General features: G+C 34.6%; 5 protein-coding genes across 8 annotated transcripts; 3 read left to right on the forward strand and 2 right to left on the reverse strand.

Annotated features, from left to right (window-relative positions):
- Positions 1-22,064: 22,064 nt before the first annotated feature.
- Positions 22,065-29,061, forward strand: VPS54. The gene is made up of 20 exons (XM_079008616.1): positions 22,065-23,330; positions 23,915-23,977; positions 25,059-25,138; positions 25,217-25,334; positions 25,407-25,481; positions 25,560-25,716; positions 25,844-25,932; positions 26,024-26,265; positions 26,353-26,524; positions 26,602-26,685; positions 26,775-26,951; positions 27,024-27,112; positions 27,205-27,358; positions 27,485-27,566; positions 27,700-27,779; positions 27,881-28,042; positions 28,174-28,241; positions 28,349-28,429; positions 28,523-28,736; positions 28,833-29,061. The coding sequence occupies exons 1-19, from the start codon at positions 22,536-22,538 to the stop codon at positions 28,662-28,664; spliced, it is 2,910 nt and encodes a 969-aa protein (XP_078864742.1). The 5' UTR covers positions 22,065-22,535; the 3' UTR covers positions 28,665-28,736; positions 28,833-29,061.
- A 6,362-nt stretch (positions 29,062-35,423) lies between these two features.
- Positions 35,424-40,730, reverse strand: LOC145064971 (cellulose synthase A catalytic subunit 3 [UDP-forming]-like). 3 transcript variants are annotated; one of them, XM_079012329.1, is made up of 15 exons: positions 40,707-40,730; positions 40,113-40,228; positions 39,821-40,016; positions 39,430-39,653; positions 39,230-39,341; positions 38,942-39,137; positions 38,583-38,849; positions 38,152-38,497; positions 37,885-38,022; positions 37,659-37,784; positions 37,366-37,578; positions 37,032-37,296; positions 36,718-36,920; positions 36,288-36,638; positions 35,424-36,207 (listed from the first exon to the last, which is right to left on the reverse strand). In XM_079012329.1, the coding sequence occupies exons 2-15, from the start codon at positions 40,131-40,133 to the stop codon at positions 35,623-35,625; spliced, it is 3,243 nt and encodes a 1,080-aa protein (XP_078868455.1). In that variant the 5' UTR covers positions 40,134-40,228; positions 40,707-40,730; the 3' UTR covers positions 35,424-35,622. The 3 variants fall into 3 exon arrangements, with proteins under 3 accessions (XP_078868455.1, XP_078868453.1, XP_078868454.1); XM_079012327.1 differs by lacking the exon at positions 40,707-40,730 and adding an exon at positions 40,509-40,660; XM_079012328.1 differs by lacking the exon at positions 40,707-40,730 and adding an exon at positions 40,412-40,583.
- A 9,245-nt stretch (positions 40,731-49,975) lies between these two features.
- Positions 49,976-53,561, forward strand: LOC145063309 (ADP/ATP translocase 1, mitochondrial-like). 2 transcript variants are annotated; one of them, XM_079010897.1, is made up of 4 exons: positions 49,976-50,113; positions 50,312-50,804; positions 51,492-51,866; positions 52,960-53,560. In XM_079010897.1, the coding sequence occupies exons 2-4, from the start codon at positions 50,325-50,327 to the stop codon at positions 53,254-53,256; spliced, it is 1,152 nt and encodes a 383-aa protein (XP_078867023.1). In that variant the 5' UTR covers positions 49,976-50,113; positions 50,312-50,324; the 3' UTR covers positions 53,257-53,560. The 2 variants fall into 2 exon arrangements, with proteins under 2 accessions (XP_078867023.1, XP_078867024.1); XM_079010898.1 differs by having other exon boundaries at positions 50,091-50,113; positions 50,318-50,804; positions 52,960-53,561.
- Positions 53,562-56,034: 2,473 nt separating this feature from the next.
- On the forward strand, positions 56,035-57,688 carry LOC145061910 (S-adenosyl-L-methionine-dependent methyltransferases superfamily protein). Its single transcript, XM_079009498.1, has one exon. The coding sequence runs from the start codon at positions 56,294-56,296 to the stop codon at positions 57,404-57,406; it is 1,113 nt and encodes a 370-aa protein (XP_078865624.1). The 5' UTR covers positions 56,035-56,293; the 3' UTR covers positions 57,407-57,688.
- A 2,801-nt stretch (positions 57,689-60,489) lies between these two features.
- On the reverse strand, positions 60,490-67,016 carry LOC145061631 (disease resistance protein RPV1-like). Its single transcript, XM_079009165.1, has 11 exons — positions 66,441-67,016; positions 64,828-65,932; positions 64,329-64,397; positions 63,986-64,210; positions 63,121-63,855; positions 62,471-63,038; positions 62,263-62,360; positions 61,952-62,083; positions 61,767-61,865; positions 61,266-61,343; positions 60,490-61,038 (listed from the first exon to the last, which is right to left on the reverse strand). The coding sequence occupies exons 1-11, from the start codon at positions 66,923-66,925 to the stop codon at positions 60,829-60,831; spliced, it is 3,804 nt and encodes a 1,267-aa protein (XP_078865291.1). The 5' UTR covers positions 66,926-67,016; the 3' UTR covers positions 60,490-60,828.
- Between the last annotated feature and the right edge of the window lie 5,073 nt (positions 67,017-72,089).

The following is a 72,089-nucleotide window of genomic DNA, read 5'->3' on the forward strand; positions in this document are numbered from 1 at the left end:
AAGGTAAATACACGAAGAGAACAAATGAAATTATGTTGATAGAACGAGACAAGGATTTAAAACAATGGAGGATGTAAGGGATGGAGATTTGAGGGTACCTTTAATCTCCTCTCTCTTCTTCGTTTTGGTAATCATCGGTGGTATTTTCCTCACTTTCTACGTTTTTCTACCCAGCATCGCCCAACCATGGTTTCCTGTAGTTGCATTTCTTCTGATAGGCTCTCCTTGGGCCTTTTGGATGTTGACCTATTTGTATACGTGCTTCAAGGGTACTTGTTGTCCTAGAGAAACTTCCTACCCTTACGACGTCCATCAGAATTATTCAAGGCGAGGGGGTCCTGTTTATCCAATGCCACCTCGTCAGAATGTTATGATCTCAAGCCAAGACCAAGCCACGGGTAGGCCCTTATCCAAGGATAAACCCCCAAAGCCACAGCCACAGCCACAGCCACAGCCACAGCCATCAGGTGTTGGTTCAAGGCATGTCCACTTTGGAGAGGTGGTGGTGGTAGAAAGTGACGGAAGCAAGGTTATCCATGAAATGGATTCTTGGACAAATCCATCCAAGTTAGTCGTAATGGCACCACCGAAAGCTAGATCATCTTGACGTGTAAACTGATTCATGTTTGTTGTTACTTCCTATCTAATTATCCATATATTGATGTAGAATTATGTTCAATTAAAATGTGAATTATAGATTCATAAAAAGAATCAAAATGCATGCCCACGAATTTCAGAACTGGGAGGGGAGAAGCTCAGACGATATATAGCTTGTTAGAAACAAGGATGATAGGTTTGCTATTGTCTCTACTGTCTAAAAAGATGTATGTGAAGCTTTCTGTTGACAAAAATCATATGCACCACGATATATTGATAATTAATTATCCATGCATAGTTGAATCTTTGACACTAAGAATGGTCGAAAATAGCATATTCAGTGACATGATGCAAGATAACTACAAACTCCATTCGTTACAGCTTCAGGAACACAAATATTTAATTAGCAGTTTTGGTTCTCAAATTGGACTCCTGTCAAAAAAATGCAGCATAGGTTTAATAGTTTATTGGTCTAAATATGAGCATCGATCTTTATTTGTGTGGCATAGGAGCATCGATCTTTATTTCTGTTAATACTTCATTTTGTCAAGTTGTAAACTTTTGAAGTGTGGCATATGCTTATTAGTAAATTAATAAGGGCAACATATTTAATCCTTACTTTTATAGCATATTAATTAAATTTTTTTCTTTATCATTACGGTAGATTGAGAAACAAGACATTGGATAATTCATGGAGTTAAATTTGACAACTCAAGTTTGTTAATGCTCAAGTTATGTATATTTTTATAATCTTTGGTTTTTAAAAATTGAATTGTAAAATCGATGGGAACGAATTGCAAAATTTAGTTTATTTGGACTAGATTTGAATATAATTTGAAATATTTTGATCATGTTTAAACACTAAAACCAATTTGTATTTAGTTGATCGTATCTAACCAATCCATCTAAACAAATACTCATAATTTCTTCCATGATAAAGTTAAACTTACGATCTTGTCATGGACGTTGTTGACAAATGTCTCAAATAAAACTTCTAAAAATCCTTTCAAATGTGAGTTGTAAATTAAAGTACCATAAAAATGGTTAACAAAATAAAATAAAGAAATATTGTGAAATATGACAACTATGTGGCTCCAACGAGGGCAATCCTTAAGCTTTTACCTTTGGATACCATATGACTATCAAATATTAAACAAATGTCATCACGATTCTTTCACCATATGTCTCTTGATATTATTAGGGATAATGACTTGAAAGGGTAACGAACTTTCGATTTTGTTCACATTTAGTCATTAAACTTTTTTCGTTATCTATTTGCCATTGAACTATTAAAACTGTTCACATTTTACCCTTATGACCAGTTGTTACCGGTCATAAGGGTAAAATGTGAACAGTTTCAATAGTTTAGTGGCAAATAGATAATGAAAAAAAAGTTTAGTGACTAAATGTGAAAAAAATCGAAAGTTCATTTCTCTCTAAAAAGTTCAATGACTAAATTGATTATTCATGACTAAATGTGAACAAACTTCCTATTGTATTATGTTTTAGCAAATTATTTATTTTTGTTTAATTGTAGCAACATTTGTTGATGAAGAAATCTATGAAATAAAAAAAAAAACAAAATGTAACATCCGGATTTCCAGGTATCATAATTTAAGTATTTTTCTTTTGAGTTAAGAAGAGAGACTCGACGAGTTGACGCCTCAACTCGTCAAGTAAGGTCGCGACTGATGACTCGGATTAATGAATGGACTCGACGAGTCGGTGAGGCGACTCGACGAGTCCGCGTTGTTGGCAGAAACCCTAAATCTTTGGGCCCGAGCCATATTTAAAGGCACTTATGGCCTTCAATTGCGACTACCTTTCCCATAAGTGAGAACCCTAGCGAGCTTGAGTGTGTAGAGTGAGAGGAAGAGCTATCTTGAGCTTTTTGGTGTGATTTTACAAGAAAGGATAGGAGTTCCAGCAAGAGGGACCAAGGAAGGTTATTGTTCTGAGTTATTCAAGCAAGAAGCTTCATTCTGAGGTACAAAAATGAACCTCTTTCCTTCCCTATTGTGTAGATTCTGTTTTGGGGTTAGGGCTTGAATCACTTCATCTTTGGGGTTTTGAATGCCTCAAACCCCTTTTGCAAGTTTGTGTTATAGATCTGGACCCTTCTAGGTCCAGAGAGCCGAGAATATGAAGCTTTAGTAGAGTAAAACTTGGGGTTTGAAGTTAGGAAGCATTTATGGGATTTTTATGGTATATATAGTTACTTTCATCTTACACATAGATATGAAGTATTTTATATAAATTACATGCTATGTGTGCATATTATTTGAATACTTGTTGTCTATGTTGGATGAACGATTTTATACATGTTTTAAAAGATTTAAACGGTATATTTATTTTATATATACAAATATGTTACGGATGAAACATGGGTAGATGAAATAGTTGGTGTGTGATGAAATCAAATGATGAGAGATAGGTGATGATAGAAAGGTGATGATAATTAGGTAAATAGATGGTGGTGAATAGGTGATGTAGGATAAAAGGAGATACCATAACCTTAATCGGAAATGTGGCGATGTAGTCATCTACCAGAGTATTGATGGCGACCACGGACTATTCTAGACAACCCAGTGGAAACACCAACAGGCCCATAACCTGTAGGTGATGAATTACGAGTTCAGGCGATGTTGTAACTACGTATTCATGCGATGATACTCTAACCCCTTACTATGAATTACGAGTTCAGACGATGTTGTAACTACGTATTCATGGAATGTCACAAATTTCGCATGCCAAACCAATGGTCATAATTCACATCAGTAAGAATGGTTCATTTTTTTGTAAAACCAAAATCAGATTAGAAATTTTGATTTTTTATTTTGGAAAATGTCAAACCATTGATTTTTTATTTCGGTTTCCGTTTTTTGTTTTTTTTTTTAAATATATTTTTAGGGTTTTGTTTTTTTTATTTCATAGATTTCTTCATCAACAAAGAGGAAGTTTGTTCACCTTTAGTTATTGAACTTTTTACAGAGAAACGAACTTTCGATTTTGCTCATATTTAGTCACTAAATTTTTTTTCGTTATCTATTTGCCACTAAACTATTGAAACTGTTCACATTTTACCCTTATGACCGGTAACAGTCGATCATAAGGGTAAAATGTGAACAGTTTCAATAGTTCAATGGCAAATAGATAACGAAAAAAAGTTTAGTGACTAAATGTGAAAAAAGTCGAAAGTTCGTTACCCTTTCAAGTCATTATCCCTTATTATTAAGAAACCATTACCAACTACTATATGATCCATTCTCTATATATCAAGCTTTTACCTTTGGATACCATATCAAATATTAAACAAATGTCATCACGATTCTTTCACCATATGTCTCTTGATTTTATTAAGAAACCATTACCAACTACTATATGATCCATTCTCTATATATCAAGGTTATGTTTGGCGTTCCACATATAGCTTGATAAGTTAACTTATTTTTTGAGTTTTTTTAAGTTGTCATGTTTGGCAAACCAAAAAGTAGCTTATAAACTAAGCTTTTTTAAAAAGCTACTTAGATTAGATTTTTAGGAGCTTTTTAAATTTTTTCCAAATATATCCCTTAATTAATTATAAAAACACATTTTTTTAAATGTCATTTTATGTCTTTTTATATCTTTCAGCTATTATTATCAAATGTTATTTTTATCAGCTAATTTTTTATTTAATAGCTAGTTTTTCAGCTATCAGCTAGTTTTTCAGCTAATATATCAAATATAGCCCAAATAAAAGTGTAAAATTTTGAAAATTAATGTATAATATGAGTTTTAATAAATGGGTAATATATATATATATATATATATATATATATGTGTGTGTGTGTGTGTGTGTGTGTGTTTGTGTGTATGTGTGTGATTTTTATTGTCATTGTCTTGGATATCTAAAAATTACTTTAATATGATATTATTGCTTACCACTTTACCAGTCATGCCGCAATATGGATTTGGTTGATCGTTTCATTGAACTGTATTCCATATTGAACCATGATAGTTTTACTCAAATACTTGTTTTAAGTTATACCTTCTTTTATATCACAAAATTTTCTATTTCGGTAGTGCAACAATGTAACAAATTTTGATGTCATATCGTTGAAAATCTATAGAGAAACAAATATTAAATATATAATAATGTGAAACATTAATATATATATATATATATATATATATATATATATATATATATATATAACTGCGTTGATTACAAAATATCTAAAGTATATAAAAAATATGAAAAAAATAACGCAGCCATATATTGGTAGGGACTAAAAGTAAAGATTTGAGGTGATGTCATATAATGGTACAAGTGATATGGTGTATTAGTGAAAACGACTCGGAAACAAAGAAATTAATACATTAACAAGAAGCGTGTATTGTAAAGCCTAAATATGCAATTTAATCCAAGAAAATCTAACACATACTATAAACCAAGAAGCCAATGTAAAGAAGGGCTTAGTTGATAGTGGGCGTAGGGTGTTATACACAATTTTGGTAATGAAATAGAGGATGTAGGCGGTTTAACTGTTGGAAACATGCATATAGAAGATGAAGGACGTGTGGTGAACAAATAGGGAAAGAATACATGGGAATCAATGAAGCCATGAGATTGTTTCATGTAGATTGTGTCTTATAAGTCACTATATAGAAATGTGTTTTTCACGTCCAATTGTCGTAGTTCCATTTTTTGGTCACAACAAGAGACAGAATGGCCTAAAAGATAGTTGATTTGATGACAGGGTTGAATATCTCATGATAGTCAACTCCCGGTTATTGATGGAAACCCTTGGCAAAAAGGCATGCTTTGTAACAAGTGTCATTGCCCTGTGGATCCGTCTTTAGCCTGTACACCCAGTTACAATAAACGAGGTTAGTATTTTTAACATAAGATACTAGAGACCACGTTCCATTATTTTGAAGTGCTTGAAACTCCTCATCCATTGCAAGATGTCACTCCAAAGATTTTTTAGCAACGGTAAACGAAGTGGGTTCACTTAATGAAGGAGAAGCGTGAGTGGAGGTGTAAGCAAATGTATCAAATGGAGTTTACGTTTGGGATTTTGACGTAGATTAGGGGACCGTGTAACACCCTGATTCGAGTCATTTCTTAATTCAGGGACACGGCCCGAAGATCCATTATCATAAGGTTACACGCTTTGAGGAAAAAGAGATATAGACCCATTGGATGTGGGTAATGTAGATTATGTGATCCAAGAGTTTGATTTGTGCTTTGGAGCCCAAGGGTATAATGGTAAAAGTGATGGTTGAGATCTTTCTTGAAGTGAGGATTTAAGTTCGGAAGGTTTTGAGGCAAATGAGATTTGATAGGAGTGTGGGGCTTCTCATTACCTTTCTGAGCATATAAAGATTGTTGAAAACGAAGTCGGGACAAAGAAGTTATGGCTTTTGGAAGATAGGAAGAATATGTGTCTAGTCTAGTACGTTGAGCGTACTAGGCCTAAGTGATGGTGGATGACCAGCCCGATACATTGGGCGTACCAGGAGTACGTTGGGCATACGACTGCCAGAATCAAACCTTAATTTTTAGGGTTTAGGCCCTATTTAAACATCTTAACTCATGGAAACCCTTTCCTTATTCAACCTCCTTCCCCCCTCAACTTCTTATTTAGAAACCCTAGCCCATTTAAGAGCTTTTTTGACCTTTTTTGGGTGATTTGGTGGACTTTGGAGAAGCTACTAGACTAGATTTGGGTTTTGGTTTTCTTGGAGCCATGCAAAGGCATCAAGTTGATGAATGTATTGATTAAGACACTCATTAGTATTGTATATGAGCCTTGGATGTAAAGTCTTAAAGGATTAATCACTTTTTAGTGAGCCCTTGGTCATTTTGTTATGTTAGGAAGCTTAATTTTGATGTTGAGCTCTAATGAGTAATGCTAGGTCATAAAGTTAGGAACTTTATGACTTTAGACATCCATTAGGCTTGAACATGAGGATTTAGACATTTTGTCTTAAAGGAATAAGACATAAAAATGGAGTTTTTGGATTTCAGTACCGTATGCCAAGTGTATGGAGATAGTACATGGGGCGTACACACCAAGGTGCCATAATGGGCCATTTTTTGGTCTTGGGTCTTTTGGGAGTTGGGCCATGAGTTGGTGGGTCAGATGTGGGAAGGGTAAAATAGTATTTTACCCATTTATATGATAGAGTATGAATCGGACCTTGGACTATAGGAAATTGACTTAATTATTAATTAACGATAATTTTGATGTGTTTAGTATGAGGAGCCCTGTAGCAGCAGTGTGTGTGTGTGATTCGGATATCTTCGGATTGAGGTGAGTCTTCACATAGTTTTTGGAGGGTCGAAGGCACCAATGTCGGCCCATTGATTATGTTTATAGGATGCTAGTTGTTTATGTGACTCTTGCATGTATTATATATGTGTGTATGTATACCGGGCGGGGCCTGATGAATGTGTTGGGTGGGGCCCATGGTATGTTACGGCCAGATCTGTACCGGGCGAGACCTGATCGATGTCGAGCGAGACCCATTGTATGTATGGTATGTGGTATTTTGAGGAACTCACTAAGCATTTTGCTTACAAATTTATGGTTATGGTTTTAGGTACTTTCGGTTTGATAGGGAAGGGCTCGGTGTGACTGCACAACATCCCCTGAAGTTTTATTTCTTCAATTGGCTAAGTATGGTTTTCTTACTCTGATGTTTAATTGATTTAATCACTTTGGTTGGTTTTGGAACAACTTAATTGTATGACTTATTGTTTTGAAAATGAAAATTTTACTCTTAATTTTTGGGACGTTACAAGTTGGGATCAGAGCCTTGGTTTGAGAGATTCGGGCACACTCTCGGGTATGACTGAACTCAAACTGAGGAATTGGTAATCTTTTGAAAGAAACAAAATTCTAAAAGATTTTTATAAGGAAGAAGGGGGTGCGATGCATACAATCAGCCGAGCTCAAGTAAGTATTTCCCAAAATACCCATACATGTTTTATGTTTGATGTTTGATATGAGTATATGAGAATTGCATGCTAGATTAAGCAAAGGATCTGCTCAGGATTGCACGATAGTATGCTAAGAGAGATGCATGTGTATGCCTATTGATTGAGCTTTTAGAACTGCATGCTAGTATGGATTTAGATATTGGATAGGATTACCTGATTAGGTTATGCTTTGGTTTGGGTAACTCGAACCTCGAATGATGCTTGCTTTGTACTTTTAGAGACCTCATCCATTAATATCAGCTTACTATTAGGTGAATACGCAGGGTTACATGTTATAGGGATTAGATAATTAATATCAGCTAATTATTAACTATTTGTGCTTTTAGAGACCTCCATTAGGTTTAACTCTATTTCGCAGATATTGTCTGAGTCCAACCGTTGTAAGGTGAGACTTTGCAGTCGAAGAATTATCTAGTGCCTGTGGCATGTAATTATATTTGTGAGGTAGTTAGTATGTAAGAGAGGGAATTTTTTCTACATCTGATAGCAGAGAGAGGTGTGAAGACAATCCTAGGAAAGCCTAGGGAGTGTTTTTTAACTCAATGCTTGCACTGTTTAGCGATTTGTATTTGTTTGAGAACAGGTGTATGGGATTGGATAGGACGAATGTGGACATGATTAGTTACTCAGAGGACCCGAGATGATTCTCGAGGAAAGTATGGATATGTGTGGAAGGTAGTATTGGGCCCGTACTACTGGAATCATAGGATCCGTACTCGACTCGAGGAAAATTTAAGGGATTCTAAAGAACTAGTTAAGGGAAGATAGCATAATTTGGCACTATGATTCGTTGCAGTGTGTTTCCTCTTTATCGGTTTATCGGTTATGGTCGTTCAGGCTGAGGATAGGTCTGGTGATTGCTTGGACCTTAGTGACCATGTCTGTTTGGGTTTCAATATTGGTGCAGACCCATGTGAGTTAGTTGATTTCGAGGTCTGGAGGGCCTTGCTCAAGGTAGTGTCGATTGAGTCGCGGGACTCAAGAAAGAAGCGATTGTGATTATTGGCTTGAGGATTGCAGTCAGAGGCTAAGTGAATGGCAGATGGATTGAGAGGTCACTATTTTCAACTAAGGTTGTGTTTTTCTAGCTTTCCGTGTTCGGAGGAAAGAGATAGAAGTCATGTGATTTTCAGATTTGGGGTGTAGACCCAACATGGGGCTAGATAGTACGGTTTTGGCGGCAAGTGTGGGAATGTGGAAATGCACAAGAGGGTTCTTGTAGTATTGTTGCCTTGAGATGAGATCAAGGGTCTGCTTTATTCAAATATAGTTAGGTCAGGTGCTAGATGATTATTTCATGTGATTAAGGGAGGTGAATTGGGAATGACAACTTTTGTTGTCTCTGATGTATCCCGACTATTAGATTGATGCCTCTTGCATATATGAATGATTCTCATGACGCGCTGATGATTAGAGATTTATAGAAGAGGTGTGTGGTAGTTCCTTTTTTAGATAGAGAATCGGTGTTATGAATGGACTATCAAAAGTATTGTTTGTGCATCTACATGGGATTCTTGATGTTAGAGGCAATTATGATTAGGAAGTTTATGAGGTCTCCATCTAAGATTTGGAATTTTCTTGATTTTTCTTAGTTTTCATCTAGAAGAATCATCTTACGGTGTGTTATACATTCCAAAGGTATGGGATGTTATGTATTTGGTTGAGCCGATTTGGAGATTTGGCCTGGTTGGAATGCCATTTGGTGGTAGTTCGAACCCTAGGTGGGAGAAAACTGGGTATTCTATTTGGAGAATCATCAATCTATTAGAGTTCATGGTTTTAGAAGAATAGGTCACAGGTATCTATGGTTCGGGTATGCGAGACTTTAGTTCAAGACTTGGTTAAGATGAGGACCCATAGTAGGTTGCTATTAGATATATGTGCTCAGAAATGCATGGGTTGTCTTCATGGAAGGGATTTATAGACAAGAAGCTTGTTGTAGACAGTGGTTCATTTTGGGAACACCGATGTTTAGATCATGAGGTGATTGGGTCGCTCAAGTTGAGTATTGATTGTTGAGGGATTTGTTAGCTCGTTGTATAGATTGATATCTAAAGTCCAAGCTGAACAGTTGTTGATTGGTAAATTGGCTTCAGAGTTTGGTATGTGTTGTTTCACATGGGTTTTGTTCAGTAGTGTATTAGGTCATTGGATTGGTTGTCAATGCATTCTCGATCATTGGTCATTTCGTTCAACGTCAATAATTGAGGTTCTTCAGAAGCCTCGACCTTATCGGTTCAAGTCAATGGATGCATCAACCTATCATCAAAATATGTAGATTGTACATTTTGGTTTTTGGATATAGGTACCCTCAATTGTTGGTTATGGAAGTGTTGTTCATAGCAAGCTCGGGTTGGCAGCTGTCCTTGGTTATTGGGAGTTCAGACGTCGGAGCGACATTGTTTAGTTTTTTTCAAGTGTAGCTTGGGATATGCATAGAATCCAATTTTGGCATGTCATGTTGACAAGGTTGGTGTTTGAATTGGTCTAACCAGGGTGTTAGCAATGTTTCTGAATAAATTTGGAAGTTATTGAGCTAGTAACGTATAGGTAGGATCTGTTCAGTTTCAATCGAGGTGTGGGATCTTACATCGATCGTTCATGAGGATTTTTTTTATTAATGGTTGAGGTTCATTATTTCGTTAGATCTGTTGGTACTTCATCCTTTCGGTAAGGTTGTGAGGAAGAAATAATGTAGTAGATCGAGGGCTGGTTATGTGTCTCCCCTCAGGGTGTACATTGTGGTAGTTCCTCGATTATAGTCATGAGGGGCACATATGAATTGAATAAGATAACATGAGAATTCTTGGTTTGGTGTTATTAGCATGGTTATTATTTGGGTTATACCCTTCGAATTGGAACAAGAGTATGACCGTCTATCCTATTCTCTGGTTGTGTGTGACCATGTTTTCGTCTGGTTTTGCATTGATATCAGCTTGTGCTGTGAAAGGAATTCTGTGTGATAAAGGGTATGACCCTTGTTGTGTTCGGTTAGCATTGAGAGGGATGTTGGTTGGGTTCCTGCAAGTTGGTGGATTGATGGCTGAGTATCTTTAGGCCCTGAGGTACTTATTATGAGTCTTTAGAACAGTGATAGGATAGCGACAAGATTAGCATAGTACTATGAGCCTATCGTCTTACTGATTAGAATGTATCACAATGCATAGTGAACCAGCAGTTGTATGATTCATATGGGAGGGACCCAGTAGTCACTTGATTAAGACTCTTAGGTTTCGGATTGTTGGTCTTATTGGCATGTTCGGGTGTTAATGCATTGATTGGGAGTCAGGTGACTTAATGACCAACTAATTTGGATCATGGGGACAGTAACGTTTGTTGGAAGTATTAGTTGTGAATCTGAAGTCTCTTGTTGAATGTTTGCATTATGAATCTCGTTTTCTTGTGGGCCTCCTATTAGGAACTTGGTTACAAATGTTGGATATCGGTCCTGAAATCTCGAGTCATGGAGTTTGTTGTAATGTCGTGTCTTGGCAGGTGGAGGTACACCTGAGCTGATGAGGGGTTTGGATGCAACGAGAGATTCTTGGATTGACCATCACTATAATCGTGGCATCAGCAGGTTGTTGATGACTTGCTAAGAATTCAAGTATGTATTTAAGGTTGTTGGGTACAATCTTTGGATTGGGATTGGGTGAAATTCACGATCAATATATTTTGAGTATTCCCTCTGCATGGTTGAGTGGTGCTCCTAGTCGGTAACTAGGGGTGGATACGATAAATGAATGATCAATAGTCTTAGGGAATAATTTCTAAGGTTTTAAATTTATGGGTTCCAGTCTTCGAGAAGTTTTTCTGCTTTGAGTGGTTGACGTTGTGATTTGAGGTCTTCCAGTTGGGAAGAGTAAGGTAGTTGTTTCAGTTCTCAAGCAGAGCAATTGGGTTTCTTTCATTAGTTGAGGGCGGAATGTTAAGGTTCAGTCTTTCAGAGGGATAAGTGATTTTTCTTGAAATGTGGTTTGGATAGCAGGGTTGGAAGGCAGTTGTATGTATGGGATGAATCTTCAATCTTAAATGAAATTCAGAAAGTGTGGGCAAGATCGATTATGATAGCTGAGTAAGTAATAAGGAATGATTTCGACGACAAAATATAATTTAAGTAGGGGAGAGTTGTAACACCTTGTTTCGAGTCATTTATTAATTCGGGGCCACAACCCAAAGATCAATTATGATAAGGCTATTAGCTTTAAGTAAATAGAGGTTTAGACCCATTTGATGTGGTTAATGTAGATTATGTGATCCAAGAGTTCAGTTTGTGCTTTGGAGCCCAGGGGTATAATGGTAAAGGTGATGGTTCGGACCTTTCATGAATTAAGGATTTAAGTTTGGAAGGTTTTGAGGCAAATGAGAGTTGATAGGAGTGTAGGGCTTCTCATTACCTTTCGGAGCATATAAAGAACGCTGAAAATGGAGTCGAGATGAAGAAGTTATGGCTTTTAGAAGATAGGAAGAATATGGGTCTAGACTAGTACGTTGGGCGTACAAGGCTCATGTGATTACGGATAATCAGTGTGGTATGCTGGGCGTACCAGGAGTATGTTGGGCGTACAGCTACCAGACTCAAACCCTAATTTTATGGTTTAGGCATTATTTAAACATCTTAACTCATGGAAACCCTCCCCTTATTTAGCCTCCATCTCCCTCAACCTGTGATTTCGAAACCTTGCCCCCTTTGATAACTTTCTTGACCTTTTTTGAGTGTTTTGGTGCACTTTGGAGTAGGGAGAACTCTTTGGAAGAAGATTTGGATTACTTAGATCTTGTAAATCCTAGCTTGGCTTTCCTTGTTGCATCTTATAGAGGTAAAAAGTCTCAAACTTGATGGCTTATTTGTTAAATCTTGCTTGTGAGTGGGTTTCTGTGCTTTTTGGTCCCATGAGTTGATTCTTGAGAGTAAATGCCACTCCATAAGTTTTATTTTGTTCATTTTTATGTTGTGAGGTTCCTTGTTCATAAAGTTTGCATCTTGATGGTTATGGACCAACCATGCATGAGTTGTTGACCTCTTGGTGAAGCTAGTAGACTAGATTTGGGTTTTAGGTTTCTTGGAGCCATGTAAAGGCATCAAGCTGATGAATTTATTGATTAAGACACCCATTAGTATTGTATTTGAGCCTTGGATGTAAAGTCGTAAAGGATTAAGCACTTTTGAGTGAGTCCTTAGTCATTTTGTTATGTTAGGAAGCTTAAGTTTGGTGTTGGGCTCTACTAAGTCATGCTAGGTTATAAAGTTAAGAACTTTATGACTCTAGATGTCCATTAGGCTTGAACGTGAGGATTTAGACATTTGGTCTCAAAGTAATATGACCTAAAAATGGAGTTTTTGGATTTCAACATTGTACGTCGGGCGTACGCACCAAGGTGCCATAATGTGCCATTTATGGGCCTTGGGTCTTTTGGGAGTGGGGCCATGAGTTGTTAGGTCATATGTGGGAAGGGTAAAATATTCTTTTACCCATTGATATGATAGAATATGAATTGGACCTTGGACAATGGGAAATCGACTTAATTATTAATTAACGATAATTTGGATTTGTTCAGTGTGAGGAGCCCTCTAGCAGCAATCCATGTGTGATTTGAATATCTTCGGATTGAGGTGAGTCTTCTCACAGTGTTTGGCGGGTCTAAGGCACTAATGTCGGCCCATTGATTATGTTCACAGGATGTTAGTTGTCTGTGTGACTCTTGCATGTATTGTATATGTTTGTATGTATACCGGGGCGGGGCCCAATACTAGGCGGGGCCTGATAAATATGTTGGACGGGGCCCATGGCATGTTACGGTTAGATCTATACTGGGTGGTGCCCGATGGATGTTTAGAGAGGCCCATTGTATGTATGGTATGTGGTATTTTGGGGGACTCATAAGCTTTTTGCTTACACTTTTATGGTTATGGTTTCAGGTACTTTCAGTTTGATAGGGACAGGCCCGATGTGACTACACAACATCCCCCAAAAGTTTTATTTTTGTAATTGGCTAATTGTGGTTTTCTTACTCTGATGTTTAATTGATTTAATTACTTAGGTTGGTTTTGGAACAACTTAATTGTATGATTTGTTGTTTTGAAAATGAAAATTTTACCCTTAATTTTTGGGACGTTACAAGTTGGTATCAGAGCCTTGCTTTGAGGGATTCAGGCACGCTCTCGGGTGTGACTGAACTCAAACTAAGGAATTGGTAATCTTTTGAAAGAAAACAAATTTCTAAAATTACTTTTATAAGGAATTCGTCTAGAATATTTGATTTTAAATCGTTGTATAAGGGATTCAGGACGCAACAGACTTCGAGGACGAAGTCTAAGACAAGTGGGGGAGAATTGTAATGCCTGGTTCCTAGTACGCATTTAATTATCATTTATTCACTTTTGTAGAGCTATTCGACGATTTGGGAGCCCCAAACTCGTCGAGTAGAAACCAGAATGGACGCGGGATTTTAAGTTACCTACTCAATGAGTTGAGAGCCTCAACTCGACGAGTAGGGCTGCCAGGATGAAACCCTAATTTTGGGGTTTTGCACCCTATTTAAGCATCCTAATCCCCACTTACTGGCCTCATTTCCAGCCTCCAAGTCCCAAACCCTAGTTTCAGAAACCCTAATGTATTTATGAGCTTGTGAGCCATTTTTGAGTGATCTTTGTGTGTTTTGAAGCTTGTGAGAGAAGAAGAAGCTAGAGGATTCAAGGAGAAGTTAGTAGATCCAAAGACTCCCTTCCATCCTCATCATTTTCTGGTAACCAAGTCTCGAACTTGCCTAATAGTTTCTTAGATCTCCTTATTTTCTCTTTATTGGGTTTTTGGTCTAAGAAGCTTGATCCTTGGGATATGGACGTCCCAAGTGCGAATACCTTCAGATCTGGAATCATTAAGGGTTGTTATGGCATAAAGGTGCAAACTTTATGCCATTGGAACCCCCATGCAAGCTCTAAGATGTCATCTTGTCCTTTTGAGCACCAAAAGGCCATGCATGGAGGAAAAGACAGAAGCTTTACGTGTTTAAATGATGTCCAAGGTCTAGATCTTTGTGTGTATGCTTTAGTTGGAATATGGATGACTCGTGAACCAAGATCTAAGTTCTAGAGAGTTAGGGTTTGATCCATACCCGTCAAATGAGAGTATTAACGGGTAAAGTTGGAAACTTTACCCTCAAAAGGACGTTTTCAGTATGTATGAGAAACAAGAAGCTTAGATCTGAAGTGTAGGGTCCTATTTATAGTTTAGATAACTTAGGAACAAATCAATATTTGAATTACTTAAATAATGGATTTAATCTCAATTTAAATCCTTTCCTTATCTGCATCCAGAAGGCTTCTGGAAACCCTAAGAAACTCCATAAAGCCGTCAATGATATGGATGTTTCTAGAATTGCCTATTTTGTTCAACTATTGAACAATTACAATTCACATATTGCACCTTCATTTAATTCCAATTAATCTCGAATTAATTCCATATTGATTCTGATTAATAATCAATTCTAATTGATTTCACATTAATTTATTAACCATATAAATTAACAAATCAATTATTTAACAAGTGATCTCACATTAATTTATTAATCACATAATAAACTAACAAATCAACTTTCTATTTTCGGTTAATAGATTAATCATATAATATATCAACAATTCATTTATTACACTTTATTAATCATATAATAAACTAATAACTTTATCTTTTCTCCACAAATGTCATTCTAATCAAGTTCTAGTTATGACGGCATGCCTAAAAGGATATTGCTTCTAATTACAAGAATATACCAATTTAGTTATGAGCTTAGACACCTTAATCCAACAATAATAACCAAGAAATTGAATAAATCATGCTCACTCAACTAGCATTACATATCAATATGTCGTTACCTGGGATGAGAAGGACAAGTATTATTATTATTATTATTATTATTATTATTATTATTATTATTATTAAGACCACTTTGTAATATACAATCCATAAAGATTAACATTTTCTCCTTCTTTAATGTCGATCCCATAATGTAGCCTAATTGAGCGAGGAAAACCTTTTTCCTAGCCAATATGCTTCACGAGGGACGGGGTAAAACCTCAGGTAGCGTAATACTAAATTTTTTAGTAGTATTGTTGAATATATTGACTTGTATTTATGAAAAGACAGGCACATGCACTCAAGACATGATACATATATATTTATTTACTCCTATTTACAACTCCCATTTACAATGTGTGCAAGTTTTTTCTCCAAATCAACTACTTTCACATTTGTTTTTTCTTTTTTGAATAACCGGTTTAAATATCCATTTTGCTCGGTTGAAAGATTTCAAGGTGTGTGGACTAGCTTTTGATATTGACACAACTTATTCTGTAACAACATGAAAAGAAGACACATCTCGATTTGCATGATAAGTGGGTTCTAAAAAATACATCACATCAAAGTAGTGAACCAATATATATATATATATATATATATATATATATATATATATATATATATATATATATATATATATATAAAATGTAAGTTTGAGTTTGGTAAAAAAAATCAAGCACCTCCAAGTTGGTAACTGTAAAAATAACTAAATTAAGTGACTTAAAATGAACAAATATAATAGTTCATTTGTCAGTCATAACATTTTCCCCAAAGTTTAACCGATATTAAATACAATATCATATCAATATTTAATATGTTAAAAATTACCATGATGTAACGCCTGACTTTTGATATGAGATGGTTGCCAAGTGTGTAAATTTCTCTTTGGAACTCGACAAGTTGAGGTGCCTCAACTCGGTGAGTCGAGGTGCTTTTTAGCCACCGGTTTGATGAACAAAAACGGCAAGTTGAGGAGCCTCATCTCGGCGAGTTGACAGCTGGGAAGGAAACCCTAATTTTTAGGGTCTTGCACCATATTTAAAGGCCTTAAGTCCTTTTCTGGCCTCCTTATCAGCCTCCACTATTATCAAAGCCCTAAATCGAGTTGTAGCCTCCTTTATCAAGCATTTGAGCCTTGGAAAAGAGTTTTGTGTTCATTTAGTGCATTGGGGAGGAGTTAGAAGATCTTAAAGTTTCTAGCTTGGAGAAGGAAGTCTTGGATCCAAAACCACTCCATTTCTTGCAGTCACTTTGAGGTATCAAGTTCATACCTTGATTTGTAGATGATTAGATCTCCTCATTTTGGGTCTTGTGTTTTTGGCCTTTTTTGAGATGATGATGGAGTGAAGTCATTTAAGGGGTTTGTTCTTTCAGATCTGAGTTGGTTTTGGTACCCTTGAGCTTAAATGTGCAAACTTTATGAGCATTTTGGTGTCATGCATGCATTAAGTCAACTATTAAGTCCATTTTAAGCTTAAGAGCTTCATTTAGACATGCATGAACGTAAAGTTGGCAACTTTACGTGGTTTTCCAGCTCAAGGAAGTCGGATCTATGTTTTGGGGCCAGGTCCTTATGGATTAAGTGCTTATTGTATTAAGTTGTTGGGTTTTGAGCGAACTCGACGAGTTGGCTTGGTTTTTCCCGACTTTGCAGTTAAATGGAAAAACACAACGAGTTAAAGGAACAACTCGACGAGTTTGGTCAACTCGGGCCGTTGACCTTGACTTTTTGACTTTTGTCTTTGACCAAGTTTGTCCTAAGGGGTACTTGAGGTAATCTAAATTGTAACTAAGGAAATTATGGGCTTTGGATAAGACCCATATGAGGTTAGGACCAGTTTGGAAAATTGGGCCATTAGTGGGCCTTTGTGGATCTTTTGGTTAATGGAATTAGGCCTCAGTTTTGGTTCATGATGGGTCAGGGGTAAAATGGTCATTTTACCCCAAGTATGGATGATGGGCCTTACAATGGAACCCAATTTGTCACACCCCCGAACCAGACGGCGGAAACGTCCGGGGGCTGTCGTGACTCAATTGAATACCATAACATTGAATATATGAAACATAACAACATTCGTCACCATGCATTAATATAGTACAACCAGTAGAATTTACATGAAGTATATTGTTTAAACATTACATTCCCAAAAATAAATTGTTCGATTCGTACACCAATACACTGCAAGCCATCACTGAATATGATTTCCTTTGGTTCACTGGTTCCCTGAGAATACAAGTATTTTGAAAAACGTCAACATATGAAATGTTGGTGAGTTCATAAGTAGTGTTTGAAATCCAATGTTTGTATTGTTTGAAAACCACCAGAAAATCCGATATTTTCTGAAAAGAAAAAGCTTTTGAAAACGTTTGTGAAGATCCATAGGTATGCTTGTTTGTTTCTATACTTAAAAAAAAAAATTGTTCATTGAAGTCGTATGCATTTCAAATCTGTATGTATTGAAAACCCTAGGAAAACCCGATGTTTTCCTAATTCCTTGAATTACATGAAGTTACATTGAAACCATTGCATAGCGTATAGTGTCAGTCCCAGGCGACGTTGGATTATTTTTGAGCATGATTAATTGCTACAAACACGCATTACACAAACGACCAGTTTATAGCTATACTAACGATCCCGTAGGCGTCGTCCGTACTAATCACGTTATCCAACCGCCCTGACTATGTGTAGTCCCACATCAGAAGAGAAAGAGGGCACGAAGACCTCTATGACTCTATTAACCGGTTGGGGATAAAATGTGTACGAGGGGTCCCCGACCCGCCTCGCAAAAAATGTAGACTTTACTAGCAATACCAAAGGACCCTTGGGGACCAGTAGTATACAAGCCATTGAAAGTCCCTCTACGTTGTGCCAAGTCGGTGAAACCCAACACTTCGTAGAAAAAAAAATGTCTTCGGGCCTTAAGATCAGGTCGTTGGGCTAGCTAGGCCCAACAAACAAGATTTTACACTTTTGGGGCCCAAAGATGGTGCGTAGACGTCTGTGCACACTCGCATGTATATTGAATTCCCAAACGTTATTTGTATGAATCGTAGTGTCGTCGAGTTAGTAGTTTCGGATTTTCATTGGTTCGAGACCGAACCAATTCGTTTCACAACGATTTTGGTATTGTAGTGTATTGTATTTCGTCGATAGTCGCGGTACCATTGTTTGATCAAATTGCATGTATTGAATTAGCCTTGAAAGCTTTCCGTTTTCAGCCCCTCATTGTTTGTAAAATTTACTTTTTCAACCCTTTAGTTAAATACTTTCCGGTTTGGTCCTTAAATCAATTTTCTTGACATTTTAACACAAAAAATCATTGAAGTTGAGGTTTTTCAGCATATTTTTCAATGAAAACAGTTTAAGTCCCTGAAATTTCAGTTTTCTCGGTTATAACCCTTCTTTTTCGCAACTTTGACAATTTTGGCCCAAATTGTAAGATTTTTGCAATTTTGGTCCTTTTTAAATTTAAAAAGCATTTTAAACCTTTGAAAAGGACTTGGAACAATTATAGTCCACTGTTTTACAGAAAAATACAGTTTTGGCCCTTCAAAACAGAAAATCTCGCATAATGGGCCTCATTGGGCCGAAAATGTCATTTTTAGCCCATTAAGCTTGAAATTTATGTTTTTAATCCTCTAAATGAGTAAATTTCCAGAAATTGTTTTATTGAAACTGTTTTGGCACACCTCATCCATAAGAATTCGTGATATGTCAATTTGGGCCCTTAACTTTGTATTTTTTCACATTTTAGGCCCAAAATTTGTGTTTTTAGCCCAAAGAAAATTGTTACTAACTACTTAGCTATTTTTCATGAAACACTTTGTATGTAGAAATATATTTGATGCTAAAATCATTTAACATAAGATATATCTCGGTTTTGAGGGGTTTTATGGCTAGATCCAACATTATAACACACAAAAGCATACATGTAAGCATGGAAATCATACAAGGCATACAAAACACATATAGATCTACACTTTCACTTGTATTCCCCCCCCCCCCCCACAAAACTCATAAAAACAGAAAATAGGGGGTATGAAGCTCACCTTGGGTGTGGGGGCTCGGTTTTGCAAAGAAAATGGAAGGAAAATGAAGTGATTTTCGGCCTTAGCACCCTTCCTTGGTAGATCTCGAGTTTGGTGACTTCTAAGGTGTGTGATCACAATTTGGAATAGATTTAGAAGAGGTTTTTGATGGAATGAAATAGCTAGATCATGTATATAAGTAAAAACTTACCTAAGATGATGATTAACTTGCAAGATCCTCTTGAAAGCTCCTAATTTTCGAGATTTTTGGAGTGGGGAGGAAGGAGTGTTCTTGAGTGATCTAGAGAGAATTTGTGGGAGATTTGTGAATGTGTGTGTGTGTGTTTCGGCCGAGAGTGAGAGGGAGGAGAGAAGAGATGTGATTTTGAAGTGATGTGCATGGAGGTATGTGAGATATTTTGCATGGAAGTCCTTTGGATAACAATGATGTGGCACAACAAGTCAACTCTTCCATCCTCTTGGGCTTGTGCATTTGGGCCGAGAATTTGGAAAGAAAAGGAAAAATTTGGGCCTTTGCCCCTAAGCCCAACATTAGTGTTAATCTTGAGTATGTTTTAAGTCTAAAGAAATGTGGTAGGATTTTCATATTTTTATTGGACTAGTTTAGGTTATTCATGTATCAAGGCTTTTAATTCATTTCATTCTAGGTCCAACATAGCCCAAAATGTTGAAACAAATAGATGTGGGTCCAATTAGAGCCCATTTAAGAGTTCTAAACCCAAGATAGTCAAATTGGAAGTTTATTGGTCCATTAGGTCCAATAAGGAAGTTCTAGTCCAAAATGGACCTAAATAAGAACTTCTAGTGTTTCCAATTGTTTGATGACTATTTGTAGTACTTGTATGATGTATTTGATTGAAGTTTTTGATGTCATAATCATAGGTGTTACACATGTTCTTAAGTTTTTGCTTCACATTAGCTTGGATGTATAGATTACATAACACAAAATTTCCAGTTGTGACACAATTGCTAATTGGGTGATTTTGATTTGATAACCCGAAGGTGTCGTCAGGCCAACAACTAATTATGTCTTTCTGTGAGCTTCTACATTCGAGGTGAGTTTCCTCACTGTTCTATGGGTCGAAGGAACCAATGCCGGTCCATTTGGTTTATGTATTATAGGAAGACCCAAGGGTAACCCTTGACAATTTGTATGAAAGACCATTAGGTGACTCCTGCCAAACTGTATGCAAGACCAGAGTCTGAACTCTGACAGTTAATTAGTTAAGTAGTGTAGATTGTATGCTAGTTGTCTTTGTGATGCTTGCATGGAAGACTCGGAGGTGGCTCCTGGAACTTGTATGTAAGACCTAGGGCTTTGGCCCCCGGCCTGGCAAGGAAGAGCATGAGGTGGCCCATGGCATAATGACAAGACTATGGATGACACATAACACCTTTATTGATTGTGCTATATGTATACTAAGTATGGCTCATTAATATGAATGTTATTTATGGTTCGATTGGTATGTGTGGTATGTGGTATTTGGGGGAACTGACTAAGCTTTGTGCTTACAAATTGTGGTTTATGGTTTCATGTACTTTCGTTTCGAAAGGAAAGGGCCAGGCTTGATCGCATCGCATACACCTGTGTTTTCCGTAATGTGTGATCTTTGGGAATGAACTCTGATAATTGTCTTATTTGGAAATACTTTTAAATGTTTGGATAAAGTTACAATGGTGTTTTGATTATAATAAAAATGAAATTTTTACCCTTGATTTTCAGGATGTTACAAAGGAAAACAGACAAGCTACACTGCTATCCCTTTTTGGATTGCAAAACTAACTCTTTTAAAAACTACGTCCATGGATCTAGGGGTCATGTCATTATATTTAATGCATGACTTGTTGCACTCGTTTGAGGAGCTTCGTCGCTTCTGGTGCTAGGATATCAACTGTATAAAAAACAAATGGTATAAACACATGTTGATTAGCAATACAAGCTTTTTCGTGTTTGGCCACTTTACTTGAGACGACTTTTAAAGCAGTTTGACCTACAGCGAAACCATCATTCCTCAAGCCCACTAGTGGAGAAACTCCTGGTAGATCCACACAAACATGCTTCCCTCATATCCATCCAAAAACCAAAATATATGTCATTCTAAGTGTTGATCTTCCCCCAACAGATCAGTCAGAAAGTTCACGTGTGCTTCTTTCCTAGCCGAAACCTCGACCCTCCTAGATACGTCAAAAAGAACATCTCTAGCCACATCATGGTCTCCAACTGAGTCTAAGTAACCTTTACGGGTAGACTGTACATATCTTGTCAACGGAAAATAAATGGATCATGAGGCGATACTTAAGGATAATCTCATACTCCACGAACTACGTATGTTAACCAAAACCATCTATATGGATGACAAAAAGAAAATACTTTTAGTACTTTTAGACACTAAAAAACTATGAACATTCTATGTAAGTGACATATGAAGGTCTAATTCCATATTATCGAAAACTATAAAAAGACAATTTAGAAAAAAAAAACATTTTTTTTTAAAATAGACAAAAATAAAAAGAAATATTTGTTGGTTATTTTTAACTTTTTCTCTTAATCAAAATCTGAATCCAATTATGAAATAACACATCCAGTTAACCCGAATAAAACTTTAGGTTTTCAGATCTGGTAACAATTGCAAGACCAAATTCATATTGGATCTTGGGTTGATTACTGATCAGCCAAATCTCGAACAAACCGATCCAAAATTCAAAACCAGCCGTGTGCAAATTTGGCTATTTGCTTTGAATTTTTGTCGACTCGGAGAACGCTAGAAAATACACCGGAGATATTGACGATCGGTATAATTCATTGGATTGAATTGATGATGGTAACATGAGACCCACGCACCAGAGTGTATAATCACAGCTTGTCTCGTCTGGCCCCTCACCCCTACTTTCGATCTGACAATGCAAGTTGATTTCTTAGGGTTTCTATCTACGAATACTGATTCCAGCAAATCCAAGTGAAACAACGGTATATGTGATTTGATTGAGATTGGAAGTGTAAAGACTGGATTGATTGATGCTGTACAAATCGTGAAAAAGAAATGGATCCAAAGCCTTCCCCCAGATCGGGAAGGTTCGCCCCTATTAATCGACATAATTCTACCCCTTCCTCCTTGCTATCGAAATCACTTTCCGATGCAAGTACCCAAAACTTATCCTCCATCCTCAACAACCCACATGTCTCCGACGGCTCTTGGGTCGGTTGGTGGTCGTCTTCAACTGCTGTACAAGTCGCTGAATTTGCTCCTCCTTCCGCCAACAAAACCCCTGGTTTAGAAATAACTAGATCCGATTTCACATCATATTTATCCTCAATCTCCGATCACCATAGCCGTTTCGAAGACATTCGGAACCATTCAAACAAGGAGAGCAGGGATGCGGATGCCATTGATCACCATGAGAGGGCAGGGGAAGCTCTCGTTGCGTGTTTGCGGGAAGTTCCTTCATTGTATTTCAAGGAGGATTTTGCACTCGAAGATGGAGCAACTTTCAGGGCGGCTAGCCCGTTCTCTACTATCGCTGAGAACACCGTGTTACAAGAAAAGTTGTCTCAGTACTTGGATGTGGTCGAGCTTCATTTGGTTAAGGAGATCTCGCTGCGTTCCAATTCGTTTTTTGAAGCACAGGGTCAGTTAGAAGATTTGAATCTTAAGATTGTTGAAGGGTGTAGTCGGATCCGGGAATTGAAGGAGACGATTAGGCTTTTGGATGTAGATTTAGTGGATTCAGCTCGCCAAATTCAGGAGTTAAATCATACCCGGAGCGATATGTTGGCACTGCAGGAGAAGCTTAGGCTTATATTATACGTTAACCAATCTCTTGCTGCTCTTAAGTTGGTAACCCTTCTGTTTGTTTATCTTGTGTTTCTGTCTGTGTGTGCTTATTTGGAAATCCTCGACTGAACCACATTGTTATCAATTGACATTTAACAACAATTTAGATGCAAGCAATAACAACTTACTGTATCATCCTACTTTCATTCCTTCCTACTTCCATTTTTCAAATTATAATATGCACTAATCAGAAAAATGTTGAAAGTAAAGTACAACCTATGGAACTCTATACTCGTATTTAAGGGAAACTATTAGCACTTCTGTCTCTAAAGTATGAACAGGTTATAGTAGAGATAGGTGTAAATGAAAACTAAGAAACTCAAGTGAATCCCAATTAGCTGTTAAAGAAAAGGAATCGAATTTGAAATCATGCTTTTTAGCTTTTTATTGTACGTGCAATGCTATAATACAAAGAAATGAAAGTAGCATGCGTACACAAATAATATAAGTAAGTTGCTATATCTTGCCTGTAACCCTTAATTTAATCGCTTTCTTGTTTGTTTATTCATTATTTATCATAAAATATGCTACACATGATGCTTGAGCCTATGAAATGACTGTAATTCTCTTGTTATTTTGTTTTATAGCTTGTTGCATCTGCTGATTGTGCTGGAGCTTTAGACGTGACTGATGATTTGAAGCATTTTCTGGTACATGAATGCCATACTGTTTTACACTTGATAACATTTTTCCTTCTTGTGTTGTTTTATTTGCTATAATTAAGGAGTTCATCAGTTATCATTATTTAGGCGAATAGCATTGACATAATATGTTTCTTTTTATGTCTGAAAGAAATTATATGTCAATCCATAATGCTTCTAGGTGTTAGTCTTAATATGTTTCTTAAGTTCTATGTATATTACACAACTAGTTGGATACTTGTTATAGCTTCACTATACCTAAACCTTAACATTGCCATAAAGAACTACTTTTACCAGAAAATTACAAATTTAAATTCTGCTATATGTCAACATACAAATATAACAGTATTTATCATTTTTAATGTGAAAAGAGTTGGGAGGTAATAAAAAGAAGGGAAACTAGATGAAGAATTGGTGCCTGAATACATTAACCAGCCAGGTTTTTTGGCTTAACACATTAAGTTAATCTGTCCAGATTAAGTCAAAAAGAAACAGCTAGATTAATTGCTTAACCCATTAAGCTCTAACTTAATGAAGATTACCATTTCATTACCATATTTTGTTGAACTTTTGAAATGAATCTATTCAAGTTCATTGTTTTTTATGTATGAACAGATGGCCAAAATTAAGTTACAAACAATGACAAAGATACCCTTTTTAAAAGATAAATTCCAACAGCTATTTTACCTATATAACCCTGGACTTAATATGTCATATAAATGCATAGGGTTTAAACGAATGCTTTTTTACAAGGGTGACTCTACATTTGCTTCTTTTTCTTAACTCATAATATATTGTAGGGTTGAATGGAAGAAATAACAACACACTTTCATTTATTTATTTATCATAGAATACCACTTCCATTTTCTTCCTTTTACAACATCATGCTTCAAAAAGTCTACCATATTATATCAATGTCACTCCTATAGCTGAGAAAATTTTCAAAGTATAATTTATATAAATATGAAAACACAAAGTACAATGTTATAATTTGGTAGAAATTTCAAAGTAAACAAATAAATAGAAGGACATTGCTATTTCTTGCATTTCACCTTGTAAGTTATATATATCTAATCATCTTTAATTACAGGATGGGGATCAATTAACTGGCCTACATTGTTTTCGTCACCTTGAGGATCATGTAGCTGCTGCAATAGATTCTGTAAATAGGTTAGTATCCACATCATTTATTTATTTATTTATTCTTTTAGAATTCTCTGTTGTGACTTGTATTATTTATTTTTGTAGCATTCTTTCAACAGAGTTTTTGCGTGCATCTATCAATGATTCTGGAGATAAGGATGTGGTTATATTAACTAAAGCAAAAGCAAAGATGACCCCACTGGGAAATGGAGAAGATAATGAAGTATGAACAGATTATATCATCAAATGATGTATTTACAACTACAAGACTAAATGATTTAATTGTGTGATACAGGTAAACTTGCATGAAGAAGACACCTCAAGCTTCCATGATCGACTTTTACCTCTTATTATTGGCTTACTTAGAACTGTAAGTACTAAATATACATTTAATATATTTCAGAAATCTTTTTATTTCAAATTTCTTATCTATTTTGTTAATTTTCAGGCAAAACTTCCAACTGTTTTGAGAATATATCGCGATACAGTTACATCTGACATGAAAACTGCTATAAAATCGGTTGTTGCAGAGCTGCTTCCTGTTCTTCTTGCAAGACCTTTAGACTCTGATTTTAAATCAAACGATCGAATTGTTGATTCAGATGGTGTGCATATATTCTTCACTACTTTTTATCTTTCAGAAGACCTATTATTCACCCTTATTTACTCAAAACACTGAAAGAGAAAAGAAAAAGTATGGAATTTGTGTAAATATTAGTTTTTGGTGCACAGGTGGAGGCTCATCACTTGCAAGTAAGCTAAGAAGCTTGTCTTCTGAAAGCTTTGTTCAACTTCTTGGCACCATTTTCAAGATTGTACAGGTAATGTGTGATGTGATTGGAGATTTAAACTCTTTTTAAATTAATTCATCAATAAAATGTAACTTGATTTATATTCTATTAGTGAATGCAGGCACACTTACTTCGAGCTGCTGAAGTTAAAAAAGCCATTGAATGGATAATGTCCAATCTTGATGGTCATTATGCTGCTGATTCAGTTGCTGCTGCAATTGCTCATGGTGCTTTAAATTCCGAAAACGCCCCTCTGGGTGATTCTCAGTCTGGATCCTTTCCTAGGAATTCTATCAAGGTGTCCCCAATCCAACCAAAATCAAACGATGCCACAAGTCCATCAAATTTATCAAAAAATTTCAGGTGATCTGATTCTGTTATACTATATAGATATGTTGCTTGCTTATTTGTTAGAAAGTTTCTAACAAGGGTAAATTTGTCATTTAACAGAGCTGATGTATTGAGAGAAAACACGGAAGCAGTGTTTGCAGCTTGTGATGCAGCTCATGGAAGATGGGCAAAACTTCTTGGTGTGCGTGCTCTTTTGCATCCAAGGCTAAGGCTTCAAGAGTTTTTACAAATATATAACGTGTCACAAGAATTTGTTACTGCAACAGAGAAGGTAAAATTTAATAGTTTCAAGATTTGAATTACATGTTTAAAATTTTAATCTTTAATGTTTTTTTAAATCATATATAGATTGGTGGAAGGTTGGGATATAGCATCCGTGGAACATTACAGTCTCAAGCCAAAGCTTTTGTTGATTTCCAACATGAATCTCGGGTAATTTTTTATTTATCAAATATAATAATATTTAAATAATGGGGGTGGCTAACAACTAACAACAATTTGTTTGATTAATATTATTATAGATGACAAAACTGAAAGCAGTGCTTGATCAAGAAACATGGGTTGAAGTAGATGTGCCTAATGAATTCCAGGGAATTGTGGATTCCCTTTTCAGCTTGGAATCTTTAGGAGTTGGTGATTCCGATGATAAAAGCTACAATGAACAGTCTGTTGATGGAATTGTGGATACCACTGGACAGGTGGAATTTATTTATTAATAGAATGAAGTTGATTATAACTTTTTATTTATTTTTGAATTCTGTGTGTTTCAGGTTAATAATGTTAAAACAAAGAATGAACATGGAAAATCTGGTGCTCATTTGATCTCATTCAGAGGTGTTGGGTACCACATGGTAAACTGGTTAGTAATCGTGTAAACTAAGCTAATTTATATATGAATTTGATGTAGAATTATAGAATATTGATATTTTTATTTTTATTTTTATTTTTCAGTGGGTTAATCTTGTTGAAGATGTTATCAGAGTACATTGATATGAATGCTGTTTTGCCAGCACTTTCATCTGAAGTTATTCATCGTGTTCTTGAAATGTTGAAATTTTTCAACACAAGGGCTTGTCAGCTTGTTCTTGGTGCTGGTGCCATGCAGGTAACTTTTTTTTTTTCTTTTTTTTTTGTTAAATATATATATATATATATATATATATATATATATATATATATATATATATATATATATATATATGTTAAATCCTGTTTAATTGGCATTTTCCAGGTGTCTGGTTTAAAGTCGATTACATCAAAACATCTGGCATTGGCAAGTCAGGTTGTGAGTTTTGTGCATGCTATTATCCCTGGTAGGTGCTTTTTGCTTTTATTTATAGACTTAATAAAACGTCTGAATGAAACTAAATCACCATTTTATCCTTATATTCCACATAATAATAACTTGTTCATCTGTTTGTATGTGTATGTATGTATGTATGTAAGAAATTAGGAGGATTCTTTTCCTGAAAGTACCTGAGACACGAAAAGTAATGCTGTTATCAGAAATTGAACGGGTATCACAGGTAATAAATAAACTCTTTTTACAAAATTTTCTCCCATTCTTGGGTATTATAAAGCGAGTATAGATATTTAATTAAAAGTTGTGAAATAATAAATTTTTTAGGATTATAAAGTGCATAGAGATGAGATACATACAAAACTGGTGCAAATAATGAGGGAAAGGCTGTTAGTTCATCTTCGTGGATTACCTCAAATTATTGAAACATGGAATCGATCAGATGAAACTGATGTACAACCCAGTCAGTTTGCTAAATCCCTCACCAAGGTAATAAATAATTATATATATATATATATATATATATATATATATATATATATATATATATATATATTAGTTTAATAAATTATAATATTTTTCTACTCTTCTTTATTGGTGAATATGTAATTAATTTTTAGGAAGTTGGATATCTTCAACGAGTGCTTTCACGAACTTTGCATGAAGCTGATGTTCAAGAAATATTCAAGTGAGCCTTTTTTCTTTTTCTTTTTCTTTTAATCATGATATAAAATTCTTTTTCTTTTTTGACTTAATTTAATTGAGTACATGTCATATGATTAATGTTTCTTGCAGAGAAGTGACAATCATCTTTGACATACAAATATCTGATGCTTTTTCACACGTGGATATTACCAATCAACAAATAAAAACCAGGTTCTTGCATTTTCTTATATAAATTATAAATCACCTCAAGTTTACATGGCAAGGGCGTTTATGTCATTTGTTTTTTTTTGTTGTTGTTTATAGGCTTAATTGTGATATCCAGCATATCCTTGGATGCATAAGATCATTGCCATCAGCCAAGTTAAGTAGTGAGTCGGGGGCCCCACTTGCAGGTCAACTTGAGTCTTTGGTCCAAAAAATATCTCCTGAAGCTGCTGATCAATAATAGTATATTATTATTATTATTATGGGTAGTAGTTAATTCATTACACAAACAAACAGCAAAAGCCAATTGGAGGTAAAAAAAAAAAGACGTAAACGCCCTTGTAATTTGTATCTCTCAGATGATTTGTTTATAGGGAGAGGGTAGTAATTGTGAGATATTGGTTGGCAGGTGCTTGATGATGATATGATGCAATTTTCAAAAAATACAAATTTTGAGGAGACTACTTTTGGTAACGGGAATGTATAACTTAATGGGTACAGATAAGAGAGATGTAAGATTGAAGTTGATTGATATTTTTCTTTTCTTTTTTTTTTTTTTATTTTTTTATTTTGTGTTTGATTTTGTTTTGTTACTTTTCGTGGTTATATATATTCTTGGCAGATTGTAGTTATTGCAATTCGTGTATCCAAACCGTACAATACAATACAATGATTTAACCCATCTATAAAACTGATGATAAATAACAAATGTTATAAATCATTGTTGGAAAGAAAGGATGAGAATACATTGATGGGTGAAAATGGTGAAAATGAGGGGAAGCATGTGAATGGGTTTGGTGGGAGTAGACATGGTAAATGTGTTGTATAAATTAAAATGAAACTAGAAAGCTTAAACCATAAAAATGCCAAAAAGAACACACACACACACACACACATATATATATATATATATATATATATATATATATATATATATATATATATATATATATATATAAAGAGAATAAAAAATGAAGAAGAATTGATTTCTTGATTTCACTTGCAGAGTAACGAATATAGCCCTATTATATAATACAATGTAAAACTAACTAAATGAGATATGTGGTAGATATTTGTGGAGGAATACAACAACTTTTGACAAGGTAAGTACACACATGGGTGTTATATCTTGATATGCTCCCGCAAGATGGACGATCCGGAGATGAGGCCAATCTTGGAAATAAGATAGTGGAAACGTGAGCTTGGAAGAGGTTTAGTGAGGGCATCTGCTAATTGATCATCACCTGCAATATGTTGGACTTGAAGAGAGCCATGTTGAACCTTTTCTCGGACAAAGTGGAAATCTAAAGCAAGGTGCTTCATCCTTGAGTGAAAAACTGGATTGGCAGAATAGGATGTCGCACTGAGATTATCATAGTAAATGGTTGGTGTTGTAACAGATTGGAAACCAAGTTCGCTTAATAGAGAGATGAGCCATTGGACTTCAGTGGTTGTGGAAGCCACAACACAAAATTATGCTTCTGTGGAGCTCCTTGCAAGGGTGGTTTGACGCTTTGAGCTCCAAGAGATTGGATTAGAGCCAAGGTATACAATATAGCCAGTAGTGCTTCTGTAATTATCTTTGTCACCTGCCCAATCAGCATCAGTAAAAGCATGAAGTGTAAGAGGAGATGTTTTATGTAAAATGATTCCATGATGTAAGGTTCAATGTCTGTATCGAAGCCATCGTTTTAGGGTTGCCCAGTGAAGAGATGTTGGTGCATTCATAAATTGGGATAAACGATTTACTGCAAAGGATATGTCAGGTCTTGTTAAGGATAGGTATTGAAGTGCTCCAACAAGTGTTTGATAATTAGTAGGTGATGCCAAGGGTGTACCGCCAGTGAGTCGAAGGGGTTCAATATTGATCATCGGTGTTGAAAGCGGTTTGCAATCACTCATATTTGCTCTTTTGAGTATATCAAGTATATACTTGTGTTGGGAGAGAATAATACCAGAAGGATGTGGAAGGACTTCGACGCCCAAAAAATATGACAGGGAGCCAAGATCTTTTAGAGATAATTTGGTGGCAAGATTTGTGATAAAACGAGATAGATGGTTGGGAGAGGGACCAGTGACGATGATATCATCGACATAAACAAGAACAAGAATGAAGGTTGAATGTGTTTTGAGGAGAAAAAGGGAGGAGTCTAAGATGGTTGGTTTGAAACCGAGGGAGATGAGATATGTTTTGAGCTCATTATACTAAGCTCGTGATGCTTGTTTTAGGCCATATAGGGCTTTGTGGAGTTTGCATACATCGTTAGGAAAGGATGGATTCACAAATCCTGGGGGTTGGGACATGAAGACATCTTCTTGAAGATGACCTTGCAGAAAAGCATTATTAATGTCTAATTGTCTCAAGGGCCAGTTTTGGGATATAACAAGAGAGAGAATAAGACGAAGGGTGGCTGGTTTGAGAACAGGGCTGAAAGTTTCTCTATAATCAATGTCGGCCCTTTGATTGAAGCCTTTAGCTACAAGTTGTGCTTTTAGGCGATCAATACAACCATCAGGTTTATATTTTGTTTGATAAACCCATTTGCAACCGACCAGATTAGGAGCTTGGGAGGAAGGGACGAGAGACCATGTTTGATTTCTTGCAAGTGCATCATACTCTTCTTGCATGGCATTACGCCATGAGGGATGTTTAAGGGCTTGAGATATGGGAGAAGGTTCGGATGGATAAGAGGAAGAGGCCGTATAGAGTTGAAAATTTGAGTTGTAGTATTTTGTGTTGGGTTTAGAATTGGATCGTGTATGCATTCTGAATGAAGGGGGAGAGGGAGGAGGTGGGGGAGAAGGAGGGGAGAGTTATTTTATGGAGGAGAAGGAGAGGGAGAATTATTTGGTGGAGGAGAAGGAGGGGGATAATTATTTTGTGGAGGAGAAGGAGGTGTATCAAGTTGTGATGGTGTTGTATGAGTGATAGGAATTGATAATGATACCCAATGATCAGGATTGATTGGAGGAGTGGATGTAGATGATTTTGTGAGTTTATGAAAAGGAAATTCATCTTCAATAAAAACAACATGTCTGGAGGTGTAGAGCTTAGTGGTTACGGGGTCATAGGCATAGTAGGCACTTTGTGTTGGAGAATAGCCAACAAAGATACAGGGAGTGAGCGAGGGTGCAGTTTGTGGGGGGGGGAGTAGGGTCTTAACCATGGGTAGCATAGGTAGCCAAAACATTTTAATTTTGAGTAGTTGGGTTCCTTTTTAAAGAGACAATAGAAGGGTGAGAGGTTGTTGAGGTTAGGAGTGGGCATTCTACTAATGAGATATGCTGCAATGGTGAAAGCAAGAGGCCAAAAGGTTGTTGGAATATTTGAGTGAGAGAGAAGAGCTAGGCCTGTTTCGACTATGTGCCGACGTCGACGTTCAGCGTGCCCATTATGTTCAGGAGTATGTGGAGGAGAAGTAAGGTGAGAGATGCCATGAGATACAAGATGAGTGGCAAGTTTTATATATTCGCCACCATTGTCTGAAAATAATTGTTTTATTTTGGTTTGAAAATAGTTTTCAACCAAGGATTGGAAACGGGTAAATATGTTGAGTGATTCGGATTTCTTTTTCATGGGATAAAGCCATGTGTATTTGGTGAAGTGATCAACAAAAATGATGTAATATTTATAATGATCAAAAGATTCTATGGGAGAGCACCATACATCCGAAAAAATTAGTTATAAAGGCTTTGAAGAAGTAAGGGATGAGTTGTGAAATGGCAAACAATGACTTTTATTAATACAACATGAATTACAATTTTCTAATGAACTAGATTGAAAAGAAAGAGAGGAAGACAATTGTTGAAAAACTTTATTTTAGGGGTGGCCTAGTCGATGATGCCACATGGATAAAGTTGTTCGGTGCATGGTAAAAATGGTAGGCTTCAGAGATGATTTGAGCTCATACATTCCCTTTGTTGTTGTGCCCTTGAACAGGGGGGTTTTGGTTGCCAAGTCCTTGATGAAAAAAATAAAAGAATAGAATTCAATTAGAAAGTGATTATCAATACATAATCTAGATATATAGAGATGATATTACGAGACAAAGAGGGTACATAGAGGACATTTTTAAGGATTAAAGGAGTATGAGGTGTGTGAAGAATTAGAGAGCCAATATGAGAGATTTTTAAACACGGACCATCACCGATGACCAATTCTTCAGTTCCATCATATGGAGCATGAATGAAGAGGTTATTTAGGTCATTTGTAGCATGGAAGCTTGCCCCACTATCAAACAACCAATTTGTTGTTCCTGGATTATGTGTTGGACTCATGAGATAAGCTTGAGGACTTGTAGCCTGCACAGAACGATTAGAGGGAGATGACACATAAACAGTTGGAAAAAGCTTTTTGAAGGTAAAACAGTTGCTCAGTGAATGCCCTTTTTGATGACACCATTGACATTTTCCCAAAAAGGGTCGTTGTCCAGTTGCTGGAGATGTCTGTTTGGTGGGAGTGGGAAGAAGACCTGCATTGTTGTCTTGGCGAGGGGGCCATTGCTTCTTGGTGTTTTGAGTGTAGAAAACTGAGGTGGGTTGGTGTATCCCTGTGGTTTGAGTTTGTTGGGCAAGAGCAAGTTCTTGATTGATGAGCTTTTCATGGAGTTCATTGAAGGGGATGGTGGAATCTTGTGCATGGATGGCGTCCAGAATGGGTTTATAAGCAGTTTGATCCAATCCATTGATAATAGCATCAATGACATCTTCTTGATCAAGTTTCTTTCCCAGAATTGCAAGTTCATCAACAATTGTTTTGATGTTCTGCATATATTCTGTGATTGTTTGACTTGGGATCTTGGTGGTTTGTTTTAGGCGATATTGGAGCTGTTTGATATGGCCTCGTGAGGGAGATGCATATGTGGCGGCTAGGGTTTTCCATGCTTCAAAAGAGGATGTAGCATTTGTGATTAAAGGAACAATTTATGGAGAAAGGCTTCCAACCAAAGCACCAAATAAGAGGCGATCCTGCCTGAACCACTTCTGGTAATCAGGATGAGGGGTGATTGTGCCGTCGGCAGCAGTTGTTGGTGATGGGGCTGGGCAAGTGCCATCTATGTATCGGAAGAGATCAAGGCCGTACAGAAGGGCTTCGATTTGCGTTTTCCATCCAAGATAATTTGTGGATGTCAATTTTAGGGTTGTAGGAAAATTGACAACCGTGATATCTTTGAGGATGGTGTTGATAGTGAGAGAAGATCCAGTTCCGTCTCCCATCTCAGATACGTGTTTAGGAGAGATGATCGTGAAGAAGATTTTTGGGTGTGATTTCTTTAGAGCCGAGCTCTGATACCATAAAGAGAAAAAAATTGAAGAATTGATTTCTTGATTTCACTTACAGAGTAATGAATATAGCCCTATTATATAATACAATGTAAAACTAACTAAATGAGATAATACGGTAGATATTTGTGGAGGAATACAACAACTTTTGACAAGGTAAATACACACGTGGGTGTTATATCTTGATAGTATGTTCATGCGAAAATATAGATATCTTGTGAAAACGCGAAAACATATTTTATCTTATGAAAATCAAACATATGTACTATATATCCGTTTTATATAGAAAAGGTAAACAAGTGCCAACAAGAATATGTCGTGCGTGGTGGATTTTTGTGCACGTTGTCCAAATGGGTGGTTTTTTCGCATGTCGTTCAAAAGGGAAGTGTTTCGTCGGCATATCGCCATTGCATCAGATATCAACACCCCCACTTATTCGGCCTTAGACTCAATGTTAACATAATGATGCATCTACCTTCTAAATATCTAGATGGAATATATCATTCCTTGTAACCACCAATTAGTGTCTCTTAATGTCAAGTTCATCTTCCACACATAAATATTCAAGTAAAAAATGGCCGCTACTTGAATCCCATAATTTGTATGCCAAGTTAAGGATTACTTCTCCTCCGTTCAATTAGGAGGCATCTTCTTAGCCGTTCAACATTCGGGGTGTTTGGTCCGTCCATCTTTTTACCTAAAAATGATCATATCACCTTTTTTCTAATGGTTTAACACACACATCTTCTAATTCTACTATTAATGTTTCACATTTATCCACAATGATAATTAAACCCTCAACCATATGGAAACAAACGTTTTTCCTACACACATTGATACCGCCATTCCAAAGACTCTTTAGCAGTGCACCTCTAACCGATTTAACCTTACAAGATTTCCCTTCTTACCCTTCACCTAAAATATTTCTCTTTTCTTCTTTTATATGCCGACATAATCTCTCCCACGAAGACAACCCATCGACGTATGCACTAAAGCCCACATATCGTCCTCCTTCTGTGAAATCTTCGCCGCAGGTAAGCTTCTTCCATGTCTTCCTCCTTCCCCGACATTAATATTTTCTCGTGTGAGAGTGCATCTTCCCTGTCATTGATTTCTTCTGGTGCAATAATGTTTTTAAGTTCTTTTTTTTCATGGAATTTCGTTCAAGATGGAAACTGTCTGATTGGAGCTAATGCTAGTATCCAAGGCTTCTGATTAATATTTTATCTTTCATAGCAGGTGTTGAGGGGGGACAAAGTGACGGTTGCACATGATCTAATTTTTTTGGGGCCCAATTTTTATTATTATGTATTGTATATATGTATATTTATTTAAAATTACAAAACTTATAATAGCGATAAATACTTTTTTTTTTCAAGCTCGTCTTAGGCTTCTCAGGACTGACCTGTTTTTCTTCTTTATTATTTTTATGGTTTTGTCTGATTTTTGAGATGTTTGGCCTTCATTTGATGTTATCAATTAAAAAATAGGATTTATTGAAAGACCCTAAACTTTCATATTTTTTCTGCTTTTATTCCCAAAATTTATGAAAACAAGCAACTGTTACTAATTTGTGAATTGGTTAGACAAAACTGGTTTTTTCAAAGTTATTTTTTGTTAGAAGATCAAACCGGTTATTTTTTTTTCATTCTGCAGATCCATTCGGCAGCCTTACCAAACAAGGCTAAATCATTCGGATTCCATAACACGTTTGCCATAACACAATTTGCAACCATATACTCGTTAAACAACTTTACACATTTATAAAAACTAAAATATTAACCTAAAAAACGTATCCCAACTGGAAAAAAACATCCCCAGTTTTTTTCTGCACAATAATTACCCAAGCACCTTAAATACTACCCATAAATATAGACTTAAAAACACTACACATACTCGTACGTCTTTCCTTGGACTCAACAGTTTATTCCACAATACTTAACATCCGGGCCCGTAACCCGAGTCGTAAACGGGTCAATCCTCACCCACAACAACGAGAAGATCGACGCAAGAAGAATCGACCACACAACAACAATCGTTGGCATCCGATTCTGTTTCCCCATCAAACCCTTGAGAAAAGGGTAAAGATGTACAATCACCCAAAACGCAAAGAAGAGTTTACCAAATAGCGGGCCCCACGACTGATACCCACTGTTAATCGCGTACGAAATTCCGGCCACCACTCCGACTAAATTCACAATCAACAGAGTCGTCGGCGCAATCAGAAGCGTCGTCCATTTAAACAAGTAAAGCTCCGCAAAATCACCGTCTTCGTCCGACGCCTTTGAGGTAACGGTGAAATTGGTGTCGATTCCGGCGAGAACTTTGAGCAGACCTTGGAATACCGCGAACAGATGAGCGGAAACACCTCCGATGACCCAAAACTGTTCGTTTCTCCACCACTCATCAATTCCGACTCCACTCCATCTCATTTCGAGGATACCGGTTGCGAAGATGGAGAGAAAAAGTGATATGAACCATAAACTTGCGAGATTACTAATCTGCGAAGATGAAAATGTAATTAACAGAGTAAGATTGTAAGAATATGACCAATTTATAGTAGCGTGAAGTTGAAGCAAACCTGGGGGATGATGAATTTTCCGGTGAGAAGACAGACAGCTGGCAGAGTACAATAGACGACGAGCGGAATTGAGGTGATTGGATAGATTGTTGTGTTGATGTATGCAAAACGTTCGAGCCATTTCAGGCGTCCATTATATCCATACCAAATAGGACAATGTCTGCTGAAGAGAATTTCAACTGATCCCAAAGCCCATCGAAGCACTTGGTTTAATCGATCTGATAAATTGATAGGAGCTGAACCTTTGAAAGCTGGACGTGGTGGCATACAGTATATCGATCGCCAACCACGCGCGTGCATTTTGAATCCCGTAAGAATATCTTCTGTCACCGACCCGTAAATCCATCCGATCTGTAATAAACAGCAAAATGTACTTTCATTTATATATTTATTTGAAGTGAAGTCATTGAGGATGATAGTAATTACTAACCTCAGTTCCCCAGTCTGTTTTGTCTTCATAGCCACAACTGATAACATGAATAGCCTCTTTCAAAAGAGTCTCGGGTGCTGCAGATTGAGGCACACCTCCGTTCTCCATAAGTGTGGATGCAACAAAAACAGCTGATTGCCCAAATCTTTTCTCAAGTGTCATTTGTGACATCAGCAATGACTTCTCATCGTCAAGCCCAGCTCCTAATGAAAAATCGTAGTGTTAACGTAAATTTCACTTTTGATCCTGTGTTATGTCTTTTTTGCATTTTTTTTTTTAAAGAAAGAAGGATGAAAAGTGATAGATGGTTGTACCTTCAACGCCTTCTTCTATGTCTTCTAGGTTAAATATTGGCACAGTGGGGTCAACATGTTTACTAGATTGCTTTTTATCCAACCCTTTTTTATTTGATTGACTTTTCTTTTTTGATCCACCAAAGCAGCTTGATAAGAAACCCGCTTCTCTCTTTTTCTTGGGTTTAAGTGGTGGTTCATACCCATATAACGCTGTCCTATTGAAAACACAACCAGTTCCCACATAAACAGGACCTTGAATCCCGTCTAAACCTCTCAAGTTAATCTGTCAAACAAACAAAAAAACAAACTTGTCATAAGAAAACAAAAAATTTGAAAAAATGAAAAAACTTACATCAAAGAAAACAGTGTTTCGATTCGCGTAACGATCATTTCTATCAATTCCATCGAATCTTTGAGGAAACTGAACATAACAAACGTATTTTCCAAGGTTTGGATCCATCATGAAACACATAGCTTCCCTCACTGCTTTACTGTTGTTGATATAATGATCACAATCAAGATTCAACAAGAAAGGCCCATTTGTAAGCACTGCCGAAACGCGAACCTACAGGTTTTCAAAGTTTTTAATGGGTCATTTACGTAAAGATACAAAACTTGAAGGTTTCAACATGAAAAATTACGCACAAGTGCGTTCATGGCACCGGCTTTTTTGTGATGTTGAAATCCCGGACGCTTTTCTCGGGAAACGTAGACTAGTCGTGGCAGCTCATTGCCTTCACTATCGAACCCACCACTCTGACCTAAGAAAACCTGGAGAAGCATCAAGTGTCAGATAAGGGTATAATAGTCATTTGACATCTTTTTTAAAAAAAAAAGACCAAAATGCCCTTTTTAGGTAATAGAAAATTACCTGGATCATTCCTGGATGATCTCTGGTGTTATTTCCAGGCCATGGTGTGCCATCTTGCATTATCCAGCCCTCTTCAGGGACCTTTTGAGCCTTGGCAACAAGGGCATTTATACGGATTTTGAATTCTTCATATTCCCTCTGCAAGGAGTCGAACATATTGATATAATCCAATTAGGTTATCAGATAAGGGTCTAATAGTCATTTTACATCACCTAGAAATGGTAGTATTCATTTCTTAGTAAAGAACAAAGACGTAAATAATCTCACCTTCATAAGTCTGCGATCTTTGACAAATGTTGGCTGAATTTTATCTTTCAAGTAATCAATTTTCTGGTTGAAATACCATTCAGGAGCTCGGGGTTCAATGCTATATTTTTTGCAAAAAGGAACCCATTTTCTTGCAAACTCTGATGTTTCAGATAAAGCTTCAAAAGTCAACATGGCAGCTCCATCATCAGAAACATAGCAAGAGACTTTGTCAACAGGGTAGTCAACTGCAAGAATAGAGAGAACAGTGTTTGCTGTGACTAGAGGAGGCTCCTTTAATGGATCCACTGTACTCACAAAAATGTCAACCGCAGCTAATTGTGATGTTTCTCCTTCCCTGTCATACCTGTTATGACAAGGGTGGGTATTCATGTCTTTTTTCACAGATGACACGCCTAATAAAGAGTCAGATGAGGAAGTATATTTATCACCTCAGAGCTAATCTATCAAGATACGTTTCACGATTTACAGGTAGCCATTTCGGGAACTGATCCAAAATCCAAGATATTGCAAACCAGATCTCACATATAACAGAGAGTAGCCACAAGGGATATGCATTTGTCACTGGATTTGTTATCCGATAATGCAAGAAGATGCAAAGAATCACCAACCGAAGTACAATAACCATTCTGTATGGATTAATCCTTGATGATGGGATTGAAACCTTCCTTGAAAGAGGCTGTCTGGCTTCATCATTCCTTCAGGAAACAAAAACAAAACATTAAAAAAAAAAAAAAAAAAAGTCCTTTCAAATTACCAAAAGTTAATAATAGTCAAATTATTGACTTACAACAATGAGTCATCAACTAGAACATCAGTAGTGGCATCAATATCTTGACCTCTTTCAGAAGCAGCATGGCTAGTTGTCAATGGAACCACATTCTTGTCTTGTTTTAACTTCCATCCATCAACTCTTTCTTTCCATGCAACATTCCCTAATCCTGCAGTTCCAAACTCCCTCACAGGGTCCACAACCCTAATGTTAGCTGCAAAAAAAAAAAATCTCTTCAAAATGGGAAAAATGTATCTTGAAGATAGATTAATTAATGTGGTAGTATTATTGAAGCATAAAACATACGTGATTGATTAACATCACCATGGTAAGAGAGGGAGTGTGTTCTTCTACCCCCTGGTGGAGGAGAGGCCATTGAAAGACGTTCAGGAGATGCTGCAGAGAACTCACCAGAAACCTAACAAAAAACATGATTATATATTAGGGTTAAAAATGAAAAGAATAGTAAAAGACAGAATACTACACAAGTAAATGAAGCATCCAACCTCTTGTGCACTGGTTAGTGAAGGTATGTGGTTACGAGGAATCTCTTTATCATAAGCTGGAGCATTTGTATCTTCCCCTCGTCCGTATGTCATGTGCCAGCTCAGCATGCGCTGTGCTATCTTCTGCTTATCAGCTTGACTTTCTGTTAAGGGAAAGTCAGCAGTATTCTCATCAACATCAACATCAACATCCTCTTCTTTGTCTCCAAAAACAGCAGGACTTCCTGTGTTCAACAAAATCAATGAGTTCATGTAAAGGAGGACAAATACCACATATGTTAGATGATACTGTTAAACATCATTCATCCAGAAAGCACTTAATGAAATGAAAAAGAAACAAAGTCTTAAACAAAAAAATAGGGACACTCTGAAGTAAATCAAAAGTCAAAACCTTTTTGTCTCTTGTATCTGGTTTTGCATTGAGGGCAAGACTGATTGCCATCTTTGCGCTCATATTCATAGCATGGCCTGCAAACTGGGAATGCACAGACATCACAAGCAATGAACAATTCTCCTTTTTCTGTGCTGCCAACATTATCGCCACATATCTGACAAACTTGACCTCCCACAGTCTTCAAAGACTTCCCCTGCACAATCAAAACATCAAGAATGTAAACTGAACCAAAAAGGCTAATCTTCCGCTTAACAACTGTAAAGCTTCTAGTGTAAATAAAGATACCAACCCCAATTTCTCCTGATTCCATTGTGCTTAGCTCGAAATCAACCAATTGCAAACTCAACAATCTATCAGCCAGAAATGCTTCTGCGGATCATAGCTAGAAGCCGTAAACGTGAAGACCTGGTGAAAATCACAAAATCAAATTTCCTTATTCTAGCAAATTCATATGAAATTGAGTAAAGGGAGGGTATTAGAAGGTTGAATTCCGGTGACATAGGCTTGCTATCGGATTTTGAGATTAAGAGCAAATCGGTTAATGCAAACATAGGCATGCAGATCATAATGTTCCAAAAACGATTATACCGTAATTTGGTAAATTTGATCGTAGTGCACGCCGTACAAACAAACTACTGAATTTCTTCAGAATCAAAACGACTGGATAGATAATCAGTGAAGTTACCAGATGAAACCCGAACTGAGAACTGAGGACTAAAAGATATTGATCGAGTGGAGAAGATCGCTAGAAGCCTTTTTTTTTTCTGTATGTCTCTTTGTAAAGGTAACGATTATATGAATAAAACAAAGATATATCTGGTGGGTGAATGATCCAAATCGTACAGCTGTTAGAGATATATAATTGATAGAGCAAATTGCTTACCCCAGACGAAAGCGACGCTGTGGCTACTGAATTCCACTGTCAATGCTCTCCTTTCGTCTCCACCGACACCGCTAAAAAAGTATTGTTTCTCTGGTGACTGAATTACAAAAATGGACCCGGTACTATTTGGCCACATGCCCTTTTTGTTCATTTTAGGAAAACAAGTACATTAGTAGTTCAATCCCACTCCCATATGCACACAAGGAGATGACAAAGTTGCAAAAATAGTCCTTTGGTTGTCAAAAATCGGTAGTTTTTGTCCAAAAACGTTTGTTGATGCATTATTGGTCCAATTTTAAATATTTTTAGTGAATTTAGTCCCTCTACACTTAAAAATATGTCCTTATAATTTATATTTTTCATTTTTCTAATTGATAAATATATAAATTAATTTACTTTATTTTTTTAACTTAAAACAAAGAATAAATAAATAAATAACTCAACCTCCTCTCATCTTTATAGGAGGAGAGCATCCCCTTCATCACCATTTCCATCCTCTACCCTCTATCATCACCGGTGCCTGGAGCAACTGTCGGTGACAACCATTCTTGTCGGAGTTTACCAACGGTTAATTTTCCTCTTTGATTTTGATGGTTGGAGACTTCTTTTCTTGAGGTGAGTTCATTTCTCACCAGAAAACATAAACCCTTCATCTCCTATCTCATCTCGTCCTCCTCTTCTTCAAGATAAATCTAGAAAAAGTTGCACCCTTCCCCTTCAATTTACGATGTCTTGCCTTTTCGATTACGATGTCTTGCCGAAAAAATGTGCTCAATGGGCTACATCTGGTTCGCCACAACCACCACCTCTGCTATAGATTGATTTCGAAAACACTGGCAGATATGCAGGTACGATGGTCGCCAATGAGGGTTCAGTTGGTCGGAATTATGAATTAAGGGTGAATGATGAGAGTGTCAGACTTGGTGATGGCAAAGGGGGGATTAACGCAGGTGACGACAGAGGGGGTGACCTATGATTTTCTCTGACAAAGAGAGAGAGAGAGAGAGAGAGAGAGAGAGAGAGAAGAGAAAGAGAGAGAGAGGGGTGGGTTGGATGATATTTTGTTTTTATTTTTTAAAGAAAGAAATAAGAAAATACGTAAAAAAATTTAAAAAAAAGAATTATCGAAGGGCATATTTGTCATTATAGGTTGGGTTTGGACCGAAACTACTACAAAATGTCAACCATAGGGACCAAAACCACACAACCTATCCAAAATTGGACAATTTATGCACTATCAAACATTTTTGGACAAAAACCACATAATTTTGACAACCACAAAGATCATTTTTGCAATTTTTTCTTAGGAGATTATCCTAACAAAGTAAAATATATAAGAATGTGATTATGTTTGACTAAATTTTTTATTTTTAAAATAAAATAAACACCAATTTTATAAAGATATGTTCAATGTAAAACCATTCGTTCATAAATTGTAAGTTAAAATCAGAGTTATAAAGGAAAGCATCATGAAATCTTAAATCATAAATCTGTTGATGTGTGTGTACAATCACGTTTTCGCCTTCCCACGATATGATGAAGTACCTAAAAAACATTTGGGTGTTGTTTGTTTGTAGATAATTTAAACCTCTTTTGTCTGCATCGCGTAGACCACACACGAACATTGGCCTTTGCAGACTGATTGATTCTTTAGAAGACTGCAGACCTAGAAGATTTGCACATTCTCTTCTTGACCGTAAACCGCAAACCAAACATATCAAAGTTGCTTTGAATAAATACTCTCAATTCCAAATAAGATCATGTCTCTTCAACACATTTCATCATTAAAATCTTTCTTTTATACATAAACAACTACAACCTTCTTCTTCATTGTCAAGCACTATATACACAAAAAAAAAATGGAAGGTGGAGAGAAGAAAATATGAGTAACTAAGAATGGAAGATAATCATACATACTTATAAAGCTAGCATTTTTTCTTGAATCTCATGCATTTGAAACACCCATTCTTTTTTCCTTTCACCACATTCATTTGAAACTCCCATGACTTTTCAATTTCTTTATAATAATAATTATAATTTGGTAATTAGGTTAGATAAATATCAAATCTAAAGTGTAATCATATATAAACTAAATTTCAATATTAAAATAATATCTTTACTCCTACTTATAAAATTATGTTTTTTAACATTTAACATATTATACTTAATTTATTAGTTTTAATATATTGTTGGATGTAAACCATTATCATTTTAAAGGTATAATTTTTGAACAATTTGTATAAAATACTTAAATTATTAATTAAAATATAACATTATAAGCTCAACTTAAATATAAATTTTATTTAACTTAAACAACCCAAAGATTATTTTATAAATAGTTAAAAGTGATAAATGGTAGTGTCTTTCTAATAATGATTGTAAGTTGATTAATAAGGTTAAATAAATATCAAACCTAAAGTGTAATCATAAATAGACTAAATTTCAATTTTAAAATAATATATTTACTTCTACTTATAAAGTTATGTTTTTAAATTTTAACGTATTATACTTAACTTATTAGATTTAAAATGTTATTGCATGTAAACCATTATCAGTTTAAAACTACAACTTTTGAACAATTTGGACAAAATAATTAAATTGTTAATTTAAATATAACATTACAGTGTCAACTTAAATATAAATTTCAGTTCCACTAAAAAAACCAAATAATATTTTATAAATAGTTAAAAGTGATAAATTATAGTGATAAATGCAAAAACTAAATTGTAATATCAATTTAATTAAAATATTTCCTAAATATATTTTTATAATCATTAAAAATTTTCAAATAAGTAGCTTAAAATAACTTATAATAACAATAGTTAAAAATAACCCTATATAAATGATTATATTGTTATCTTTAAAATCAAAAAATAGTGTTTGATGTTTTAAATAATTATAATGATAGAAATTAAAACATTAAGCAAATAAATTTTAAAAAAATTAGTTAACAATAACAACAACTATAAATAATTTTAAACCATATATAATATTTAATTTTATTGATGTGTAACTCGCGAGTATAAGTTCATTCAAACGATTGAGATTATGACGTTATAATGGATGTATATATATTATTATATAATTCAAAATAATCAATATATTATATCAAATTAATATACTAATTATTATATCAAATTTAACAACGTTAGTGCTATATTTAAATAAATATAAATTTATAAAGACTTCAACTATATAGGTTTTTCTACGCATTACAATGTCAACTCAAATATAAATTTCAGTTCCATTTAAAAAAGTAAAGAATATTTTGTAAATAGTTAAAAGTGTTAAATTATAGTGATAAAAGAAAAAACTAAATTGTAATCTCAATTTAACTAAAATATTTCTTAAATATATTTTTATAATCATTAAAAGTTTCCAAATAAGTAGCTTAGAATACCTTACAATAAAAATATTTAAAAACAACTCTATATAAATGATTATATTGTTAGCTTTAAAATAAAAAAAAATGTTTGATGTTTTAAATAATTATAATGATAGAACTTAAAACATTAAGCAAATAAATTTTTAAAAATTAATTAACAATAAAAACAACTATAAATAACATCAAATCATATATTATATTTAATTTTATTCATGTGTAACTCGTGAGTAGAAGTCATTCAAACGATTGAGATTTTGAAGTTATAATAAATGTATATATTATCATATAATTCAAAATAATCAATATATTATATCAATTTAGTATATACAAATTATTATATCAAATTTAACAATGTTACTGTTATATTAATATATATATATATATATATATATATATATATATATATATATATATATATATATTTGTAAAGACATCAACTATATAGGTGTTTATGCGCAACGCGCGGACATTCGCCTAGTGTTCTTATATAGGCAAGAGAGGAAAGAAGAAAATATGAGGAACTAAGAATGGAAAATAATGTTCATATATATACAAACAAATTTTCAATTAATCATTCTATTAAGTTGAAGAAGTTGAAAAGTTTTAGAGTTACAAATGAATATTGTTAAAGACTATTAAGTAAAAGAAGTTGTAAAGTTTGAGAGCTTCAAATCAATATGGTTGAAGATAGAGGCTATAGTTGAAACATGTTGATTTAAATGACCTCTTTTATAAGTTTTACTAGGCGAATCCCCGCGCGTTGCGCGGGAATAGAATTATATAGTTAAAATAATAACTTTTACCAAATTATTATTTAATATTTCTACTTTGAAACAAAATGTTAGTAGTAAAGCAAACATATAGTTAACATATTAGTTGTATTAAACATTATAGTTTAATTTTTAAGTCATTGTGATATATACAATTATTTGATAATTTTATAAACTGTTTAAAATTGTTTAAATTATATATTAAATGAATGATAATATAACGGGTAACAAAACGTATGAACAAAAATATGAACTGCAACTTTTAGTAACATAAAAATAGAAAAACATCTATTATAACATTTGTATTATATATATATATATATATATATATATATATATATATATATATATATATATATATATATATACACACACACACACACACAACGAATAATAAAAAATATGAAAAATAAACACTATAACTTTTAATAACATAAAAACACTAAAACATCTATTATAACATTTATATTAACTCTTCATATTTAAATCACAAATCTCTTCAAATACATTAATGTTTTAAATGAGAAAAAACTTTACAACCTTATAAAAGAAAGGAAAATAAAAAGTTATTAGTGATTACTAATTAATAATCATAAGTTGAAAACTCTTGAGTTGTAACTAATAAATATACATAAATTAGAAAACTCTTGAGTTGTAGTGTGAGTTTCAAATGAATGTGGTACTTGAAATTGTATTATTATTATTATTATTATTATTATTATTATTATAATTATTATTATTATTATTATTATATTCGTCTAAATAATTGGTTTTGATGCATCATTTAATCCCTTCAATTATTAAACATAAAGATATTTAATTATAAATTTAAATTTATAACATACATAGGTGCATATACATGTTAAACAAATCACATATAATATATATATATATATTTTCGTAAATGTCATATGTAATTCTTATCGTAGTAATATGGATAAATTCCTTTCATATGAAGAACATATCATGATAAGTCTATCATAATTACATATCAAATGTTTAAAATTATGTTATCTTTTAAATATGTTGTGTAGGATATTCCAACAAAAAAATAATATAAAATAAACATAATAAAAATAGAAAAACTACAATCAAATAAGTAAAAGTATTGGGTGGTTGAATATATAAATAAATATGTTACATAAACATACATTTAAATCAAAAGAAAAAACTAACATTCGTCAACTTTGCTCAAACAAAAAAACCTATATCCATTTTATGAATCTTCTTTCTTCATTTAACACCATTCAACCATAGAAACTTGATGACAATTTTTCACGAACCTGCAATCAAAATATTTTTCTTGAAAAAGAAGAATCAGAAAGATATTCCAAGCAAAACATTGATGTTTGGAGAGTCACATTCAAGATTGAGTAATACACACAAATCACATATAAAGATTAAATGAGAAACTGAATATAAAGAAAAAATAGAAAAGCTTCATTTGTTTTGGTTGAAAGAAAAAATCATATTACAATTACCATCGATGCGACATAACCCATTTCTTCATAAGTCTGTGAGTGCCTTATGAAGCTTTAAGAGCCTTTTGGTGTCATTTCAGAGCTTTTAGAGAAGAAGGAAGAACCTTGAGTTTGTGGTGTTTCCCTCAAGATCTTGGATCCAACATATACACTCCCTTATGCACCTTTTGGAGGTATAAAGCTCCAACCTTGATGAGTATTTCATATAGATCTAGTTTTAGCTTAAAGTTGGCACCTTTTTGTCCCAATCTTGATCTTTGTGAGTATGGGATACTCCAAGACGTTTCATTTTTCCTTTCAGATGTTTTAGGGTGTCTTAATTCATAAAAATGTGATATTGGATCCTTTTTTGATGCTAAGGTCTTAATAGCCATGCAAAACCATAAAATTAGAATACTTTATGGTTAAGGATACCTTATAGGGTCTAAATCTGGATTTTGGACATGAGTGCTTAAGGATTAAACACTTAATGGATGAAGTTGAAGGCAACCACGTACGTTGGGCATACCAAGTGGTATGATGCATGTACGTGGTTAGCTCCCCGACTTTGGTCAATCATGTAGTACGCCTCGCGTACTTGTTGACTACGCCCAACGTACTCACTGAATCGACTCGGTTGATTATGTTGACTTTGATCTAGACTTTGACTAGGGTTTGACTTAGTGGTATTTTAGGTATGTTGATATGTAGTATGAGTTTAGGTCACTTTTGTTCATGAAGGTGACTGGTAGAGTTGATTTCGGGAGCACCATATTATTCAGTGTTCATCCGACTGTGAGATGAGTCTCCTCACTAGATCCATGGGCCAAAGGCACCAATGTCGGCCCATTACTTTTTTTATGTAGAATGCTAGTTGTCTCTGTGATAATTGCATGAAAGAATAGGATCTATCCCCTGACAATTGTATGAAAGACCAGGATCTAGCCCCTGACACCTATATGTAAGACCGGGATTTGACCATCGGCATTGCAAGGAAAGACCATGATTTGGCCCATGGCAAGAAACGATTTTAAGACTATGATTTGGCCCATAACATTCACTTTCTTAGGTATGGTATGTGGTACTTTGGGGAAATCACTAAGTTTTGTGCTTACAGTTTATGTTTATGGTTTCAGGTACTTCTGGTTCAAAAGGGAAGGGCCCGACGTGATGGCACAACATCCTCCCCTTATGATTTCCACTTTCTTAATAATTGTACTTTGATGTTTTGAATGTTATGACTTGGTGTTTGAATTTGAACAATTGATGAATAATTTGATAGACATCCAAACGAAAAAATTTATTATTGTTTTTGGGACGTTACATACGAGGGCTCGTGCGGTGCTAAGGAATGAGCTTCCAAGAACAATGAAAATTTCACCGTCTTCTTCCATATCGATGACAACAAAATTGACCGGGAAATCAAATTTGTCCACTTTAACAAGTAGGTCTTCTATAATGCCTCGTGGATACGTAACAGATTGATTGGCCATATGGACAACCATTCTTGTTGGATTTAGTTTTGGAAGATCGTGCTTCTTGTAGAACGAGAATGACATCAAATTTATGCTAGCTCCATAATCTGCTAATGTGTTCTTATTCTTTAAATTTCCAAACTCGTAAGGAACTATAAGGTCCGAATCTTTCATCTTCGTTATTGTCGCAGAACATTGCTAATTTAGAATAACTTCTGAAGTTTGCTTTAGTTTATTCCGATTGCTAAGGAGATCCTTAAGAAACTTCGTATATTTTGGCATTTGAGCAATTGCATCAACAAATTGCCTATTTATCGAAAGAGCTTTGATTTGATCCATGAAATTTGTATGCTCGTGTTCTTTTTTAGATAGACTTTTTGTTCTTGGATATGGAAGCGGTGGTTGGTACGAATTTACAAATGTGACTTAAGAACTTTTATATGTTGGCCACATCATGGCAGTAGGCTCGTCACTTCTTCAATGAGCTCCTCTTTCTCCAAGATGCACCAATAACAGTCCAAAGCACTAAAAAACTCAAGGATCTCATAAATAGGGCTAGGGTTTCAATATTAAGGTTAAAGAGGATGGAGGCTGATAGAAATAAGGGTTTGAGGAAGTTAAGGGGCTTAAATAGGGTTCAAACCCCTGAAATTAGGGTTTGGGTCCTGGTCGCATACACCCAACATACTCCTGGTACGCCCAGCGTACCAGGTTAAGCCTTTACGATATTCCTTGCCTAGTACACCCAACGTACTAGGCTACACCTAAAACCCTCCAAACTTACAACGATCATAACTTCTTCGTTTCAACTCCGATTTTGACAATCTTTATATCTATAGAAAGATATTGAAGAGCCCCACAATATTATCTAAATATCTTTGACTAAAAACTTCTCGAACAAAAACTCGTATGTCATACAAGAATCCGACCTTTGACTTTTCCCTTACTACCTTTCGGCCCAAAACACAAACCAATGGCTTGGATCGTATAACCAATATTATCAACATCTAACAGGGTCTAAACCCTATTCCCTTGAAGTCCAAGGCCTTTACTTCATACATTTATTGTCCACAATCCCTAAATAAGAAACTTCTCAAAACAGGATATTACAATAATGTTTTGTCTTAATTTTTTTACGCCATTTGAAGGTTTTGTTGCAAGTTTCATTTCATTGACTACAATTTCTCATAAAAAATAAACTACATTGACATTGTTCTGTACCAAATTACATAATGGGATCCATGAGGTGTACCCGACGACTACGAATGTGAAGTAGTTGGAAATGACACTGCTGACCTGAAACATGTCCCACTACACTGACCCGCTCTCCCATTATCATGACTGGAAAATTAGAGCCTCCTGCTAAAAATGTTCGGTCAAGAATTCTAACAACTTCTTGATGAACACAAATCATGATTCTTTATTTTCTGGTTTGTATGTATTTATAGAAAGCTGATATCTTTTCTATTTTCAAAATGTTTTTTCTGAATAACTATATTTCTGAAAGCTATTAGACACAAATTTCGTTGGCGGTGACTATTACGTTTTTTGTTAACTTAATTTCAATTAAGCTTCCACAGATTTCGTTAAATTTATTTGAATCTATGTCAATGACGCGCGCATTATCATATTATTGTAATTTTAATATTTTATCGGAGGGTAAAAAGGAACATCATTATCATATTTTTTTTGTTAAATAAATCTTATTAACGATTTATTTATTGATCGGTGTTTATTATGTTTGGTATAATATAATATTTAAATGACCTTTGAACGAATAAAGCTTAAAACTTTTTATGAATGATTAAGCAATATTACATTCTTATTAAGAAGATGTTACAATATTTTGTTTAACATTCAACACGATTTACAATCTAACTCCTCATATAAGTTTAAGTTAAGATCCAATGTACAATTCGATTTACACAATCACGAAACAATATACCATAATGATTGGTGATCGATAAAAGAAGAGTGTTTTTTATTGAAACGGATAAATATTTATATAAATTAACATTCAATTGATTTTGATTTGGTGCTTGATACATATCATGTAGATGTCATTGCAAATAATAATAATAATAATAATAATAATAATAATAAATAAATAAATAAATAAATAAAAATAAAAACTGTCATTTAAGCCATATAAACTAAATTGAAAATGAGATTGGGTCAACCACGTTATGCATTTTAAACGCTTCTCTCCTTGTTTTTCTCTGCACCTTTCTCTTCCTCGTTTTGATCCCATTTAAAACCCTCATTCTCTCTCTCATTTTTCTTCTCTTCCATAACATCTAACCAACATCAAATCGTGGTAAGTCTTCCAGTTCTTCATTTTTTACAATGCCGATTAATACCTATCCTTTTTGATTCATGATTTCATATCTATTCAACCAAAATGATTTCTTGTATGCATGTGTTATTCTTTTGTTTGTTTGATTGATTTGGCTTTTATTTTGTGTTCATGAGATTATCAATGCATTTATGATTATTTTTTCCTTCTCTTTTTAAGTGATAGATTCAGCATGACGATCGATCAAGCACAGCACCCAAGTGTTCAACAGAAGCTAGCCGGAAGCCTTCTTCTTCGATCATGTGACGGTGGTTTCCGGCAGCCACATTATCCCTACTTGAGGCAATCTCAGTACAGAAAATTAACAAATGGGTCATTTCAGGCATCAACTGATCACCTCTCAATGGTTGTGCCGAAACTAGGGGCATCGCCGGCTATTTGTGTCCAAGCTCCGGCGGAGAAAGGTTTCTCGTCATTCGCGATTGATTTTCTTATGGGCGGAGTTTCTGCCGCCGTATCAAAAACCGCCGCTGCTCCAATTGAACGAGTGAAACTTTTGATCCAGAATCAAGATGAGATGCTTAAAGCCGGGAGGCTGTCTGAACCCTACAAAGGCATCGGCGACTGTTTTGGTCGAACCATTAAGGACGAAGGGTTTGGTTCCTTGTGGCGAGGAAACACTGCTAATGTCATCCGTTACTTTCCGACTCAGGTTCCTACTTTTTTTTTTCTCTTTAAATGCCAAAAAATGTAATGCAGTTTCATTTCTTCATATATTAGACTATATTTTTATCACATTTTTATATAAAATTACACAAATGGTCCTTTGGTATGTAGAAAATACCATGCAAGCCTTTTTAAAGATTTTTAACATAATTGGTTTTTTAAGGTTTAAAAGGAACATGATCTGTCCTTTTGACTAACATGGTTTCATTTTCATGTTTAAAACACAAAAGATGGGTCCTTTTGTTTGTAGAAAATAACTCATCATATGTTTTAAACCATGTTAAAAAATTTTCAAAATGACTTGGAGTTCTATTAATTTTCTGCCAACCACAATGACCATTTGTATAACTTTGTTCATTTTTAAGGGATTTCAAGACATTATACCTTGAATAATATCTCTCGTTATTTTTTTTTATCCGGATGATATTGATATATAGTTTGTAATTTTTTCAAAAATTGTGTAATAGGAAGAAAGATCATCACGAACCAAAACATTATTTTTATACTCTGTGCAAATGGTATATTATCTTCAACTCATAACGTAATTAGATTTAAACACCATAACAGAATCTAGATGTATTTAATTACTAAGTGTACCTATTTTGTAACTTTTATAGATTTTGAAAAAAAAAGTTGTTACATTTATTAACTTTTATAAATTCCATGCATGAAGGCACTGAACTTTGCATTCAAGGATTACTTTAAGAGGCTTTTCAACTTTAGAAAAGATAGAGATGGGTATTGGAAATGGTTCGCTGGCAACCTGGCATCTGGAGGTGCAGCCGGTGCTTCCTCCCTTTTCTTTGTTTATTCCCTTGACTACGCCAGAACCCGTTTGGCAAATGATGCTAAGGCGGCAAAGAAGGGTGGTGGAGGGCGGCAGTTTAACGGTTTGGTTGATGTCTACAAGAAGACAATGGCAACCGACGGCATTGCTGGACTCTACCGTGGATTCACCATTTCATGTGTTGGAATCATTGTGTATCGTGGTCTTTACTTTGGGTTGTATGACTCTTTGAAGCCTGTCATCCTTACTGGAGATTTAGCGGTAAACCTACTTACTTTTAATCTTGGATGGGTTTTATATAAACGGTAAAATATCGAAAAACACGATAGTACTTTGACCATTTTATCCATTTTTGCATTTAAATACTATTATTATGATTATTATTAGGGTTAATGTCATAAAGGGTAACAAAACACTATTGTTTTGAAAAAGTACTATAACGGGTAACGAACTATTTATCATTGAAATAATGGTATTGCGTGTAACATAAAAGCATACGTGATGGCATTTTTTTAAACAATAGTGTCACTGTTTTTTTAAAAGAAACAAATAGTTCATTACTCAAAAAGACATTAACCCGTATTATTATAATAACTAGGTGTGAGACCCATGTATTACATAAGTTTATTTAAAAAAAATTAAATATAAAATTTTAACAATTTGAAAAGTTTGAATTTATAAAAAAAATGAGAAATCTTTTTAATTATTAAAATTAATGAGACTTTAATGTATTAGATACATTACATATATAAACTTTTCTAATAAATACCTTACATATTAAATGTGGAATTTTAATTTAATAAAATGAAAAATACAATAAAATGACAAGTGGAAAATAGAAAATTTAAAAATGTTAGAAAATATCATGTGTCCAAATGAAGGAGAAGATAACATGTGGCAAAAAAACCTTTATTTATTATAATAGATTGAGTTGATGTCATATGATGGCAACCAACTGTTCACAAGTTGTTAAATCCCCAATCATTTGATTGTATATAATACCAAAATAAACATCTAATGTGATTTCAATTATACTATTGGAGAAGATTCAAAAGTATGACATGGCATCCTAGGTGCTTAGTTGGCAAAATTGTTCAAATTGTCTCTGCATGGCAGCATCCTGTTTAGACTTTTTATTTAATTTTAACTTACTTAATAGATAAAAAAGAATAAATTAAAATGGTGAAAATAACAATGTGTTTTTCTCTATTTGTTTTCATTGAGGTTAAATTTCGGGTAAGTGAGAAAATTGATTTTTTTTAATGGTAAAAAATGTAATAAGATCGAGTTTAACCTTTTATATAAATAGCTACCCTTATATACTAATGTGGACGGATTGAGACACAATTTTCAGGATAGTTTCTTCGCTAGCTTTGCACTTGGTTGGGTGATCACAAATGGAGCAGGACTTGCATCATACCCAATTGACACTGTTCGTAGAAGAATGATGATGACATCAGGTGAGGCAGTGAAGTACAAGGGCTCCATGGATGCACTTTCTCAGATTCTAAAGAACGAAGGTGCCAAGTCTCTCTTCAAGGGTGCTGGTGCCAACATTCTTCGTGCCATTGCTGGTGCTGGTGTGCTTTCTGGTTATGACAAACTCCAGCTCATCATCTTTGGCAAGAAGTATGGATCTGGAGGTGCTTAATTAATTATGATGTCATATCACAGCTACATGAATGGTGATGAAAAGCTTTAATTTGCTCAAGTTTTGAATAAGAAGTTAGTTTTGGAAAGGTGCTGGATGGTGTAATGATATATATACCAGGCATCCTTTGTAGATGGAAACCTTATTTGTAACACTCCTAAATTTTATTAGAACTTGAATACTAATTGCGATTGCAAATGCAATTACTATGTTTTAGGTGAATGATATGTTTTTGTCTCAAGTACTTCCCATTCTTTGGTACCGATATCTACATTGCTCCATAAAACATTGTTATCAACTTCATTTTCTTATGAGTCCATTTATTGTATGAAAAAAAAAAACTCGTATGTATCAGTGATTTTAGTGTTGCTGGAGATTTTCTTATGACGATTTAGACATGTATTAATATTCAATTTTAGTTTTATTATTCTTTAAAACTAGTTTATATATATTTATTGTTTTATATTAATCATTAACTTTTTTTATATGGTTGTATATTGCAAACTGTGTAATACAAAAGGAACTACACACAAATGTGTTTTGTGTCTGCCTTGGAGGAACAAAGGTGATTGATTTTGATTTTGTTTAATCTGTGATTTTATAGATCTGTAGTGGTTTTGATTTTCCTTTCCCAATTAGTGGTGGCTTCAATTTTTTTTTCTCGATCTGTGGTCGTTTTGATACTTTTCATCTTGGTGCTTATTTTGCGATTGACCTGGAAAGATTGTGTGACTTTTTGTGTGTTTAAATGCGAGGGATCAAGAATAGATGATAGATTAGATCTGAGATGATTCACCACACATCCAATTCATTTTATGAAGGCTTTATAGATTCTTGTTTGAATATTCATCGTTTTTTTAATGTTTTTGATCCATCCTAGCTACATATCTACATATCTGGGTTCATTTTGTAAGTTTCTTCTGTTTTGTTGTCCATCTTTTTGAAGATGGAAGGATCATACAAGTTTATGAAGATTTGAGACCTGCGAAATCGATTTTATTTTGATCAGAGTTTCCAAATACTGCACTCGTTTTAATTGTTTGTTCTTGCCTAAGATTTTCGGTTCACCAGAAGGGTCGATGTCAGTGGTGAATGGTGGTAGGTGGTGATTGAACATATAGAAGTATTTTTAAAATTAAAGAAAAAAAATTAATTAAAAAAATAATAGAAAAATCCACATAAATGCCATATCAGCGTTATATGGACAACTTTATTTGACTAAAATGCCGTGGACTCTAGCTCACCTGGCCGACAAGATGATCCCTTTATTTTAAGTATTTAACTTATAATTTAAAAGTTTAAGGATCTAGAATCCACAAATAAAATATAAGTGACAAATTAAAATAAATGAGAAATTTCTGTAGTATTAGATTTATATTTTCTCGAAAATATTTGGAATAAGTTATCAATAAGCTTTCATTGTTTTTTCACACATGTTTTCAAAACAAAATACATTTATATGCTAATTTTTCAACTGTATATCTAAACATTTTCTATATTTTTATATTTTTTAATGTACAATGCTATTAGTTTATCAGTTTATCAATACCAACACACATCTAAGGTAGAGATAAACTATCCTGTTTTTTTCGAACCGATTCAGAATTGTGCATACTTTTTTTGAACCAGTCACAACCAGTATTTTTTCGAACCGGTCATGATCTGGTCTTTTTTTTTCGGTCCTTTTCGATTCGGTGTTTTTTGGATCATTTTTTTGACTTTTTTCAGTCCGATCTCACGGTCTTTGCATTCATCTTTTTTGGTTAAGTTCCAGATTTTTTGGATTAGTTTTGGTGTTTTTCGGTTTCAAGTTTTTTCGTTAACAAATGTGTGATTAACATCACAATGATAGATTAAGACATGTTTCATGTCGTTCTTGGAACGATCTGGTATTTTTTGGAACTAGTTTCAAAACGATGTGTATTATTTGAACCAGTCACAAACGGTCTCCGAACAGTCCTATATTTTTTTGGTCCGATCTTGATTTGTTTGGAACTAACAAATCAATCTTTCATTCATATATAGGTTCCTAAAAATTATGTATATTGTAGCCTAACTTACTCCATTTAGGGGTGATAATTTTCGACCCAACTAATAATCTGATACGAAAATAAATGGATTTGAGTTGAGATTTCTGATCCACCAGCCTGTTTATTTTATGTTTTGGGTTAGATTATTTGTTTGGGTTCATGAATCAACCTGCTAACCCTAATTAAAATTTTATTTAAGAATTAAAAGAATATAGTTAATATATGTCGTTAAAACCTTTTTTTTTTCAAATATGTTGCTTATTAACGTATTATGTTATATTTGTATTTGGTTGTTCATTTCATTCTTGTAAAATGTAAATGCTAACTATTAATTAATTTAAAAATGCCTATAACTTATATAAATTTAACATGTGAAAAGCGATATGAAAACAACTCATCAACTATTACATAAGAGGAAATCGACTCAAACCCTTGGGTTGATGTTTCCAACCTGCCGAACCATATATTATATGAGTTGAGTTGAGTCAATGTATTATACCCGTCAACCCACCAATTTGTGACCCGTCAGTTTGAACCAACCTAATCACTGACGGATTTAATATATATCTCTGGGTAGCACGAGATACCTCTCAAAAAAATTTAGGAGTGTAATTTTTTCCATTTTTTTTTTCTTACGGTGTATTTAGCGATTTTACTTCGATCTCGATCCGCTGCTTAACGGAATGCCATCCTCCGTTTCACATTTTACATTTTCACGTGTCCGCCGATAGATAGCCAATAATCTCATTTTCCGAGGATCCACAACGAACCCTGGTCTCTACATTTTTCCGACCATCAGATCACAACTCTCTACGCATCCAACGGTGACAAACATACCATCTCGGATCTCAAACAAGCATCAAAATCAAAATCATCACTAAATCATGTCATCCTCACTCCTACTCTCACTCTTCTCCTGAAAACTTGAGCCTCACTGGAGCCGGCTCAAAACCCAACATCACTCGAAAAAGCTCAAAACATTGAGCTAAAAAATTTCACGAAAAATCATGGGATTTACAATGGGTTTGAATCTACTCCTTCTAGTAGCCATGGTTGCCACCAATATCCTCTCCCTCTACCACCTCTCCACCACCATGATCTCCACTAAACCAGCCACAAATCCTAACCCTCCTGTTCCTGATCACCTCCTCCGTCAACTTCAGACCATACGCGCCACCATCAACCATCTCACGCGCCTCCAACCTAATCCCTCTGTTCAGACCACCGCCTCCAACATCCCATCTGACCTCCTACTCTATACTCAGCTATCACCCATTGCATCTGCCTGCCGCCACCACCCTGATCTTCTTCATCAGTACATGAATTACACCCCTTTCTCCGTTTGTCCCCAGCTGTCTTCCGCCGCCGCCGAACCCTTGATCCTTCGTGGATGCCATCCTCTCCCACGGCGGCGCTGCTTCTCTCCCACTCCTAGTAAACTACCTTCCTCCCTTCCCACAAACCCCTTCTCTCCGGTGCCGGAGAATGCCATTTTGTGGAGTAATTACAAGTGTAAAACCTTCGATTGTCTAAACCCAGATCTGGGTTTTGATTTGAAGAAAGAGAAATTAAAGTTTCTGAGCTACAAAACCGATCTCGATCTCCCGATTTCTCAACTAAACGACATCGTAAAGAAATCAAAAAACGTTCTCCGGATAGCTCTAGACATAGGCGGTGGTACAGGTACATTCGCTGCGCAAATGAAGCAAGAAAATGTGACAGTTATCACGACCACCATGAGCATCGGTGCACCCTATAACGAAGCTGCTGCCCTCCGGGGATTGATCCCGTTACATGTGCCATTGCAGCAGAGGTTACCGGTGTTTGATGGGGTTCTGGATCTGGTGCGGTGTGGCCGCGCCGTGAACAGGTGGATTCCGGCGCAATCATTGGAGTTTCTACTTTATGATGTGGATCGAGTGCTGAGAGGTGGTGGGTATCTTTGGATTGATCATTTTTTCAGTAAAAGTATCGATCTTGATAAGATTTTCAGCCCATTGATCGGAAAATTGGGGTATAAGAAGGTGAAATGGGCAGTGGGGAAGAAGATGGATACAAGTGGTGTGAAGAATGGAGAAGCTTATTTGACTGCTCTTTTACAAAAGCCAGTTTCAAGATGATGATGATATTGCTCTCCTTTCTTTTTTGTTCTTCAGGTACCAATTTTGAAATCTATTGTTGTAATATTGTGAAATTGGGGCATATTGGAATTATAATTATATGATATTTGATGCAATTAGGTAAGAATTAAAGAGTAAAAAAGGAAATTAGGAGTTCAAATTCAGGTTTTTCATGATCTTTTCTAGATAATATGGAACTGGTAACTTGTAATTGAGTCCAAATTTCCTTGTTTACAATTTGTAGAGCATATATTTTAATGGTGCACACCATGTTCTCATGTACCTTTTGTTTTACTATAGATTTGTATCCTTGTTGTGTTTCTTTTTTCGGTAAATATTTTACCAATACTTAGCTTTCGTATATTCTCTTGTATTTGTGGTCAACAATTGGGGGAAATGATCAATACTGTGTTCAACAATTAGGATGCAAGTTATGGATTCTACAGACTTTGCCCAGTCAAGGACCAGTGTTATTTTTTACCAAATCTGTAACACTTTTAGGTTCTAGTATTTACAACAAACAAGACCTAAAGGTTCAAGTATGTGGGATTTGACAATAATCGGTAATTGTGTTTTGTTTTCAACTCTTTCGGCCATTGACGATTGCATTAATGAAAAACACAAACGCTAATTGAGGCTTGAAGTCGCTGCAGTCAATTTGGAAGCTTGTGTATGTGTAAGATCTTACACATGGCTCGTGGTAAACACCTCAGTATACTAAAAACATATATTTACTTATTTTAAGTACTTCAAAATTGTTTTTGCGATCATCCAATGACTCACGTTCATTATCATGGGATTTAAGTCAAGGTTGGTCAAAACCAATGTTTTAAAAACCGGTTTTTTAGTTGAACCGCCGGTTCGACCGCCAAGTAAACCGGTTTTTATATTTTTCATGTTTTTTCATATTTTTCTATACATACAATCATGAATTTGATATTTACATGTTCAATCATTAAAAATACATATAAAACTATATAACATTAAAATAACACATAACATTAAATCAATCCATATACGTCAAAAAGAAAATAAAATATAATACCGAAACTAAATATGGTTTTGGATGAAAAAAACACATCAAAAAAATTTATAACATTTATTATATGCTTTTATTTTGAGAAAACTAAATATATATGAAAAAAATTACCAATGTTTATTATGTAAATTGTTCTTTTTCATGTTTTTTTATTAGGTAACCGGTTTATTTGACCGGTTCAACCGGGTTTTTCTAAAAACCGGCCGGTTCAATCCGGTTTAGAAATCAATGTAAAACTGGTGATAGTTGAACCGCTCCCTCCTCCGGTTCTCGGTCCAACCGGTTCGACCGACCGGTTCAAACCGGTTTTTAAAACATTGGTCAAAACCAAATTGAGGCTCAAGGCAAATACAAAAAAATGTGGCCCTTAAAATTTAGAAAATTATGGCGTGTTCAGCAAAATTAGCTGGTAGCTTGTAACGGGTAGCTTGTAGCTTGTAGTGTTTTGTTAAACGCTACATGAAGTAACATTTGGATTTGGAGCGTTTTGTTTAAACTAAACATTAGAAGTTTGTAGTCCGAACGGGGTTTTCTGTTCAAAACGGAGCGTTTTGTCAAACGCTTGAAGCTAGAAGCTCTTAAACGCTCCGTGCCGAACACGCCCTTAATCTTTTTTTTTTTACAACGAAGGATTTTGTATATTAAAAGGCTAGCGTAGACCTAGTAAATACAAAGACAAAAAATGAGAATTATCTTTGCACAGTAAAACGTAAAATGTTAGAGAAAACATTTAAAAGGATGTTTGGCATTGCTTTTAGATTGATTTTTAACTTTAAACTTTTTCAAAAAGTTAAAAAAAAAAGATGTTTGGATAATTGAAAAATTCTTTTGAAATGACTTTTTGCAAAGAGTAAAAGAAATGGTTTCAAAAAGTCACAAAAACCTGACTTTTTGTGATTTTTTGTGACTTTATATATAAAAGTTAATCAAAAGACATTTTGCTTAATCCAAACACTTTCATTTTGCTTAATCCAAACACTTTTTGGGGTTGGCTAAAAAAACACCACATTTTACCATATAGACACCATAATTTAATTGTAAAATGTTTTTATTTGTTGAAATTGTATTGTTTTCCGAAAAAACTAATTATAAGTAGTTAATTATATGTTGATTTTTTAAAAAGTGGTCAATGGAGGTGTCCAAAGGGTGTCTTATTAGCAACATCCTTTTTAAATAACATCTTTTGCAAAAAGTCCTTCCACTAAAAGTCCTTCTACAAATAAGAACTTTTGATGCTCAAAAGCAATCCCAAACACTCCATAAACTCTACGGATGTCAATAAACTTTAGGCTCTAAAATCTTATCATCAAGGTATTGAAAAAGAATACTAGACATATTACTAGTTTAAGAGGGAGTTTGACAGAATATGAATTTTTAGTGGTTGGAGAGGGCTGAGAGATAGAAAAAGGAGGCGGTTGTGTGAAATGGAAAGAGATGAGGGAAAGAAGTTTGAAGAAAAATTAGAGTATTTTTGGAACTTGCTTTTTTTTTTTTTTTTTTTTTAAATCTGGCGCAACTCATTCTCTTGAAAATTAAGAGGCTGCTGAGTTAAGACGCAAAAATTAAGAGACTATCAAATGTTTCGAATTTGATAAATAAAAATTCTACCTTTTAATTGAAAATTTAAAAGGCTATCAAACACCCACCTCTTAACCTTGTGGTTGAGATGCACATTTTAATTTTCAGATAAGGGAGATCAAAGGTTTAAACATTGATAGACCCAAAATAATAGTAGTGTTGCATGATTGACCTTCTATCTTGTCCTTAAGCATGTTAACATGAGCCGTTAAAATGGTATGGTTTGCCAATTTTCATATAGGTACTCATATATTCAAGCATTTGTACATAATTTCTAAATTTATCTTCTAGGGGATTAAAACCATACCACCAATTTAATCAAATATAATTATATCTACTAAGATTCAAAGAACGATAAACTAAGACAAAAATGTGACTAATAATATTCAGTATAATTCTTGTCAAAGAATTCTCTCCTTTTCTTATTATTGATGGGTCAAAGCCCATTCTTTTTATAACCCATTAATGAAGCTGAAACTAATATAGTAATATACCATTTTCACCAACAATCTACAAGTGAAAGTATAATGAATATAGATTCTCGACAAGTTATCTATATGAAAACATGATTGTAGTAGTATTAGATAACATACACTACCAACTTTTGGGGAAATGCAATTGTAACTAAACACAATGCTTCTCATCTCAATATAGATTCTCTCCTAATTTCTGTTGGAGAAACATGGTAGTTATAATTCAAGAAGTCTCACCTCCCTCGAAATCATTTGTATGCAGAATCATCTGCAGCTACTTCCAAACAGTTTGTTGTGTCTTGTGGAAGAGACCCTGTTTCATGTTTTTAAGATTAATTTGCAGGTTCTACGCTTATCATATACACTCCTTCAATATTCCATACAAGGTCAAAAACATCCATAGTATCAACATCCCCAATAACAGTTAGTCTCCCATCATTTGTATCAAAATCAATTGTTCGCACGCCCTTAACCTCAGATAACGCCTTCATCACCTTCTCTCTTTGACTTTCACTGCATAAGTTGACTCCCAGCACAATTTTCTGAAATGTACACTATAGCTATCAAAGAATAATACAACACAGGTAAAGATTTTTGGAATAATCTTTCTTGCTGATTCACAGCATACAAACTCAGAGGCCCATGGATTTTCTCTATTATTTGTAGCAAAAAAGGGAATTCTATTTGTAAGATTCATCAAATGTCCTTTTTACATCTATAACTTTGGTCCACCCTCTCTTTATCTAATAAGCTTTTAAAGTCAAATTACCTTGATCTGGCCACTAACGGCATCAGAAACAAATGCTTTAGACATGAAGCTCCGTAGACTAGGAATCACACCAAATTCCTGAATAAATCACAAGAGCCACAATAGCAAAATTATTTTCTTAATATAAGGCGTTAAAAACAGTAAAGTTTAGAGGAAAACATGTTGTAAAGTCTGCTTTTCAGTCATTTTCTCCCAAAAAAAGAAAAAGCAAATATACCCGGCAAGCCCATGTTAGCAAAACAAACGGGAAAACATATTTGATTTGGTAAGACTATTTCTTTTTCCAAAGAGTTCTTGTAGTTTGAGAAGATATTGTAATGCAATTTGCAAAGTGAAAGTTGGTCGTTTTTTTCGTAATTTTTTTTTTTTGTGATATAAAAATAAAAAAGTTGAAGCATTCTTATGTCGTGTTTGTGAATTGAGAGGAAAAGGCAATACTACTATATTGTGATGAAAAATTAAACTCCTCATATTTATCTTTCAAGCATAATTTTAGATCACCTTTACTCTAAGTTTTTTTCTTGGAACTAAGAAAGGCGGAGATGAACTTGATGCAAGGTCGAGAAATTGATCATCAATATCTTCAGACATGTCCTCAGCCTGTCGGTTGTAAATTTGTTAATTTCCATGACAACAAAAAGTTACAAACTCTTTTCTTTTATCTGTTAAACGTAATATTGAATTACCTTCATTGCTTTATCACTAGTTTTAGATGACGTGGCAGATTCCATTGTCTCCCCAAGCATGCTTGATGTGAACTCCAAAGTTTCATCTACAAAAGACGATTTTGACATCTCCCCGATCTTGTAAATTTCCTCCTATTTGTTTTTCATAATTAAACACGAAAGCCAGATTAGCAAAACCTTAATATAACCCTAACTATAATCAAGTTAGAATCTAGTAATTAACAAACGGTTAAACTAGATTATAGTAGTTTCATTGATCTTGTCACTTATTTGAACTCAAAAGTAAAAGAAATTTTACTGAACAAAGTTACCAATTGAGGACCATGGATGATGCATCGAACAGTTTTCAATTCTGTAAAAGATGGATTCAACTGCTTAGGTCGACCTGTCTTTCTCCATCCTCGTACCTCTGCAACAATCAATGTGTGATGTCATAAGATGAACTTTCTGTATTCTATTTGCAGCATAAAATGCCTAGAATTAGTTTCACAAGAGGGACAAATACTAATTATTATATACCTGTATAGTCAATGGTATCCGTATCACCAACTAAAATTCTAAACCAATCAGGAGCCAGTCTACCAACCTCCATTAACTCAAAGAAATCACGGCGACAAAGGTAGAAAGCTCCTGTGCTTAGTTGAAATCCAGACAAATCTCCTCCAAGAATTTCTATGTTGTTTTCCAAAGTTTCATCATCATAAACCAGGCTCACACCACATTCATGTACCTCTAATCCAGTCATCACAGCAATAGAGACACTAACTTTATCTCCAGTGTCCAATAGGTTTCCAATTGGCCAATAGCTTAACCATATACCAACTTTACCAAATTCGGGTTTGCCAAAAACTTTAGGGTTGTACATCAAATCAACACCATTATCCGTATTGATTTTACAAAACCACGCACAATCATCACCAGATATTGCATATTTGAATGTTACATCAAGTCCTATGAGCTTTCTATTATCAGGACATGAAGGCACGTCAAAGGACAAAGACGATAATTCTGATGCGTACTTTGGTGTCATGTTTGGATCCTTTAGGTCTGGGAGAGATGTGCTCATTATATCAAATTCATACAACATCTGTACCACATAAGCATTAGAATTCAGTCAGAAATATTTTGTAGGTGTTTTTATGCGAGTGTTTGAGAGAGAAACAACGAACCTGGACACACGAGCTTCTGCCTTTAGTGAGCTCATCATCACCAACAAGGGAAACCTCGTGATTTTGATATTGTTTTAGCCACTTCAAGTGTCCCAAATCGTTTTCTTCAAGTTTGGCTAGAGGCACCAGTTTGATAAAGCCTTCAATTTCAGACAGACTGATACAGCCTTCATAACCAAACTCTTGTAAAGTGAATCGATGAGATTGGAAACTTATTTTCTCCAATGAGTTACAGTAGTATATATACAATTCTGCAAGTGTACTTGGGAGACATAGAAGCCATTTAAGCCTTGAGCACAAACTCAAGTCAAGGACCCGAAGATTTTTAAGATGATCATAACAAGGCAGAAACTCAAACAGACTATTGCCTAAGTTCAAGTACTGCAAATTTATTTGAAGACTGAAACTCAGAGGAAAAGAATCAGTACATTCAAGATTGCAGTCTTGGAGGAATAACCTGTGTAATGAAAGTGGGAAGGAAAATGTAGGTTGTAATGAACTAGAAGCTTCTAATCCTACTAAAACATTTGTTTGCTCCCTCTCGCATAGGTTTGCACACCCTGTCATGTTCAGCAGTGTAAGACTTGTTAGGTCTCCAATGGTTTCACAAACATGAACCAGACTGTAACAGTTCCAAAGAATCAAAGTCTCAAGATGAGGGATCATGGACATATTGCGGATTTCAAATAGATTGTGAGAGTCTTTAAGGTTTAGAATTTGTAGTGACTGAAGAACCTGTTGCAAAAGTAACAAAATTGATGATGTATATACTTAAGATGGATGTAGTATGCATAAAAACTACTCGTATTAAGATTTGAGAAACTAAATGGATAATCGATAAAAAGGAGGATGTGAAATTCCCTACCATGGGAGGATCAAAGACTTCCAGGTTGCTATAGCTCATATCTATGGCCACCAAGTTTCCCATGAATAATTCGGAGGGTATGTTTCTTAAATGGAATCCAAGCCAGCTCAGCCATCTTAAATCTTCTGAAAAATTCTCGTAAGACCCCGTGAGTTGCACAAAATTTAGTTGGAGCAGTTTTAGTTTATCCATCTTTTTAAGTGCATCTGTCTTGAGGATTGATGACTGAAAAATTTAGCATGAAGAGAGATAGTAAATAAGCTTGAACCTAACGAATGATATTTGTAGATTAATAATTACATCTCAAAACCTCAAAATTCAATATTTACTTCTTTTGTTTTACCTTGAATGCAATCTTCTCTGCCCTTAGCATTGGCATGTCCATTGCTAAACCTTCCATTGTTTCTGAACCCTAAAAGGAAAACAAAGATAAACTTTAGAATTCAAATGAAATAGGAAGGTGTGAAAGTAAAATTAGGCTTAAATTTATTAAACATAAGGCTGTGTTTGGCGTGCCACAGCTAACTGATAAGCTAGCTTATTTTTCGAGCTTTTTTATGTTGTTGTGTTTGGTAATCCAAAAAGTAGCTGATAAGCTAGCTTTTTGAAAAGCTACTTAAACTAGCTTTTTAGGAGCTTTTTTAAAATTTTCCAAATACACCCCTTAATTAATTATAGAAACACATATTCTTACATGTCCTTTTATGTAATTTTATATATTTCAGTTAGCTTTTCAGCTAGTTTTACCAAACGTTATTTTTTATCAGCTAGCTTTTTATTTAACAGCTAGTTTTTCAGCTAGTCCGCCAAACATAGCCTAAATATAAGAAGCATCTAATTACCTCTCCTTTGCTTAATATGTTATAAGAATCGCTACTAAGCCAAACTCTACTACGTTTTGTAGGAAATTTTGATGATTCTTGACGAACTATGTGTTTCCCCATCTCTTGAAGCAATCGATGCATCATCAGTTTTTTGTTTGGTGAAACAGAAAGAAGACATCTATTGTATAGGGTTTTAATACCAGATAATGCACAATAATCATGCTCCAATATCTTCAACACATAATCCTCATCTTTCCCAACAAAGAAACAAGCAATATGCAAAAACAACTCTTTCTCTAGGATAGAGGGCAATGACTCGTAGCTTGTTATAAGTACACTTTGAATCCGAGAATCAAAATCTTTATCCAAAAAATTCAATCGACTTTTCCAATATAAAATGGTATTGTCATCGGATAGAGAAGATGCCAACATTACAAGAGCTAAAGGATTTCCTTCACAATATCTTACTGCTTGTAATGCAAGCTCCTCAAAACCTCCCATGGGAACCTTAGAACCAAATGCATGACGACTTAAAACCTCTAAAGATTCATCATCATCTAATAATTTCATTTTATAAACTTGACACCTCCGATACGGAAACTTAAACCAATTATCTGTATTTTCCGTGGTTGTTGTTATTACAATCTTGCTTTGTGTATTAATTTTCCCGGATCCAAGTAAAGCGATTAACTCACTACGTCTAGCAACATCATCAAGAACAATAAGTGTCTTTTTTGTTTGTAAGGCCTCCTCAATCTTACATGTACCTTGAGAAACACCAGGTATTTTTCTCTTCTTGCCACCTAAAATATCGTTTAGAAGTTGTTCTTGTAGCTGAAGCAAATCATCGGATTCTTTACATCTGCGACTAATGTCTTCAACAAAACTCATGCTTTCAAAATTATTCCAATTTGAATCATAAATATACTTGGCCAATGTTGTCTTGCCACTTCCACCCATGCCACAAATTGCTAAAAATTCAGCATTGGATCGATTTAACCAGGAATTGATATCTTCATATCGAGTGGCTAACCCTGTTAGATTGAGTGGAAGATGAACTTCTTTTCGATCCAGTTTATTGTAAATGGTGTCAACGATTTCCTTTATAAACTCTGTTTCAGGCCTGGAACAACACGAAAAAAATGAACAAGTTAATGGGATGATATTTGGAGATTCTTTGATCATATAACTAATATGAAGTACTCGTAGTGTGCTACTAACATATGTTTAGATTGGATTACCATTAAAGTTTCCGAAAAAGATTCAAATTCATTTAGAAATGTAAATAAAGATTTCTCTAACCCAAACAAATCTTGACAGATTACACAGAATTATGTTTATCAAAGCCTTATAGTTGTTGAGTTGTAAATTTAGGCATCTCCAACCCAAACACCATATTTGGTGTAAAGTTACTCCAACCCAAACACCATTTCTAACACCAAATATGCGTTATACTCTTCATTAACACCAACGTTTCAAGCGTCACGTGTGCAATTTTGGTCCTTCAAGTTTGAGTTTATATATTTCTAGTTTATTTTAATTGTTTCAAGTTAGAGTTTATATTATATTTTCAGTAAATTTAACTGTATAGTCATATTTCAATAATGACTAATTTACAGGAAGAGACATACCCTGACAGAACCATGCCGGCCAAATCAGCAACCTCTCTAAGAGCTCTTTTCCACTGGTTCACGTTGTGATCTGTCCACCTTTGATTGGCTTTGACTTGGATTGCAAAATTTTTATTATGTTTTCTCACATCAGAAGGATCAACATGATAAAAAACAGGTAGAACAAAATGATTACACTCTTTCCTTTGCTTCAGAATCGACAATAGCTCATCAAGGCACCAAGTGGAAGTGGCATAGTTTGGTGACAATACAACTATTGAAGCCCTTGATTCTTTAACTGCTCTCCCGATCTCCGGATTCAGTTTTTCACCTCTGTCAATTTCTTCGTTATCCCTAAAAGTATTAATACCTGCTCGGTTTAATGCATGGTAAAGATGATCCGTAAAAGAATCACGAGTATCTTCGCCTCTAAAACTTAGAAAAACATCATAGCTGCCATGAGGACTAGTAGAAGCCATACTACTGGAGGAAGAACTGGAAGCCATTGAAATTGGATCTGTGAGGATGGAAAATGAAGTCGTCGTTGTCGTTGTCGTCGTCGTCGTCCCTAATAGTGCAACCCAATCAAGTGGGTGTGGTCATCGTCAAAGGCAAACTTCAGTTATGAAAAACTATTCCCCCCACCTGCCGCTCAAAACAAATATCTAAAATAGAAATCAACAGATAGATAGAAGGGTAAATTATAGATTTGACCTATGTGCAGTGTTGTTTTGAATATGGTTTAAAAATGAACATTGAAGTTTTTTTTTTCTTTTTTTTTTTCCCTTAATTTTATTTTTAACTATTATAAAAATATGGGATATTCATCGGTCACCTTTACACAAGTAACATAAATTACTTTTAAGTTTGAAATTTTGTAATTTTCAAATTTATATAATAAAAACATGCTTGAAAAATATTTCTTAAAATAAAAAATTTGAAATTTCAAACTAATTAAAAGTTCAAAATTTTGAACTTAAATCTTTGTATCTTTTTCATTGATTATATATATATATATATATATATATATATATATATATATATATATATATATATATATATATATATATATATATATACACACACATTGGCGGATCCAGAACTTCGGTGTAGTGGGGACCATTTTATATAAAAGTTAACTAATATATAAATAATAGTAATTATATAGTTAACTTTCAACGTTTTTTCTGATTTTTTAAGATATTGGGTGCCAAAAATATTAAAGTGAGGACCATCTATGTAAATTTTTCTAAAAAAAACTATATTTTGCATATAGTATATGGTGGTACACCCTTTTAAGTGGGAGCAAGACACCGCACTAAAAGTGGCTGTATCCGCCACTATATATATATATATATATATATATATATATATATATATATATATATATATATATATATATATGGCCAGGTTTTTGTGTTTCTTATATTTATTGTGTGCTAGAATGTATCAATAAAATTTTTGTAAAATTAAATAACGATAGATATTAAATTATTTCCATAATTATATGTATATTAAGTGATATTCATAATTATAATTTTCTTTCTATGAAAACTAATTAAATTCGTCATTAATGTCAGCAATAACATTCTTTCAGAGTGAATTTGCATCTAGGTTTTTATATATGGGTTCGTTTTTTTTTTTTCAGGACTCACTCACTTAAAATACAATAAAGTTGCATGGAATATGAAGAACGGTAGACTATTCTACTAGAATATACTCTCATTCTGCTAGAATATACTCTCATTCTTCTAGATACGAATGCATTCTAAAAGAATATTATTGTTGACAGTAATGAAAAATTTAATTAGTTTCCATAAAAAGAAATTATACGTATAGATATCATTTGATATACATATGATTTTTACTAAATTTTATTGGTGCATTGTAGCACACAATAGATCTGAAAAACATTTGAACCTATATATATATATATATATATATATATATATATATATATATATATATATATATATATATATATATATATATACACTTTACAAACAAAAATCTTTTAAATATGGAAAAGACATAAATAATAAATACAAATACTAATATGTCTCAAGAGTTGGAGCGAGAGAAGGATGGGTGCTCAAATTGGATCTGAAGTCAAGGACAATTGGCATGGAAGACCCGTGGTAAATATGTTCGCATATTAGAAGGTCGAAGGGATGTGTAAACCCCGAATGTGTCTGATAGCTACCTTTTTACAGGCAAAGTGATCAATGCCTATTTTGATATAATTCGTTTATTGGTGTTACACATGATTGCCTGATAATAACATGTACATTATCACAATACACATGTATAGATTGATAGATTGGTGTATGTAGTTCAAGGAAAAAGATTGTATAGCAAAATGACTCAACAACGACATTGGCAACTCCATGATACTCTGTTTCGACATTGGAATATGATATAGTCAGAGGCATTTGAGGGACTAGGAGATCAAGTTTTCGCCTAGGAAAACATACTAACAGGAAGTAGATTGACATGTATTCGGGCACCCGCCTAATTGGCATCAGTGTATGCGATAAATTAGGATAGTTCAGATGGGTAAAAATATAGGTAGAGATCAAGAATGCCTTTAAGGTATCGAATGATATGCTTGGTAGGGTATAAACGAACCAAACGAACACGAACAAGGGTTTGTTCATGTCCGTTCATTTAAGTTATTTGAACAAACGAACGAACACGAACGGATAACCAACGAGTTTTCTTGTTTATGTTCGTGAACAAATTACTTTGTTTATGTTTGTTTAAGATATTGAGAGCACTAATGAGATTGTGGTAAGTAGACGGTTGGTCGTATGGTTGTCGGAAGTGGCACTTAAAGTAACAACTTAGAATTGGTGTATATCACGGTTGCTTTGGGTTTTACAGTGTTCCATGTTTGCTTGTTCAGAATGGTTTCGACATATTTTTGTTGAGATAGAAACATGTTGTGAGATATGCATTTGACCGAGATGTAACGACCTAAAATAAAAGACACTAGTTTGGGCTCCTAATGAATTTAAGAGTATCATTGGGCTTTTGGAACTTTGAGCCCATGAGTTGTTTAGACCAAGGAAATAATCTAAGCCCAACTATTATTAAAAATGAAGATTTAAATACAAGGTTTTAAGAATTTTAATATTATCGTAGCTTTAAAGATAAATGCATTTTTGGTATCTAAATACCATTTTTGGATTTATTAAAAAAAATGGTTTTCATTTAAATAAAAAAAATTACTTTTGTCTCAACCTCACCCATTTTCACTATGGGACATAAATTGAAGATATTTGCTAACCCTAGTTTGAAATTGATGAATGAGAATTGGAAATTAGTTGATAATACTGGTATTAGATTGATATTATTTACATCATAGAAAGTTCAAATGTTTCATGGTGATTGATTGCAATGTATGGAATTGTTAAAGAGAACCTAAGAGTGACTTTTTACTTTGGTTAAAATTGTGTTTGTGGTGAAATTGGCATGTAATTATGTTATTAATAAGTAGTTATGTAATGATATGTTAAATTATGCTGGTATGAGACAAATTAAGATAATTTTGCAAAGGAATGACCAACAATTTGGTAAAGAGAAAAGTGTTATTATTAAATATAAGTATGGAGTATGGAGTATAGCCAAAATGTATGCAATGTTGAAATTGAAGTTAGCTAATAAAAGATGAATTCTAGCTTGAATGCAATAGACAATGGAATGTTGCTTATTAGTATAAGTTAGGGATGAGCATATGACCCGTTGGACCGGACCGGACCGGAAAAAAAACCGGGACCGGACCCGGACCGGACCGGATATACATATTAATGGGCCGGTTTTCGGGTTTTGTTTTTACCGCTAATCGGGTTTCGGGTTTGGACCGGATCGTACCCGGAATACGGGATTTAACCCGGACCGGACCGAAAAAAAAATTCTCCTTAAAATATATAGATAAGGATATTGAATTATTAGTTAATGTTATATATAACATTATGTATAAAACTTGATGTTTTTATTGTAACATTATTTATAGATCTTGATCAACGTTTGTTCCTATCACTTTACAAGAAAAAATGTATCTAGCATGCTATTTTTTGTTCAAACATGCAAAAAAAAAATTATAAAAACATGCAAATTTTTTTATAAAAACATACAGTTTTTTATAAATAATATTGTTTTTTATACAAAAAAGCTGTTAAAATGCAGTTTTTTTTATTAACAATGTTGTTTCTTTTTTGTTAAAACATGCATTTTTTTTATAAAAAGTGTAGTTTTTGTGCTAAATAGTATAATTTTTATTTGTTCCAAATGTTAATAAGGTTTGTATTTTTTTGTAGACACCTCATTTGCACGTGATCTAAGTAAAGTCCCACATTGTACCAATTTCAAAGCCTAGTTCGATCCAAAACCCGAAACCCGGTTTAGTACCCGAGACCGGACCGGACCGAACCCGAACCCGTACATCCAAAAACAGTCCGGTTTTCGGGTAAGAAAATTCACGATTTTTGGTCTTCGGGCCGGTCTGGTCCGGGTTTGGCCCGTTGCTCGTCCCTAGTATAAGTTATATGCAAAGAAAGATTATAATTGGTAAATATCCAAATAAGATGTTATTCTTGAAATATGCAAGTATGAACACTTGAACGGGTAACAACATGAAAGTGAACTTAAACACTTGAAAAGGTGTATGCGCTGTAAAATGAAAGTGGAAGTAATCACTTGAAAAGATTGAAAAAATGCTTGGAAATTGGTTAAAAAAAAGTAAAGTCATTTTAAACATAAAAGTGAAAGAGTTGGAATTGACCTAAAACTTAAATACGTTGATGTTTTATTATGTAAACATGCAATAATTAATGTGATATGAAGGCTGGACGAGAAAAGTGATAAAACACTTAAATTTTAAAAATGACCAAATTAGACGTAAGAAAACTAAAAAAATCTTTACGAAATCTTATAATTTTAGTACTTATGAATGCATATGAGTATGTAATGAAGTTATCATAATATCTATATAATATTGGAAGTATTTTGGCAACAAAACATGTGAAAATGTATGATTCAAAAGAGTTTATAGTTTTGAAAACTTTAACGGGTCAAAATGGGAAAGATGGTTTTTCGGATCATAATGTGATCAAGTAAAGGTCTTGGGCTTCAAAAAGAGAGGTTAGAACCTATCAAATATTGATAATGTTGTTTAAGTGATTAAAGTCCACGATTTGTGCTTTAAAGCAAAGGGTAAAATGGAAAAGGTGGTATTCCGGGCTTCTTGCATTAATTAATGATTTTAGCTTGATATGTTTTTAGTCAAGTAATTAGATAGAATTGTGGGACTCGTCAATATCTTCTTGTGCATATAAAGATCGCCGAAAACAGAGTTGAAATGAAGAAGTTATGAATGTTTGAAGCTGTAATGGATTTAGGTGAAAACCTGTCTCCACGGAGTGGAGAGTTGTTTTACACGGTGTGGTAATCGTCACAAAGTAAATAATTGTATTACACGGCATGGTAATCCCCACAGAGCGAAGAACTGTCTTCTACGGAGTGGACGCTAGGCAGGCCCAAACCTATGAATTTTTAGGGTTTTCAACGTATTTAAAGGTAATGATTCATATTTTAGGGCATTTTATTAGCCTCCATCACATATAGAACTTCTTGAGAGCAACCCTAGCCTCTTCGTGATTTGAGCTCCTC

This window comes from Lactuca serriola, chromosome 7, assembly GCF_051521515.1.
Source record: "Lactuca serriola cultivar US96UC23 chromosome 7, Lser_US96UC23_V15, whole genome shotgun sequence".
Classification (NCBI taxonomy): Eukaryota; Viridiplantae; Streptophyta; class Magnoliopsida; order Asterales; family Asteraceae; genus Lactuca; species Lactuca serriola.

What these genes read in the sequence shown, in the direction of transcription:
- LOC145064971 (XM_079012329.1), bottom strand. Translation starts at nt 40,133, where the DNA reads ATGGAATCAGGAGAAATTGGG. An exon ending in GAAACACTGTTTTCTTTGAT is followed by an intron (nt 37,297 to 37,365) that starts GTAAGTTTTTTC and finishes TTTGTTTGACAG; the next exon opens with ATTAACTTGAGAGGTTTAGA. An exon ending in CATAGAAGAAGGCGTTGAAG is followed by an intron (nt 36,921 to 37,031) that starts GTACAACCATCT and finishes ATTTTTCATTAG; the next exon opens with GAGCTGGGCTTGACGATGAG.
- LOC145061631 (XM_079009165.1), bottom strand. Translation starts at nt 66,925, where the DNA reads ATGGCTTCCAGTTCTTCCTCCAGTAGTATGGCTTCTACTAGTCCTCAT. An exon ending in CAGAGAAGATTGCATTCAAG is followed by an intron (nt 64,211 to 64,328) that starts GTAAAACAAAAG and finishes TAAATTTTTCAG; the next exon opens with TCATCAATCCTCAAGACAGA. An exon ending in TCATCCATGGTCCTCAATTG is followed by an intron (nt 62,084 to 62,262) that starts GTAACTTTGTTC and finishes AAAAACAAATAG; the next exon opens with GAGGAAATTTACAAGATCGG.
- LOC145061910 (XM_079009498.1), top strand. Translation starts at nt 56,294, where the DNA reads ATGGGATTTACAATGGGTTTGAATCTACTCCTTCTAGTAGCCATGGTT.
- VPS54 (XM_079008616.1), top strand. Translation starts at nt 22,536, where the DNA reads ATGGATCCAAAGCCTTCCCCCAGATCGGGAAGGTTCGCCCCTATTAAT. An exon ending in GCAATAGATTCTGTAAATAG is followed by an intron (nt 25,139 to 25,216) that starts GTTAGTATCCAC and finishes TTATTTTTGTAG; the next exon opens with CATTCTTTCAACAGAGTTTT. An exon ending in TGTGCATGCTATTATCCCTG is followed by an intron (nt 27,567 to 27,699) that starts GTAGGTGCTTTT and finishes TATGTATGTAAG; the next exon opens with AAATTAGGAGGATTCTTTTC.
- LOC145063309 (XM_079010897.1), top strand. Translation starts at nt 50,325, where the DNA reads ATGACGATCGATCAAGCACAGCACCCAAGTGTTCAACAGAAGCTAGCC. An exon ending in TCCGTTACTTTCCGACTCAG is followed by an intron (nt 50,805 to 51,491) that starts GTTCCTACTTTT and finishes CCATGCATGAAG; the next exon opens with GCACTGAACTTTGCATTCAA. An exon ending in TCCTTACTGGAGATTTAGCG is followed by an intron (nt 51,867 to 52,959) that starts GTAAACCTACTT and finishes CACAATTTTCAG; the next exon opens with GATAGTTTCTTCGCTAGCTT.